The sequence below is a fragment of the Schistocerca americana genome, chromosome 5, assembly GCF_021461395.2.
Source record: "Schistocerca americana isolate TAMUIC-IGC-003095 chromosome 5, iqSchAmer2.1, whole genome shotgun sequence".
In the NCBI taxonomy this organism is placed as follows: domain Eukaryota; kingdom Metazoa; phylum Arthropoda; class Insecta; order Orthoptera; family Acrididae; genus Schistocerca; species Schistocerca americana.
This window is the reverse complement of record NC_060123.1, coordinates 137,485,379-137,557,467: the sequence shown is the minus strand read 5'-3', so window position 1 is coordinate 137,557,467 and position 72,089 is coordinate 137,485,379.

Below are 72,089 nucleotides of genomic sequence, written 5' to 3'. Positions count from 1 at the left end.
GCTGTGCCGTGCGTGTGATCATTGCTTGTACAGCCCTCTCGCAGAGTCCGGAGGAAGTATGGTGGGTCTGACACACCGGTGTCAATGTGTTCTTTTTTCCATTTCCAAGAGTGTATAAGAGCTCTGCTGTGAAGTCGTGCATCGGACTCCTTCAGTCTCCACCGTAGTGGACAGCTGTTTTCAACGTCCGTCGTTCTGGCTGAGAACGAAGCCACCGCCTCATAAGCCCGACCCCTTTTATAGAAGTTAGAACGAAGACTGTCGGTGTTTCCATCTACAAATTTACGTCTACCAATCCATAAAAAGTTATATTTTCTCAGCCAGTGGCGTGATTGTTTTGCTGTTAAAACTCTCCCAACATAAACTGGCAAAAACTTAAAACCTATTAAGCAGGCCTTCCACCGTTGTGTTCTAGAAAACGTCAACTCAGACATTGCGAGATACTCACATCACCCTTCTGCCACGAATCTGTGGTATTGTCAGCAGCTAGCGTGGTATTCTCAATCCACGGGAAAAGAAGCAAGAGAAAAAAATATCTTCATTCCCTCTGGACAGCCTGCCTACCACCTGTCAGATTACGTTTTTTTAGAGCATTTTTCCACGTATCTTAGGGCGGCTAAGCGATGTATCTTGCTGAATGTTTCTTTTACTCTGGCCCGACTGCCACCCCCCTGTTTCGCAGAATTCCTCGCTGCAGGAGTAGAGCTTTCAAAAAATGGTTCAAATGGCTCCGAGTACTATGGGACAACATCTGGGGTCATCAGTCCCTTAGAACTTACATCTACTTGAACCTAACTAACCTAAGGACATCACACACAGGCGGCCGCTGTGGCCGAGCGGTTCTAGGCGCTTCAGTCTGGTGCCGCGCGACCGCTACTGGCGCAGGTTCGAATCCTGCCACGGGCATGGATGTGTGTGATGTCCTTAGGTTAAAATGGTTCAAATTGCTCTGAGCACTATGGGACTTTAACATCTGTGGTCATCAGTCCCCTAGAACTTAGAACTACTTAAACCTATGGAACTTCCTGGCAGATTAAAACTGTGTGCTCGACCGAGATTCGAACTCCGGACCTTTGCCTTTCGCAGGCAAGTGCTCTACCTTCTGAGCTACCGAAGCACGACTCACGGCCGGTACTCACAGCTTTACTTCTGCCAGTATCTCGTCTCCTACCTTCCAAACTTCACAGAAGCTCTCCTGCGAACCTGCAGGTCCCGAGTTCGAGTCTCGGTCGGGCACACAGTTTTAATCTGCCAGGAAGTTTCATATCAGCGCACACACCGCTGCAGAGTGAAAATCTCATTCTGGATACTTAAACCTAACTAACCTAAGGACATCACACACATCCATGCCCGAGGCAGGATTCGAACCTGCGACCGTAGTGGCCGCGCGGTTCCAGACTGAAGCACCTAGAACCGCTTGGCCACACCGGCCGCCTGTAGAGCTTTCGGGACACCTGTGTCCAGCAGGGCAGACACCGTGAAAAAACGCCGTTCCCCAGGCGGACCTTGCCTTCGTAATGCATCTGCCGCCTTGTTTGGTATTGTTCCAGAGTCACTGGCACTGCCACATTGGCGCCGCTGACCCAGGGTCCGGTACTATGCTTTCACTCATGCGGTCAGGGGACAATGAGTGGGACCCCAACTTCCTTTACCTCTGTCGGCCACATGCCAATTCCCAAAACACCTCGTCCCTTACCTGCAGGGGTTCAATTTCACTTGCGTCTCACTCTGAATATCCGGTTCCACAAACTGCAGCACTCCACAACTTGAAAGATCACCAAAATAAATAATTATAGCACCACTCACTGGCTACGCTGAAGCGCCAAAGAAACTGGTACATCTGCCTAATATCGTGTAGGGTCCCGAGAGCACGCAGAAGTGCCGCAGTACGACGTGGCAAGGACCCGACTACCGTCTGAAGTAGCGCTGGCGGAAAATGACACCATGAATCGTTCAGGGCTGTCCATAAATCCGTAAGAGTACGAGGGGTGACCTCTTCTGAACAGCAGGTTAAAAGGTATCCCAGATATGCTCAACAATGTACATGTCTGGAGAGTTTGGTGGTCAGCGGAAGTGTTTAAACTCAGTGGAGTTTTTCTGGAGCCACTCTCTAGCAATTCTGGACCTCCGGGGTGTCGCATTGTCCTATTAGAATTGCCCGCTCCGTCGGAATGCACAATGAACATGAATGGATTCAGGTAATCACACAGGATGCTTATGTATGTATGACCTGCCAGAGTCGTATTTAGATGTATCTCTGGTCCCATAGCACTGCAACTGCACATGCTCCACACCATTACAGAAACTCCACCAGCTTGAACGCTCCACTGCTGACTTGCAGGGTCCATGGATTCATTGAGTTTGACACCATACCTGTACATCTCCATCCGCTCGATACATTTTGAAACGATACTCGTCCGACCAGGGAACATGTTTCCAGTCGTCAATAGTCCGATTTCGGTGATTAGGGCACAGGCGAGACGTAAAGCTTTGTGTCGTGCAGTCATCAAGGGCACACGAGTGCGCTTTCGGCTCCGAAAGCCCATATCGACGATGTTCCGTTGAATGGTTCGCACCCCTGACACTTGTTGAAGACCCAGCACTGAAATCTGCAGCAATCTGCGGAGGCGTTGCACTTCTGTCACGTTAAACGATCCTCTTCAGTCGTCGTTTTTGCAGAACCTTGTTCCGGCTGCAGCGATGTCGGAGATTTGATGATTTACCGGATTCACGCCGTTCACGGTACATTCGTGAGATGGTCATACAGCAAAATCCCCACTTCATCGCTACCTCGGAGGCGCTGTGTCCCATCGCTCGTGCGCCGACTATAACACCACATTGGAACTCACTTAAATCTTGATAACCTACCATCGTAGCAGTAGTAGCCGATCTAACAACTGCGCCAGACACTCGTTGTCTTATATAGGCGTTTCAGACCGCAGCGCTGTATTCTGCCTGGTTACATATCTCTGCATTTGACTACGCATGTCTATTCCAGTTTATTTGGCCCTTCAGTGTAAACTGCAGTGCATAAAGAAAAAGAAATAAAACTACCCCTTAAAATCACTGTTACAGCTTTAACTAACACGAAAAATGTGTTTGACCGATCTCCACGACCTGCATAACGTTCAGTCGAATCTACCTACCAAAATAAATGAAAAGTAACCTGCCGGGATGGCTTGACACTTCTCAAAACATTTTAAAAAAAGGTCGAGGAAATGTTGTGGAAGGACGGGAAGAGTCGTTGTTAGTGGATCACGAGCTGCGGCTCATCTTGCCAAAAGATCTAAGTCATCCTCCATAAGCCTGAGATAGCGAGATCTTGCTGATCTTCATCTAGGTCTACGAGACACAAAACCATCCACAGCAGCTCGTTTCGGACGGAGATTACGAGTGTTGCCCATCATGAGGGGGCCTGACAAAACTGTGCCTCTGAAAAGTTGTGGGTGGGATTGCATTATATGAAAAAGTCACCAGTACATTTTTTTTATTTTGCTTTCTCTTACAATATCTCTATAGAGTAATTACCAATAAATGCCACACTTTGCTTGTTATTCAACATACCGAATGTTGTCTTATTATAAAATACTGAGCTGGTTTGTTTGTTTCAATGTACTTTTACTGCTTTCCTTGAACCGTGTCTAGCGACCTCAATGTCCACGGTTGTTAAACTGTAATCTTTCTCTCTTCCTATTTGCAAAATGATTACCTTTGTTTGAACTGTTTGTCTCTCCATTGGAAAACTAAATGCTTTAAACACGTAAATACTATCCCAGAGGTGGAAGAAGCGACCCATTTATTGATGCACAGCAATCAGTATCGAAATAAGGAATTTTTTGAAGCCTGCAACTGTCTGTTGTTGACTAAACGCTGATGGTGAGTATGAGCACCGACTATGTACACTCTTTTCAGTAACGCAAAGGTTCTGAAACAGATGTATGATAGTATTGAAGTGCTCTAGATGTAAACGCGTCATGTAGTCCGTACACGAGAACTACGACATAAAAACAGAGAATTATGAAGTGTGCTAAGCCAAGTTGGCCCTCAGCGTAAAATGAATAAAGTGGCTGACATCATTAATAAAGCGCTAAATGCGGCTATCTGACCTTGGAGGGGATGGGGGAGGAGGAGGAGAGGGGTGGGCGTAAGACACTGCGCGTAGGTGGGTAGGGGGTGCTTGTGGACACTTTCCTAATACTCCTTTCACACGATATAAACTATTCGCTCAATGGAGTGCTCATGGCAAGAATATCTACTGCAGCACCACTGACGTATTAGTCCTGTACTGAGACTCACCCCTGCCAAAACTGCATGTGTTCTGATGGAGCTGAACTGTGGAAATGAGGATATGAAATACCATTCTGGAGACGGGGTTGTGGGCAGTATGTGCCCTGTGCTGAAAACTGTCGGAGAGGTAGAAAATTGTAATGACTGGAGAAAAAAAAAAAGATCATAAAAGGAGTCCCACAGGGTTCAGTTTTTGGTCCATTCCTCAGTTACATATGTCTGAATGACCTTCCACTTAACATCAACAAGCGAAATTGGTACTTTTTGCAGATGTTACTAGTTTTAATAAATCCAATTACATAGAAAGCAAAAGAAGAGTTGGTAAATGGTATTTTCCAAAGAATTATTAAATGGTTCTCTGAAAATGGTCTCTCCCTAAGCTTTGAAAATCCTCACTACATTCAGTTTCGTGCAACAAATAGTCATACCAACAAATGATGTAGCACATTAGCAGAAATCAGTATATATAAGTTAGAATGCTCCAAATATTTGGGTGTACATATTAATGAAAACTTGAACTAGAAGGAGGATATTACTGAGGTTCTCCTACAATTAAGTTCCGCTATTTTTGCTCTTTGTGTAAGTGCTGATCTTGGAAACAAACGTATCAGGCTCCCGACATATTTCGTGTATTTCTGCTCAATAATGTGTTATGGAATAATTTTGTGGGGTAATTCGTCACTTAGAAAGTACTCAATAGTATGCAGTGTTCACCCTCGGACATCCTGCAGGTACCTCTTCAAGGAGCTAGGCAGTTTAACTGTGACGTCTCAATACATATATGCGCTAATGCAATGCGTTGTAAATAATTCCTCACAATTTGAGAAGAACAATGATGTCGACACCTACAACACTAGAGGGAAGAATAGCCTTCTTTACCCATTGTTAAAGCTGTCAGTGGCTCAGAGAGGATCTCAGTATGCAGCAACATACGTTTTTGATCATCTACTCAATAACATAACATGTCCGACAGGCAACAAAGCAAGTTTTAAACCTAGTTTAAAATAATATAAGCTGGAAAACTGCTTGTATCCCACTGACGAATTTCTACTTAAAAATTGTTAGCCAGTAATGAAATGGAAAAAATGGAGTTGCATCAGTAGGACCAATAATAATAATATGTTCATTGGTGTTAAACTAATCATTTCTGTAAAAGAATCGTTCAAATGATCCACAGAACATGTAACCAACTAACTGAGTAAGAGCTTCAGCAGCATTACAGCAGGAGAAAATGCGGAACAGTATCAACATACATAGTAAGAAATAAGATATGTAATGAAGGAAAACTGCCTGTATCAGAACAGTTTGTTACTTACACGTATAGTAACAGAATGTTGAAAGGTCTCTGTTGAATTCCTTTCATGTTAATTTCTGAAATCTGTTGTCATTTACGGCATAAATTCCTCTTCTAAATTTACTGTGGTGTTTCTGACTATCTGGGAGGAGACTGAGCAGTGAAACGTGTTACTTTTACACATAAACAAGAACGATCTGCCACACTACTACACTTTAAAACACAGTTTATATGTAATTCATGTCACACAGTCTCATACGGAACCTACATCCGCTTTCTTTTATATACTGTATATGGTAAGATACTGTCATCTCCCTTCCATTCTGTGTGAGAGGATGAATAAGCAAATGTATTTCTAGTTGCATGCTGGATGGTAGTAGACAAGCCTGTCTGCTAGAGAACAGTAGGACCAACGTCGGAACAGGTAGCTACGCTTTCTAAAAGCAAAGGGGTTTCTATCCTTAGTATGGTCCTGTCCATCCCTTGTCATGTTGGTATAGAAAGCTGCCTCTCTGGTCACTTCCATTTGTATCGGTGAGGCACCCTCACGAAAGGATCACAGCAGTCTGTCCGCGGCGAGCGTCTGAAGTGATAAGATCTCTGGCTAAGCGCGTGTCTGCTAAGTCCATAGGACAATGGATTTCTTAAGTTCAGTCTAACTGAAAATTTAATCACCTTTATTTCAGGTTTAGCTCTAAAATATCTAATGTTATCTTAAATTGCAACGCAGTGTAATTCGAGTGTGAAGTTCAGAATATATTCCGGTAGTTGCTTTGTCACTACTTTGTGAGTAAAGTGGAACCACGTGTTGATCAGTAACTCTAACTAGCATCATCAATCTTCAATGCGAATGTGCGTGAGATTATAACGTCTCGTCTTGCCAATATTTTTCAATATAGCAACTTTTCTTTATGTTCAACCCACGTGGGGTGTACTTTGTGAGACCAGTACCATGTGCTTATACAATTGTTGGACCCATCAGGTTAATAGTAAGACGATAGTAACCAGTTCGAGGTTTTTCTTTTGTAAATTGCTTTTCGGTCTAATTTATTTTAATTATCAAAATTATTGTGGAGTTACACTCTTTGTGTAAACCAAGTTGACCACGTGAAGCATGTGGTGTAATCATCAAAGTAGCCCTCAGCTATTCTTTTCGGGAAGACACAGAGTGTTAGTATGAATTTAGTATACCAGTGTGTGGTAATTTCATGACGGACAGGATTGTGCTACGAAGGTAAATTCTTTGGTTGAAAATTGAATCGGTTGGTTGTGGTTTATTTCCTCTTGCATATGTTTCAACGTTCTTCGTGTGTTATTTTATGAATGCAGTGTTGTATGCAGTCTCCCAATCTTGGATCCCTATTTGATGTGTTCCATAAGATTACAAACTCACATTTTCACAATTCTAAATAAGGCACAAGTTTAGTTATGAATCAAGTTTAATATGCTGAAATTTCAATGATCAATGTTAAAATAAATTTCCAAATATAAACTGATTTATTTCTTTTTTTAAATTCTCTTTATATATATATATATATATATATATATATATATATATATATATATATATATATATATCACCGGTTATCGTATGACTATTAAAAGATTATAATTAATGTTAGTCTGGTGGGGAATTTGGTAAGCTAGACTGGATACCTGGTGAAACAGTTGCGCAGTAATGCAAGGTTAACTTCCCCAGACAGCTCACAGCTTTTAACCCGCTTTTATTGTCTATCAGTACCGATTTCATAGCAAATTAAAGCAACAACATTACAATGTGTAAGCTCAAAGCGCTGCGTACAAATGAAATGTGCGAATATATACATTTTAGGCTACTGTCGATGCCTTAAAATGTTGAGGCGAAATGCGTCTGGCCAAATTAATACTGTCTTTAGTCAGTTGCTTTTAAATGCTCCTAATACGAAATTCATTAATGTTGTGTTTTAAGTGAAACAAGAAAACTTTCGTGAGACTGCCTTGCGTAAGTTCTCTCGTAACTTATTATCTGTTTCCTCTTACACCGTGTGTGTACAGATAGACGCGTCAACATACTAGCGTTGTTCATTCGTTTGCTTTGCAGTGCCAAAAAGAAATTGGTAGCGCTTGACGGGGAACCCCCGAGAGTGACAGGTGCGCCCACAGCGCTACTGTGGGTGTGGCGGGCCCGCTGTGTACTCAGCTCAGCTGAAGCGAGCCGAACCGTGCGCGCTGTTTGCGCAGCATTTCCATACTGCAGGACTCGTCGGCTGTCGGTGCTCCTGCCCCGACTTCCTGCTGGAGGTGGACTCTCCACTGACTGCTCCAGTCGCCGGAATTCGGCGCCCTGTGGCTTGTGCCATAGGTAGCCTGCGCATGCGCACTACGACCTGTCGGGCCGCCGTAGCGCCAGATAAATATCGGCCGTAAATCACGGAAGCGCGCCGGGTCAGAGAGCAAGGCGACCGTGGAAGGAAAAATAAAAGTGAGAAATACGCCAGCAGGGAAGCGTTGCCGCCCAGCCGCCGTGTCGCCGCGGAACCTACCGAGCTTCCAGAAACTTACTGCGAGTCTCATTAAGTGAATTCAACCGCTGGGAAGGAGGGAGTCGTTTACGTCAAGATACTAGTCGCTCTGCGGCTGCCCGAAGAATATGGACTTTCAGTTCTCGTTCAAGGTATGCGAGCTGTATTCTGAAAGAATGACGCAGTTGCAGTCCAAGTAGCGGCGAGGTAGAACCTGATAGACAGCACATTTTCCCAGTATCCAAGTACGTAAACAACTAAACACAACGTCAAAAAAAAGTTCACATGTGTGTGAAATCTTATGGGACTTACTGCTAAGGTCATCAGTCACTAAGTTTACACACTACTTAACTTAAATTATCCTAAAGACAAACACACACACCCACGCTCGAGGGAGGACTCGAACCTCCGCCGGGACCAGCCGCACAGTCCATGATTGCAGTGCCTCAGACCGCTCGGTTAATCCCGCGCGGCAAACACAACTTCACTCAAACGCTTCTTCGGTTGTGAGTGTTCATCTACCCGACGAGAACAGACGTGGAGTTTCAATGTAGTGAAAGTATGTGTTCACAAGAGTATCTACAAGGTAAGCTTACTTAAAGAACCAGCTCAGAGTTACTTTGTTCGTTTCTCAAAGATGACGCGTTTTCAACTGAATTTGTCAGATGAGACGGACGACTGCACACAGGTCGTAGCCAGTGTTGGGATCCAAACTTCTCTCTTAATTACCAGTGCCTCACTAACTAAGTTCTCGAAATCCTATTAACGGAGATCCTATTCTGTCAGTCGTGTGAGTACTTCAGTCTAGGCGGTCCCCTTTGGTGCTGCTGGAGTAATGCAGGTTTTGTTGCAGAGAATATATAAATGTTGCCATTTCTGTCCGAACATGAATAGGACATTAAGCTCTACAGTAAATAATTAGCTTCATCTCCACGAATCTTTGGCATTCATTTCATGTAATTCGATGGTCCGTGAAGCGGTTTCATAGATGAATACGAGATGATGAAATTAAATTTAATGAATGACTGCTTAATTAGGGACATTCGCATGAGTGTTACGGTTGCAGATAAAGAGAGAATCTGCAGAACATTATCTGGCAGGAATGGAATATAGTTACTGCATCCTTGGTGATTTATGTTTTATTGCCATTAATCTGTGATTCAAGGCATGTTTCTATGCCTCAAGTTTCGCCTGCTGAAGCTGCAGACATTATCAGAGGCTGTACATGTTCGTACGGTAGACTTAAATAAGCTCAAGCCGCGTTTATCTTTTTGTCAGAGTAGCCATTTCTTCTGAGAGTGATTCTTATATAATCGAGTTTTTTCATCGAACTTTTCTGGTGCAGAGATACCTTCTGCCTAGTCCACCAGTGTTTCCTAAAATATCTGTAGATTCTAGTGAAAAAGAATCAACTAAAGGAAACGTTTTCCTCCCTTTAGTATAATACTAAGAAGAAAAAAGTAGTGATACATTGTTTAAACCAACTCTTATGGTCCGCGAATATTGAACAATACAAAGACCCTACAGTTATCTGACATAGAATGAGTAGGCTAAATCTCCCGTTCATGTGCTCAGGTGTACATAAAAATTATAAGGAGTGCTCAAATGAGAAGTTACGAAACATCGTAACAATAAAGACGGTTGAAACTTGCACATGCTGCTTTGATATAACGTAGTGAGACACCTAGGGACGCGAATGTAGTTTCGTCATCTTCCCCTAAAAGATTGAAAGCTGTTCCCTGAGCTGGTAAGGTTGTGCTCACTGTCGTTTTCGACGTCCGAGGACCAATACTCATTGGATTCCTCAAGCATGAAAAATCATTAACAATAGCATGTACTGCGAGGCACTCCATAACCTACGCAATTCCATGAAGAGCGAACAGCCTGAGGTGCTCATGGAGTGATTCTGTTCCACAATAATGCACGTCTACATGTCTCTGAGGACGTACAACGTATAACTGTCACGTTCTACTGGGAGCAGCTTGAATATCCACCCCACAGCCCTGTTACATCGCCCTGCGACATCCATGTGTTTGATCCGCGGAAAAAAAAAGAAATTCTCAAAAGGAAGCACTTCTACTCGGACAGCGGACTGACTCCTGTCACAACCACAGGAATTCTGGGAACAGGGAATGCCTCGGCTCGTGAAGCAGCGAGGTAGTTGTGCTCAGGCCTCTGGTGATTACTTCTGAATGAAGATTTCAATTACATCCACAATGTTGTTTCCTACCTTTTCTCCCAAGCACCCCTCACACCCTTCGTACAAAAAGAAATATTAATATCTGCCTTAAGGAACACAGGAGCGTTTCCCGCCCAGGAAAAACGTATAAATTGACAATAGCAATCATGTGCTGGATCCGTCGAACCACCAAATTCGTTTCTCCGATGCTATGGTTTTATCCGAGTCCAGTCATTACTATGCAAGGATGCACAGAGAGGTCACTGAAATTCAAAAGCAAAAAATCAAATTTAAAATGAGACAGACAAGTTGTGGGCCTTAGTGCTAAATAAACCAAACAGCGCCAAAATTTCCCCATTACATGCCTCATAACAAACGTCAGCGCAACTACATGGTCTTAGGTAGCGGCATGATGACGGACTATTACGTGGATGAATATAAGCAGTGCGGCTTTCTGAACTTTAAGTTTGAAGTTTCTGTGTGAGTATAGCGTCCAATTAGCGTTAGGAAATGAAACATGTCTTGGACTATGGCCTAATGCACGTGAAGCAGATATCACCAGGGACGCAAATACCAGCCACGAATACTATCATTCTCTTATTGTTAGTACATTTACCAGATGTTCAAAACAAGTGTTGAATACTTTCAGAGGTGAGAGTACTGATCGAAACAAGAAAAATGAGCCCAATAAACAAGGGTCCGGAAACGCATACTTTCTGCAATATACACGTGTTTGCAGGAGGTGTTCACGATAAAGCACCCTTCTGCCCTCGGACATAAGGGATGACGCACCTATTGCAGTACACCCGGCTGCTGTTTTACCCGCTGGCACTCATTGATGACTCGACCCTGTAGTGTCCGCACATAGTTGACTGGCTTGGCGTAGATCAATTCCTTCAAGTGTCTCCAAAACCAAAAGTCTAGGGAACTGAGGTCTGGGGGACGAGCAGACTAAGGCGTGCCCCCCCCCCTCCCCTCCCATTCCGGCCCATTCCAGCGGTCCTGAAACGTCTGCGTCAGATGTTCGCACACTTTCTGACGAAGGCGTGCTGGTGCGTCATTATATATTAACCACATTTGTATTATTTGTGTTAGTTGCTGCAATGGCACAGCCTCCAACAAGGTAGGCAATACGTTAATGAGAAAGTCCAGATAATGTACCCCAGTTAACATTTGTGGTAGCATGTATGGTCCTATTAATGTACCGCCAATTCCGTCTGCCAATAACGTTAATTCAGAATCGGTGTTGATGCCTTCTTTCCTGAATTACTTGGGCATTTACATCTGCCCATACATTCTGGTTATGGAAATTCACAACACCTTCTCTTGTGAACACTGCCTCATTGGTAAATAAAATCTTGTGTGTTAATAATGGATCAGCGGCACATATCTGCCCCCAGCTGCCATGATGATCCTGTGGCCTTAGGGCCTGAACGCGCTGTAGACTATATGGGTACAGCAACTGTTCACAAAGTACCTCCCAGGTACAGTAAGAGAGTGAGACACGCCTTGTGCTGCTGCTAATCGCCACACACTGGTACCAGTGGTTTCTTTCACATGACGCAGCACACGCTCCTCCGTGTCAGTAGTGCGAACTGTGCTGGGCCTTCAACCGTCAATCTTCCGAGCTGCACGGGTAACTGTGTCCTTCAGATCCTGGAAAAGTCTGCCGAACAGCTCATCAGAGGGCCTCCGCGCTGTGGAGATGTTTCAGCGTAGAGGTCAGGGGCTCGCAGGCTTCGACCATTTGCTAAACCATAGCAGAATATCGTATCCACCATTTCACTTGTCGAGTATTAGGAATACGACCAAGTCGCCAGATACGATTAAGAACTGTCAGTAGCTACGTGTGAATGCAAGCTGGTTCAAAAAACTGAGTTTTAACAGTAAAATGAGTTACAAATGACTGTCACTAAACGTACTAACAAATCCCAAGCGTGGATAAAACCTTAAACAAATAGATAATAATAGGATAACAAGCCACACCAAGGATTATGGCTGTTGGAAAGCCCTTAACAATTTATAAACCTTAGCAAAATCCCTTAAACAATAAAATACACAATCCATCAAAATACAACAAAAGCTGCGATGGCACACACTTTAAATGTACACACCAGCAGAAACATTAATAATGACTGCTAAATAAATATACAATCCCTCAAAATGCAAGAAAGGTGACAATTTACAGCGACCAATTATCACAGAAATCTGGCAGCAAGTTTGACAATGAGCGTTGTCAGCTAATGACTGCAGATAAAAATACTCATCAGTCCATATTCAAAAGTAACAACCTTTAAAACTTAACACGCGCCTGAACTAGCGAAATAGGGCCTGCAAGATTGAAACAAGCTGTTAAAGGGCAAATATAGTCACAAGGAGCTTAGGACTTGTAGAATGCACCTTAAGGTTTGTGTGCTCGCTCAACTCTCAATATTTGAATAGATCAAGGGTTCCGGAATTAATTGGGCGACACTCCGCCGTGGCACGTAGAAAAGTGTTCAGATTTACTTAACTTGAGCTAACAAGAGGCAGCTGATAGGGGCACTGGCTGCAGGCAAATCCAGACGTCGTGCAACAACGGAAGTGCCACCGCGGCAGAAAGAAAACACGTCTCTGCTCCATGCCTACGAAACAGGAAAGCGCCGTTCTCTGCCATAACTGCCCTGCCAACATTCATCAGAAATGAAACAGTAATCTGCTCAGATAATGCTACAAACAACAATATCTCAGATGTAGGAAGCATCGCGAAATTGGCTACACATACAGCTTGTCGCTCCCTAATATGACATAAAAATTGACGACTTGAACTACAACATCTGCAAATCCAAACTCCAGGGCACACCCTCTTTTAACAGTGCATTGCAATCGACACAGACTGTACTGGAGTCCTAATTGCATCAACTCAATTTACAACAGAGAGTGTGTGAGCGTGGGGTTGATCTGTTATTCTACGCAACGGATTAATCTGAGATGTACCCTTTACCCTGTGGCTCCTGCAAGATGCAATTTCTACCCCCACGCTACGAGGTGCATTCAAGTTCTAAGGCCTCTGATTTTTTTTCTCTGGACTGGAAAGAAATAGAAACATGCCCATTGTTTTAAAATGAGGCCGTGTTCACTGTCAATACGTCCCAGAGATGGCAGCACCGTACGGCAGATGGAATTTTACCGCCAGCGGCGAGAATGAGAACTGTTTTAAATACTTAAAATGGCGACGTTTTCCTTACTTGAACAGCATGCAATCATTCGTTTTCTGAATTTGCGTGGTGTGAAACCAATTGAAATTCATCGACAGTTGATGGAGACATGTGGTGATGGAGTTATGGATGTGTCGAAAGTGTGTTCGTGGGTGCGACAGTTTAATGAAGGCAGAACATCATGTGACAACAAACCAAAACAACCTCGGGCTCACACAAGCCGGTCTGATGACATGATTGAGAAAGTGGAGAGAATTGTTTTGGGGGATCGCCAAATGACTGTTGAACAGATCGCCTCCAGAGTTGGCATTTCTGTGGGTTCTGTGCACACAATCCTGCATGACGACCTGAAAATGCGAAAAGTGTCATCCAGGTGGGTGCCACGAATGCTGATGGACGACCACATGGCTGCCCGTGTGGCATGTTGCCAAGCAATGTTGACGTGCAACGACAGCATGAATGGGACTTTCTTTTCGTCGGTTGTGACAATGGATGAGACGTGCTACAGAAGTCAGACAGACGCTCCTAACGTTCTAAAGAGAAATGCCTGAAAAACTTTCAGCAATAAATATCTTCCGGAGTCGTCCGCTGTAAGGAAATGACACAAAAATTCACAAAATTTCTTACGTCACTAGTGGGATACTTGGGTACTGGAATAGTACTAGTTAGTGTAAGAAAAACATGAAACTAACGAAAGTTATTATTTATTTTGCAAAAATTCTCAGAAATTACAATGACACTTTTAGTTATGAATTGAACAAGTTATATCCTGGTTCTTTCCAGAATGTGAAGTTACCTTTGAAGGATAGGATTCGCTAATGAAATTTCTATACAGAGTTTAAGATGCTTGTTGCCTTGGCAGAATGGCTGAGAGGTGCGCCTACTCAACTTGAATAATTGTCCTTTAGAATGTTGTTAGGTACGGTGGAGGCCATTGCATGTGAAATGCAGTGAATTGTACTGTTGTGGAGGAAATATGGGGCTCACAATAGCTGTAGCGCACAATACCATAAGCTGCGATGACTGCTGACTGCTGTTTGCGCAGCTCGCTGCTGACAAATAAGATAACTCTCGTTCTATCTGGATTGACCTTCGCCAATCAAACTCTCCCTATGCCTTGATGAAGTCAAGGAATCCTATTCGCCCCTAGTCTAACTATTGGCATGGTACACCAGTCAGATAACTAGATAACCAGTCCACCTCGATGCCACTCAAAATTTGCTCGCAGGCGTTTAAATATAACTCTGTCCATTCTCACTGCACAATAAGTGTGTCGGCCAACACAGTGAACAACGCTTAATCGCAAGGACTCAATATAGAGTCGCCCTTTGATTCGCTCTAGACAGAGGTGTTCTCCCAGTGAAGTACTGAGGAGAGACTTGTTCCTCGCTCTTTCGAGTACACATACAAGCGCGCACGCTCTCGTTATGTGTTCTCGCTCCAAGAGCGACAACGGAACGGCGCCTCTCCACGCCAGACGTGAAGGAGTATATCTTTCAGTCTCTTCCATTATTCCTTCAGCTCAACGCCTCAGAAATATTGTCTGCCAGCCAGCATTGCTCTTCTAAAACGGGAGAATGACATTTCGTTTAAGGCGACCAATCCGGAAACTTGTAGCTTTGGCGTTTGGCGTTTGCTGTCTCCCTGTGAAAATCTCTGAAACTGCGTGCTATGTGTAAAGAATGCGTAGGCTGGCTGCTCCCACACAATGTAGCGGAATTTGCTTTTAAGCTGAACATGGGGTTGTTCCTCCCTTTCCACTCAGGCCCACACTGTCCGCTACGGGCGGTCACCGGCCGACATGGGCTGGGTCGTCCTCTGAAGGGCCTGGCGTCCCGCTGTGCGGCCTCTCCTCTGAATTAAAAGCCTCTGTGACAGTCGTGTCTGGAATATATGTGTGCACGCCAGCCTGGAGTGTTTCAACCATGGTGTGCTCACTTGTCAATTGCATACCGTTTACACGAGTTTATACAACATTGACTTTATCTTATCGAGTTTGGGTTCGAATGAAGCGTCTTGATGTGCGGAACATGATTGTGAGGTCGGAATATGTAAGCAATGAAGGTCAGGAGACCATGACGCCTTACAAGTGTTCATACATTTGCAATGAATAATGAACATGACAATTCTAATTCAATATTAACACAGACCTGGGCTTATGATAACAGGTACCAATAAAAGACCAACACTTAACTCCACTCAGGAGCCATGACTTCCAGAATTCCAAGCAGGGGTGTTATTGCCTCCAATCCGTGCAGGTGATCTACAGGGGCCGTAATGGGACGGCCGTGGTGGCCGAGCGGTTCTAGGCGCTTCAGTCTGGAACCGAGCGACCGCTACGGCCGCAGGTTCGAATCCTGCCTCGAGCATGGATGTGTGTGATGTCCTTAGGTTAGTTAGGTTTAAGTATTCTTAGTTCTAGGGGACTGATGACCTCAGCTGTTAAGTCCCATAGTGCTCAGAGCCATTTGAACCAAGGGGCCGTAATGTTTCAGCCTCCAGAGTTGGCCCGGTGTTTGCTGACCAGGTTGCACGCGCTGTCAGCTGCCCTACCCGTAACTCGCCGCTATCAATACTTAATCCAGCCGGATAACTTTGGATGCGACCGACATAACGATTCGCGGTTTCAGGAGCTACACGCCCGGGCAGCAGGAGTGCCGCAAAAACCAATTCACCAGCCTCGTGGCGTTCCGCTAATTGCAGGTACCGCAGCCCACCAAACCCAACAACACACTCCTCGGTCAAAGACCCAAGCCTTGGCATATGACCGGGACAGATATCGACTGTGTTAGTAGTTAGTGGCGCCAGTGGAGTGGCATTCCCGCCAAAATTAAAACCGCCACCGCTCATATTCGACTCTTTTTTAACACCCTGCATTTACCCATAGCACTTACTGTAGGCGCAAGCTAAATTTTGCTACTGCCACTCTTTTGTGCTGTTCACGACATTACGAAATGCTCCGTACCATCGAGGCTGTTGTCTTCCAGGCTTAACATACACAAAAAATACCATGACAGGTCGGTACTACACGGGTACCACCACTTCCCTGGCGCTTCTCAGTTCCGAAAAAGAACCACCAGATGGCGCTCACAAATTTGGACCACTTTCTGCTTCCACGTCACGTCCATCTGAGCGTCGTACGCGGGTCACTCCAAAAGAAATGCACACTATTTTTTTAATCACTCTTTTATTCTACATGTTTGAAAGTTTTACAGTGTGTAGATACATCCTTTAGGAACAATATTTTCATTTCTCCACATAATTTCCATCCCTCTCAACTGCCTTAGGCCATCTTGGAACCAGCGCCTGTATACCGGCACGGTAAAAATCTGGACCAACCTGTTGGAGACACTGTTTGGCAGCGTGCACAAGGGAGTCATCATCTTCAAACCTTGTTCCACGAAGAGAGTCTTTCAGTTTCCCAAAGACATGATAGTCACATGGAGCCAGGTCAGGACTGGAAGGCGGGTGTTTCAGTGTTGCCCATCCGAGTTTTGTGATTGCTTCCATGGTTTTTTGACTGACTTGTGGCCGTGCATTGTCGTGCAACAGCAAAACATCCTGCTTTTGCCTATGTAGTCGAACACGACTCAGCCGAGCTTGGAGTTTCTTCAGTGTCGTCACATATGAATCAGAATTTATGGTGGTTCCACTTGGCATGATGCCCACAAGCAAGAGTCCTTCGGAATCGAAAAACACCGTAGCCATATCTTTTCCAGCAGAAGGTGTGGTTTTGAATTTTTTTTTCTTGGGTAAATTTGCATGATGCCACCCCATTGATTGCCTCTTCGTCTCTGGTGAAAAATGACGGAGCCATGTTTCATCGCCTATCACAGTTCTTCCAAGAAATTCACCTCCACCATTCTTGTACTGTTCCAAACGTTCGCTGCATACCATTTTTCTTGTTTCTTTGTGAGCCACTGTCAGCATCCTGGGAACCCATCTGGCACAAATATTTTTTAACGCCAACACTTTCAGTATTCTGCAAACACTTCCTTCCCCTATCCCAACATAGCGTGACAATTCGTTCACTGTGATGCGTCTGTCAGTGGTCACCAATTCGTTAACTCTCTGCACATTGCCTGGAGTGTGTGCAGTACGAGGCCTGCCGCTGCGAGGACAATCCTCAATATTGCCGTGCCCGCTTTCATCTCGTAACCTGCTTGCCCACTGTATTGCAATCGACAGCAGCATCTCCATACACCTTTTTCAACCTCTCGTGCATGTTTCCTACTGTCTCGTTTTTACAGCACAGGAATTCTATGACAGCACGTTGCTTCTGACGAACGTCAAGTGTAGCATCCACCTTGAAGACACGCTGTGACGGCGCCACTCACGGGAACAGGTTGAACTAAGTTTGAAAACAAGGGGGAAGGATGTATCTACACATTGTAAAACTTTCACACATGTAGAATAAAAGATGGATTTAAAAAAAAATGGTGTGCATTTCTTTTGGAGTGCCTCTCGTACTTGTCCGCCGATAGTGTTGCCAGCCACAACATGAAGCGCTGTCAACCGTGGGCTGTACTGCCTCCGCCTGGTACTGGCGAAGATGGAAATCCTTCTGCCGGCAGTCACAAAGTACGTACGACGCGCCGCAGACACTGTTACAGTTCCAGTCTTACAGTCAGGCAGTACAGTTCTGTGCCTGCAGCCGGCTAGGTACAGTTTACAGTAACGCTACAGAGTGCAGTTCCATGAGTTCTGTAGAGATGACACTCCGACTGAGTAGTCTAGTTTTGGAGTAACAGGAGAATCACAAGTGTCTGTAGCATTGTTTTCAGGTATGGTGACAATAACACAGACTGCCAAGGGACAGGAAAATTACTTGATTTCATTGTATTAGGTATGTCAAACCCTACCATAATTAAGTACCATTTTGCAACATACTCTTGATAAACATTATTCGTCATTTCTTACTGTGTTGCCACGTTTCTGCTCTAGCGCCGCCCTGTGAAGCAAATGTTTAAATTGATAGCTATAGCGCACAGTCTTCCATCTTTATAGAACTAGAGCACTTTTCTGCTACGGTGGATGTCAGTGCTCAATTAATTGAAGCTTTCCGTTACAACATTCCGAACAGAGAGCAACGGCACGAACGCTGGAGGTCCAGACGCTCCTGAAAGTAGGCTTTCAACACCTGATAATGCTAGCCCAATCCATGCTGTGGTACCAAGACAAGGGCGTCTCTCACTAAGAGAACGTACTTCAATTACAGCTCCGTAGCAAAGCACGGCTCATGTCGGTAAGTAAAGGTAGGCTAAGAGAGGCTTCATGAGTGGTTGCAACCCGGCAATACGCCCATGTGGTGTAGCTTTTATTTACTGTGGCCGGAGCTAATGGCTACGCCCACGATAGGTGCACATCGCGAACCCTTCGTTAGTGGAACTGCGGCCTTTCAAACTATGTTCTTCGTCCGAGTCTGAGGCACTTTCAGTTCTGCTGGACAGCAGAGATATGGCTCGTTGACAGTCCTTGACACACGCTTTGTTTTTCATCATTAAATAGGGATTCTACGAGGTACAAAAAGTTTTCAGTAAATTTAAGAGTACAAAATGTTTGAAAGCAGAAAGATTAAGGTTTAAGGTACAAGGTCGGAATGATTCAGGAATGGCGAAGGAAATCGGTCGTTCCTTCTCAAAGGAAACATCCCGGCTTTATATAAAAAAAAAAAAAAAAAATAGGTACAAGCCGTAGGGAAAGACGGGTAACATACAGTGCGTACAAGACACCAAGACACGTAAGGGATCATGATAATGAAAGACCAAGAATAAAAGTCAGTGTAATTACTGACTACATTGTTATCCTGAGTGAAAGTAATGCAGCTTTACAGGACCTCTTGAACAGAACGTACAGGAAGCGTTACAGGACCTCTTGAATAGAACGTACAGTCTAATGAGCACAGAATATCGACTCAGAGAAAAAGCAAAGGAAGATGAAAGCAGTAAGGAGTACCATAATGAGATTAGTGATAAACTGAACATCAGAACTGAGGATCACGGTGTAGACGAAGCAATAGAATCCTATTACAATGGAGGCAAAATGACTTATTGCGAAGGAAGGAAGGAAGATATAAGTTGTACACTAGTTCAGTGAAAGAGGACATCCGTTTCCTGAGGACGTATACTGGTATCAAATATGGACACTAGTTAGAGCAAAACGTTTATCAGGCTGTACGTCCGGTGAATGGCTTTGTATGGAAGTCACGGACTGTATGATGTGGTGTTACAGAAGGTTGCTAAAAATAAAGGACAAAAATTGCAGGAGAAGTTAGAGACTGAAATGTGTCCAACAAATAAACGAAGAGTACTCGGTACAAGTGTTACTATGCGATGGGAATACTGGCAGTGGACGTGATAAGGCCTAAAACATTGCCACTGCCCAACATGATCTCGCTGTGCTGGTACTGCGGCACGGATGAAAAGAAGAGGAAATAGCAGTCAGGTTTCCCTGGGCTACGCAGTTCTACTGAGGACCGGTTTAAGGCCCAAGTGTCACAAGCGGTCTCTTGGGGCGCCAAGCTCAGGGGTCACCAGAGTATTCTCTTTTGTATCACAACACAAATTTGTCTTCTCCTTTTCGGCTCCATGTATAAAAATTTGACTATGATTATCAATTTGCGACAACATTCACAACCAATTTACTACCATTCAACGGCTTACCGGTGAGTTTTCTTCACATGTTGTATGTAACTTGCGCATTTCAACAGCGTCTGATATTTAGGAGCCGGCCGCTGTGGCCGAGCGGTTCTAGGCACTTCAGTCTGGAACCGCGCTGCTGCTGCTACGGTCGCAGGTTCAAATCCTGCCTCGGGCATGGATGTGTGTGATGTCCTTAGGTTAGTTAGGTTTAAGTAGTTTTAACTCTAGGGGATTGATGACCTCAGATGTTAAGTCCCATAGTGCTTAGAGCCATTTGAACCATTTTTGTTTTTTTTTTTTTTTGTTTAGGAAGTCAACATAAAATTAGATGGCGCTTTTTTGTGTTTCTGTACCACTTTTTCCAATGGAAAGTGAAATAGTTTGTAATATTAGAAAGTACTGTTACTAATCTAAAAAAACGGATAAGTGCGAGTGACACTCTCACACTGAAGGTCTGGCACATTCTTAATTATGCATGTAGACAGTACACCCGTCCTAGAAATCGAAAATCTTGACGATTTTTGCGTGTTATCGATGCCGAAGCTGGCAAGATATCGGTCCCAATGGCAACACTTCAGAGGGTTTAATCGTAAATTTTAATTTATTGTGTAATTTCATATTTGCTACTTTAAGTTTAATTTTTTATATTAATTTTGGCGTTATATTAACATACTACGCTAACTGGCAATTTCTGAGCCGTTGACTTCGTCTACTATCGTCCCTCTTGCAATTGCTTGTAATATTTCACGGAAGTGGCCACGGAAGTAAACTGTATAGCGGGCCATAGGTCTACTGTGGCCTGCAAGTGACGAATCGTTCTGTAGAACTTTTAAAGGGCTATTTTACAGGATATGGAGTCGTCATCCCAAACAAGGGAAATGCAGTCCTGCATTAGCTACCAATGTTACTTTGCTCTGTTGCTCTGAAAAATTTCAGATGCTGTATGTGCCGCAGGCATAGACTGTCAGGATAAGTTTGTACGAAGAATGAGCTAGTGCCGGTGTGGTGCGGAAATCGAGCGGGCTTACACCAACAGCAGTGGCAAACAGCATAAAGGCAGGGTTCCTACGAAAGTAATTTACAATATCTGAAGCAACATGTATCGAATTTATGACGAAAGTGGTGGATACATGTAAGACATAAACAATGACGACGGAATTATATGGTTTCTTTCATAACAGAAGTAATAAAATAGGGCCTTCACATTTCGTAGGTGGAAACTAGTATAAAGGCATTCACTATCGTGTTGTAAACTGCATTGTTAGTAATTTTTTCAGCCTCCAATCTTCCTAAAAACATCAAAAACTCTTCGGCATTGATTTTGTCAAGGTCTGCAGATAAATTGTCCCCCACGCTTCTCCTATCGCTATTTTCAACTCAAATACGGCGTCAAAGTGCCTCCCATTGTAATAAGCACGCCATGCAAGTATCGCCAAAAGTTTTCCACGGGGTTCAAATCCGGCCTACGTACAGGTCAGGGCAATACACAGATATCTTTATCTTCAAACCACTTTTTCTTTTTGCTTGTAGCAGAAATATGCACAGATGCATATTATCTTCTTGAAAAATTAAGCTTTCTTCCCCTAGGTCCTCATACATTCAATTCAGTTCAGATTCTAGCACCTCAGTGTACATGTTAGAGTTTAATCTAGATTTCAGCAAAGCAATGTTTGATTTGTGTTTTCAACTTCTCGCGGAGAGGCTATGGTTACAGAGGATGGAATTTTTGAGCCATAACGGTTTATGTAAGTTAGAGAACTTCAAAAGGGAATTGGACAGACTGATACTACCTAAAGTGAAATTTACTGAAGTGCATAGCTAGGTGTGCACAAGCCCACGAGTAATCGCAAGCGTATGACATGTCAACTAGCTCCCCAGATAACGAGCGCAATGGAACAATCTATGATCAATGGAAGGCACTATTCTTCAGTCTCGGAGGGATGAAAATTTAAATATGATGTAGGAAGGAAATACGATACTGAGAAAAGAAAGGGAAGAAAAAAAAAGTCAGACAACATGAACTGGGCGGGGGGGGGGGGGGGGGGGGGGAAGCAGCGAAGGGGGAAGCAGAGTGGCAGAATTCTGTGCCTAACACGATTGCAAATACTTGCTTTAAGAACCGTTAATGAGGGCTGTATACGTTGAAGACAAAGGACCAGAAGCTTTCATATGGAAGATACACAGAGTGCTTGTTTTAACTTGAGAGAACTGAACATCTCAACACAACAGATCGTACATGAAATGTGGAATCAAATGCGTCGGTTCTTAATTTCAAAAACAGGCACATTTGATTTTTTTCGATTGCTGTGCCATCCACCGCGAATGTAAAACAATAGTTTGACTAAACCGTATGGCTTTTTTGCTTAGAAATCAAATATACAATAAAAATAGAGGTTTCTATTTGAAAACACAAAGCTGACTCCGCACATGTAGGAAGTGGGTTTAGGAGGTGACCAGCTGGACCACAGACAGATGTCCTCTGTACGAATATTAACTTTTCTCCTAGGACATTTTTATCGCACGATACGCCGTTTTCGAGATATTTAGTTGCCTCTTGTTAGAACGAACACCTTGTATTGCTAGGGCAGAGATTTAGAAACCCGGGCGTAAAACGTTTCACTCTGGAACCGCGCTGCTGCTACGGTCGCAGGTTCGAATCCTGCCTCGGGCATGGAAGCGTGTGATGTCCTTAGGTTAGTTACTTTTAAGTAGTTCTGAGTCTAGGGAACTGATGACCTCGGATGTTAAGTCCCGTAGTGCTTAAAGCCACTTGTTGTTGTCAAGTGTGAACTTGCATCATTTTCCTTCCATTTCTTGGTCTAAGGCGGATAGGAAGGCTGCTAGCTTGTTGATTTACATAATACCTAATGACAAATCAGTACTTAAATACAGCTCTAAAACCGGCAGTTTATTTACAATGTGCAGCTGATATTCTTATAGATAGGTATGTCGATATTTTTTTTTTGCCTGATGTATCGATTCCTTTTTAGATATACTGAGGGCCGAGAATAATATTTTTTACATATCGATGTATAGACGTTCCGATATTTTTTAAAATTTCGACAGTCCAACTACGAAGCGTCAAAGTTGTGCGCCGCGGCGCCAACCGCTTGGCAGAAAATTTGACTTCGTAGGCTGAAGCAATGTATCTTTCTCCTATATATCGAAAAGCAGTGTAGATTTTAGAGGGTTTCAGAAGAAAAATAAACTACGGATGGAAACCCGCCTGAAACCGTCATCCAACGAGGCCACAGAGCACCGCATTCGTAGGAGGTAAGGCCTGTCTACGCCGCAGCTGGGTCCATCTTCTCCACTGGCGACCGTGGCAATCAGTCGCGATCACTGAATAAGAAAACAACATCGTGAGAGGTTCCGCCCACATTCCGTCAGCACACAGAGTCACGTTTGCTGCCGGAGGGGTGGCCCAGCAGCAGGTGCCGGCGCCTACAACTTCGACGTTGTGTTGCGTCGATGTACAACGTTTCCGGTCACGTGTTGCGATCTTCAGTTTGTTCCTCAGGACACGCTCCACAACCCCCCGAAGCTAGTCGCAACATTTCTGAGACATCTGTATCCTAAAACATTTACTATTCCTTCTGGAACGGGCTGCATTGGTAAGCTGGCTGCGTCTCTAACCTTCTAGTAGAGCGCTGAAATGGCACAGACGCGCGACGACGAATTGGGTATGTTCTGGTAGCTCCATCTCGTCGTGGAACCGAGTGACGTCAAGTGGTTGAAATGGCTCTGAGCACTATGGGACTTAACATCTGAGGTCATCAGTCCGCTAGAACTTAGAACTACTTTTTTGGGTAGGTTCTGGTAGCTCCATCTCGTCGTGGAACCGAGTGACGTCAAGTGGTTCAAATGGCTCTGAGCACTATGAGACTTAACATCTGAGGTCATCAGTCCTCTAGAACTTAGAACTACTTAAACCTAACTAACCTAAGGACAGCACACAACACCCAGTCATCACGAGGCAGAGAAAATCCCTGACTCCGTCAAGTGGTGGTAGGGGGCTGGTGTCACGTTTGAAACAGCCGCTCCCGCCGCCCGACGAGCATCGCCCATGTCCGACTGCTGTGTGTGATCTGCTGATCTCGGTTAAAATTGCCTCAGCTTCTTCTGACCTCGTTCACAACTTTTATAACTGAACCCTAGTATTATGACGCTCGAGTTTTTTGCTCCCAAATTGTATCTTGCCTGCGTTCTCCAGACAATGTTAAAGCACGATCGACACGATCGACTGTGCAAGCTGCCTTTGCTTCATGTGCCGCCTGTGTTAAGCACAATTTTCAGCAGCAGTGCCTATGTTGTCGTAAGTAATTTTGTCCTCATTCACAGGAAACACCATATACGCACAGCGGATACTACAAGACCTACGCCGTCTTTAACGAGACATAAAATATCATGTATCTCAGAGATTGGGCGGAACATTGGTCTCAAACCATATCTGTGGAGCAAGGAAGAATTCATGCCGAATTTCTCTGGAAACGACGCCGCCCGAAACCGGAGATTATTTTATTAAAAATTAAGCATTACGGCTTCTTTTCTACAGATTGAAAACAAATAGTTCTTGAAATTTGGTGCTGCAGAAGAATGAAATGATTTAAATGGCTCTGAGCACTATGGGACTTAACATCTGTGGTCATCAGTCCCCTAGAACTTAGAACTACTTAAACCTAACTAACCTAAAGACATCACACACATCCATGCCCGAGGCAGGATTCTAACTTGCGACCGTAGCGGTCACGCGGCTCCAGACTGAAATGCCAAGAACCGCACGGCTACACCGGCCGGCGTGGATGCAGAATATTATTGCCATGTTCAGATGCCAGCTGAATTGGTGACCCTTCGCGCCCAGCTCCAGGTAGTAATGAGTGCTGTCACTCAGCTACAGGCTATTGCCAATCAGTGTCACTGAGGTAGGCCGGATGTGGGGATCCAGGGGGACGTCCAGCACGTCCCACGTATCCACCGATCAGTCCGCTACTGCGTCTGCCCCGGGTACCGAAGATGATCCCTCACCTGTGGTCAAGTGAGAGGTCGTTGCAAGGAGAGGCAGGCAGTGAAAGTCTTTCTGCGGGTGTGATTGGAGTGCCATCCCGGTTGCTCTAACGAACATGTTTCGGGTACTGTCTCTGGCTGACGAAGTCTCTGAGGCAGACCAACTCATTCACCCTGTTCCAGAGGAAGCTTTCCGGTCTGCAAGGTCTGGTTATTTACAGAGGCTGGGTCTACTGGTAGTTGGGAGCTCCAGTGTTAAGTACGTAAGTGTGCCCCTTAGGTATATGACTGCTAAGGAGGAGAAGGAAGGCAGCGTACACACTGTATGCATACCGTGAGGAGTCATTCCAGACATGAGAAGTGTGCTTCCAAATGCCATGAAGAGCACAGGATGCAGCCAAATGCAGGTGGTGGCTCATGTTGGATCAAAGGATGTGCGTCACTTTGGATCGGAAGAGATTCTCTCTGGTTTCCGGCGGCTGGCTGAAGTAGTAAAGACTACCACTCTTGCTTGCGCGATGAAGACAGAGATTGCCATCTGTGTCATCGTCAACAGAACTAACTGTGGTCCCTTGGTACAGAGCCAAGTGGAGCGTCTGCATCACAGATGGTTTTGCGACCGTGTAGGCTGCAGATTCCTCGACTGGTGCCATAACGTGGTGGGTTTTTGGGTTCTGCTTAAAAGGTAAGGGGTCCACCACACACAGGAAGTAGCTACACGGCTAGTGTAGGGTGTGTGGAGGGGACTGGCTGTTTTTTTTCTGGGGGGGGGGGGGGGGGGAGGGGGTTAGATGGTCCCGGGGAACTACAGAAAGGTTGTCAGTCTACAATCGGTAGGACAAACACAGGAAAGTAGACCTAGAATCAATCGATACTGTAGTTGTAAACTTTCGTAGTTGTTTTGGAAAAGAGAGCTAATAGAAACCACCGAAGCTCAAATCGTAATAGGTATGGAAACCTGAGTAATGCTGGAAATAAGTACAGATGAAATTTTGACACAGGACCTAACCGTGTTCAGAAAGGTTAGATTAAATACAGTTGGTGGTGGAGTGTTTATTGTTGTCAGAAGTAGTTTACGTTGTAGTAAAATCGCAGCAGATGGTCGCTGGGAGCTAGTATGAGGCGAGGTTATACTTACAACCAGAATAAATTAATAATTGGTTTCTTTTACCGAATTCCAGACTTACATGATACTGTTGCTGAACAGTTCAAGGAAACTTTGGTGTAATATCAACTGGGTACCCCACTCATACAGTTATAGTTGATGGTGGCTTCAATCTATCCTCGATATATTGGCGAAAATATATGTTTAAAGTCGGAGGTAGATATAAAACGATAAAACTACGTCCGAAATTGTTCTGAATGGATTCTCGAAGTAAAGGGTTGTGAAAACTTACTTCACATCTTAGCAACAAATAATCCTGATCAAATAAGGGGCATCATGAGAGATACAGGGATTACTGACCACAAGGTTGTTGAATATTGTAACATCCAAACCCACCAAAAACAAACACAAAACACATCTATTTTTCAAAAAAGCAGGTAAAAACTCGCTTGAGGCCTTTCAAACAAACAGTCTCCACCCTTCCAGTCAAAATATGTAATAGTAGACCGGAAGTGGTTTAAATTCAAATAAATAGTATCAACGGCTATTGAGAGACATATACGAAACAACAAAATATCTCCCATGGTGTCCTAAACAGATCAGAATATTGTTCCAGAAACAACGAAAAAAAGATGCCGCATTTAAAAAAAGCGCAAAACCCTGAAGATTGGCGAAGTTTTACAGAAGGTCGAAATGTAGGGCGGACTTCAGTGCGAAATGCTTTTAGTACTTTCCACAACGAAACTCTGTCTCTAAACCTGGCAGAAAATCCAAAACCTTTCTGGTCGTATGTAAATTACACCAGTGGAAAGACACAGTCAACACCTTCGCTGCGCGATAACAGTGGTGATGTTACTGATGACTGTGCCACCAAACCATAGTTACTAGATACGGGTTCCCGAAATTCCTTCACCAAAGAAGACGAAGTAAATATTCCAGGATTTGTATCAAGAATTGCTGCCAACGTGAGTAACTTAAAAGTAGATATCCTCGGTGTAACAAATCAGCTTAAATTACTTAATAAAGGCAAGGCCTCCGGTCCTGATTGTATACCAGTCAGCTTCCTCTCAGAGTATGCTGATATAATAGCTCCATATTTAGCAATAATATGCAACCGATCGCTCGTTGGGAGATCCGTACCTAAAGACTGGAAAGTTGCTCCAGTCACACCAGTACCTAAGAAAAGAAACAGGTGTAATCTGCTAAATTACAGACCTATATAGGTAACGTCGACTTTCAGTAGAACTTTGGAACATGTACTGTGTTCGAACATTATGAGTTATCTCGAAGAAAACGATTTATTGACAAACAGCCGACACACATTCATAAAATATCATTCTTGTGAAACACAACTAGCTCTTTATTCTCATGAAGTAATGAGTGCTATTCGCAGGGGATGTCAAATTGATTCCATAGTTTTAGATTTCCACAAGGCTTTTGACACCATACCTCACAAGCGACTTCTAATCAATTTGTGTGCCTATGGGCTATCGTCTCACTTGTGTGACTTGATTCTTGATTTCCTGTCGAACGGGCCACATTTCTTAGTAACTAGCGGAACGTCATTGAATGAAACAGAAATAATGTCTGGCGTTCCCTAAGAAAGTCTTATAGGCCCTCTGCTGTTCCTTATCTACCTAAATGTTTTAGGACACATTCTGAGTAACACACTTAGACTGTTTGCAGATGATCCTGTTATTTATCGTCTCATAAAATCATCAAATGATCAAAACAAATTGCAAAACGATGTAGACATGGTATCTGTATGGTGCGCTTAGTGGCAATTTACACTAAATTATTCGAACTGTGAAGTCATCCACATGATTACCAACACGAATCCGCTACATTTGGGGTACACGGTAAATCACACAGATCTAAAGACCGTAAATTCAACTAAATACTTAGGAATTACATTTAAGAATAACGTAAGTTGGAACCAACACGTAGATAATGTTGTGGGTAAAGCAAACCAAAGACTATGATTTATTGGCAGAAGACTGAGAAAATGCAACAGGTCTACTAAAGAAACTGTCTACATCACACTCGTACGTCCTCTTCTTGAGTACTTGTGTGCGGTGTGGGATCCGCAACAGACAGGATCGACGGAGGAGATCGTAAATGTTCAGAGAAGGGCAGCTCGTTTTTTACTATCATGATACGTGAACTGGACTGGCAATCATTAAAACGAAAATGCTCTTCTCATGAAATTTCAGTGACCAACATCCTCCTCAGAGGGCAAAAAAATTTTTTGTTGGCCCCCACCTACGTGGTGAGAGATGGTCATCAAAATAAAGTAAGGAAAATAAAAGCCTGCACAGAAACATTTAATTGCTGGTTTTTCCCGCTCGCTGTTCCAGAGTGAGACGGTAGAGAGATAGCGTGAAGGTGATTCGATGAGCCCTCTGCCAGACACTTAATTGTGAATTGCAGGGTAATCATGTAGATGTAGATGAATGCAGCATTCAGCACGAAACAGTTATGCAGAAGTGAAAAGACTTACACAAGATAAACCAGCGTCGAGACCTGTTTCAAACTAGTCTTCACGCTGATGGCAAAACTTTAAGGAACTTAAGAACTGCACATAGCGACTCAGTACTTTTCCATCCTATTTATGAACTCAGGGCTGCTTGTGCTAGAAAACAAATATGGGATGGGCAAAATGTCACCATCCAACGTAACCCAATGAAACCATTAACTTAATTCTGTTTGTTTGTGATAATTATAGACACAAACACCAGAGGGCACTGCTAATTTTTTTTCAGATAATTATTGATACAAACACCAGATTGCACTGCTATCAAATCAAACATTTCTGACATTATTCATTTCTGGTTATAACCTGTTCCGAGGATGGTTTCTTTACGAAGAAAGAGTTTTACTTTGAAAACGTGGTATAAAGGTGGTTATAATTTACTAATAAATGTCTCGAATAACAATTTCAACACTGTCCTACCTATGAGGGAGGCTGTCAACAATTTACGGAAACTTTTTGTGGATCTGCAGCAGACTGTTATTTACAACGTTTTGAAGAAATTGATGCCTGTGAACGACTGTGTATGTTAAAGCATCACAGATGGTTTGACGAAGTGTGTCAACAACAATGCGAAACGACTGAAGAAAGAATACTATAAATAATCCTGTAGCTTCAATAAAGTGTTCAGTTATTTCAGAATTTCAGTTGTTTGTTTTGTATTCAATTAGGTTATAATGGGTAGCATCTCTTGGCCTGCACTGTACGTATGGCATTGAAACTCTTAACATTAGCGATGGTCTTCCGATGTGGGTCGGTGTGTCTAAGTGCCAGTTGTCTGGTGAAGACTGTGGTTTCATGTTACACGTACAGCTGCCATGAAGCAAAGTGGAAGGGTCACCGTCAGCAGGATGGTGATGCGTTTCTCCAAGCACTGTGCACAGTTGTCATCTAACTATAGCTCCAAATCATCAGTGTTCTCATCTAAAGGCTTCTACATCTACATCTACGTGATTACTCTGCTATTCATAATAAAGTGCCTGGCAGGGGGTTCAATGAACCACCTTGAAGCTGTCTCTCTACCGTTCCACTCAGAAACTGCGCTCGAGTAAAACAAGCAATCTAATTTATTTGAGCGAGCCGTGATTTCTCTTACTTTGTGGTGATGATCATTTCTTCGTATGTAGGTAGGTGCCAACAGAATGTTTTCGCAATCGGAGGAGAAAACTGGTGATTGATATTTCATGAGAAGATCCCGTCGCAACGAAAAACGCCTTCGTTGTAATGATTGCCACTCTAATTCACGTGTCATGTATGTGGCACTATCTTCCTTATTTCACGATAACACAAAACGAGCTGCCCTTCTTTGTACTTTTTCGCTGTCATCTGTCAGTCCCAGCTGACGCATATCCAACACCGCACAGCAATACTCCAGAATATGGCGGACAAGCAGTCTCTTTATTAGACCTGTAGCACCTTATGAGTGTTGTGCCAATGAATCGCAGTCTTTGGTTTGCTCTAACCACTACATTATCTACGTGGTCGTTCCAATTGAGATTATTTGTAATTGTAATCCCTACGTTTTTAGTTGAATTTACAGCCTTCAGATTTGTCTGACTTATCGCGTAATCAAAATTTGGCGGATTCCATTTACTACTCATGTGAATAAGTTAACACTTTTCTTTGTAAGGGTCAATTGCCACTCTTAGCACCGTGCAGATATGTTATCTAAATCATTTTGCAATTTGTTTTGGTCATCTGATGACTTTACAAGACGGTAAATGACAGCATCATCTGCAAACAAACTAAGACGGCTGCTCATATTGTCTCCTATGTCGTTAATAAAGACCAGGAGCAATAGAAGGCCTATAACACTTCCTTGGGGAACGCCGGATATTACTTCTGTTTTACTCGATGATTTTCCGTCTATTACTACGAACTGTGGCCTTTCTGACAGGAAACCACAATCCAGTCGCACGACTGAGGCGATATTTCATAGGTACGCAGTTTTGTTAGAAGACACTCGTGAGGAACAATATCGAAAGCCTTCTGGATATCTAAAAATATGGAATCAATTTGACATCCCCTGCCGATAGTACTCCTTACTTCATGAGTATAAAGAGCTAGTTGTGTTTAGCAAGAACGATATTTTCTGAATCCGTGCTATGTGTCAATAAATCGTTTTCTTCGAGGTACTTCATAATGTACGAACACAGTATATGTTCCAAAATCCTACTGCAAATCGACGTTAGTGATATGGGCCTGTAAATCAACGGATTGCTCATCTTTCCCTTTTTGGATATTGTGACATGAGCAATTTTCCAGTCTTTAGGTACGGATCTTTCTGTGAGCGAGCGGTTGTATATAACTGCTAAACATGGAGCTATTGTATCAGCATACTCTGAGAGGAACCTGACTGGTATACAGTCTGGACCTGAGGCTCTGGCTTTATTAAATGATTTAAGCTGCTTTGTTACACCGAGGATATCTACTTCTATGTTTCTCATCTTGGCAGTTGTTCTTGATTGGAATTCAGGAATATTTACTTCGTCTTCTTTGGTGAAGAAGTTTCGCAAAACCGTGTTTAATAACTCTGCTTTAGTGGCACTGTCATTAGTGAGTTCACAGTTGTTGAAGATATTGATTGCGTTCAAAATGGTTCAAATGGCTCGGAGCACTATGCGACTTAACTTCTGAGGTCATCAGTCGCCTAGAACTTGGAACTAATTAAACCTAACTAACGTAAGGACATCACACACATCCACGCCCGAGTCAGGATTCGAACCTGCGACTGTAGCAGTCGCTCGGTTCCAGACTGTAGCGCCCAGAACCGCACGGCCACTCCGGCCGACATTGATTGCGTCTTCCCACTGGTGTGCTTTGTGTATGACCAGAATCTCTTTGGGTTTTTTGCCAGATTTCGAGACAGAATTTCGTCGTGGAAATTATTAAAAGTATCTCGCGATGAAGTACGTGCTATATTTCGAACTTCTGCAAAACTTTGCCAGTCTTAGGGATTTTGCGTTTTTTTAAAATTTGGCTAGGTTTTCTCGCTGCGTCTGCAACAGCGAACTGATCCGTTTTGTGTACCATGGGGGATTAGTACCATCACTTATTAATTTATGTGGTATATATCTCTCAATTGCTATCGATACTATCTCTTTGAAATAATTCCACAATTTTTCTAAGCTTACATGATCAGATCGGAAGGAGTGAAGACTGTCTCTTCAAAAGGCGTTAAGAGCATTTTTATCAGCTTTTTTAAATAGATATACTTTGGGTTTCCTTTTGATGGATCTATGTGTTACGGTACTCAGGCTAGCAGCAACTGCCTTGTGGTCGCTAATCCCTGTATTCGTCACGATATTCACTATTTGTCCAGGATTATTTGTTGCTAAGAAGTCAAGTATGCTTTCGCAATCATTTACGCTTGAACCTGGTCTCAGCAGAACTGTTCATTCCGAGGTCTAACACAGAAGTGTCTTGTCTTATCCCGCAATCCCAGCAATCTTGCATATTGTGTGTCTTGCATTCCATCGCCCACCTTGTGTAATTATTCCTGCAAATCGAATAAGCTGTTAAAAAAAGAGTGGTACATTACGAGACATTAAATAATAAATACACTCCTGGAAATGGAAAAAAGAACACATTGACACCGGTGTGTCAGACCCACCATACTTGCTCCGGACACTGCGAGAGGGCTGTACAAGCAATGATCACACGCACGGCACAGCGGACACACCAGGAACCGCGGTGTTGGCCGTCGAATGGCGCTAGCTGCGCAGCATTTGTGCACCGCCGCCGTCAGTGTCAGCCAGTTTGCCGTGGCATACGGAGCTCCATCGCAGTCTTTAACACTGGTAGCATGCCGCGACAGCGTGGACGTGAACCGTATGTGCAGTTGACGGACTTTGAGCGAGGGCGTATAGTGGGCATGCGGGAGGCCGAGTGGACGTACCGCCGAATTGCTCAACACGTGGGGCGTGAGGTCTCCACAGTACATCGATGTTGTCGCCAGTGGTCGGCGGAAGGTGCACGTGCCCGTCGACCTGGGACCGGACCGCAGCGACGCACGGATGCACGCCAAGACCGTAGGATCCTACGCAGTGCCGTAGGGGACCGCACCGCCACTTCCCAGCAAATTAGGGACACTGTTGCTCCTGGGGTATCGGCGAGGACCATTCGCAACCGTCTCCATGAAGCTGGGCTACGGTCCCGCACACCGTTAGGCCGTCTTCCGCTCGCGCCCCAACATTGTGCAGCCCGCCTCCAGTGGTGTCGCGACAGGCGTGAATGGAGGGACGAATGGAGACGTGTCGTCTTCAGCGATGAGAGTCGCTTCTGCCTTGGTGCCAATGATGGTCGTGTGCGTGTTTGGCGCCGTGCAGGTGAGCGCCACAATCAGGACTGCATACGACCGAGGCACACAGGGCCAACACCCGGCATCATGGTGTGGGGAGCGATCTCCTACACTGGCCGTGCACCACTGGTGATCGTCGAGGGGACACTGAATAGTGCACGGTACATCCAAACCGTCATCGAACCCATCGTTCTACCATTCCTAGACCGGCAAGGGAACTTGCTGTTCCAACAGGACAATGCACGTCCGCATGTATCCCGTGCCACCCAACGTGCTCTAGAAGGTGTAAGTCAACTACCCTGGCCAGCAAGATCTCCGGATCTGTCCCCCATTGAGCATGTTTGGGACTGGATGAAGCATCGTCTCACGCGGTCTGCACGTCCAGCACGAACGCTGGTCCAACTGAGGCGCCAGGTGGAAATGGCATGGCAAGCCGTTCCACAGGACTACATCCAGCATCTCTACGATCGTCTCCATGGGAGAATAGCAGCCTGCATTGCTGTGAAAGGTGGATATACACTGTACTAGTGCCGACATTGTGCATGCTCTGTTGCCTGTGTCTATGTGCCTGTGGTTCTGTCAGTGTGATCATGTGATGTATCTGACCCCAGGAATGTGTCAATAAAGTTTCCCCTTCCTGGGACAATGAATTCACGGTGTTCTTATTTCAATTTCCAGGAGTGTAGTTGCAGGAAGTGGTGTGGTAACTTTTACAAGGGGGTTTAGTCTGAAGTCAACAAGCTAGAGGCATTTATTGAATGAGTTAGTTTTACGTCCAGTACCTACAATCAATGTTCGTTCCTCTTCTTCAGTTACAGTACACTTTAAGCTATGAAATGTAGTGATTGTTATTTATAGTCCCACTTCTCGCAGAAAGGTAACAATTTACGTGCGTTTAGATATCGTTTCCGCTTAGATCAGCTACCTCCCAGTCAACCAATCCATAATACTTTACTTACACACAACTGACACACCATCTGTATTTTGCCACAAGGATAACAACATGAGGTACAGCGATCCATTCTTACCTCAGTAAAAGTATGCTGTAGGTACCATTACTCGTTACTTTAAAAAGAGAAAATTTCCATAGCGAAACTGATGTTCTAGTATTTCCAGACTTGTGACTGCTCTTATATTGAAATATATATAGCTTCCTTGCTAAATCTGTCGACTGACACAAAATAATTGTCTTCCAAAGATCCTTTCTTCTTTTTTACCAAAGTCCATGACCTTTAACCTAGTACTGTCAAAAATATAGTCAGTATTCCTCTTCCCCTTACAACTGTTTCAGGATGTCAGTCACTGTTTTAGAATTTTGAAACACAGTTTATACTGTTTATGCTCGTGTATTATGACCTTTCTAGAGACTGGACATCTCTTCTCTAAGAGTCAACACCGGTTTCACAAGTAATGGTGGCGTAAAATCCATCTCGCTCCGTTCACCCACGATGCTCCAAATGCAGCAGATACCGGCGTCCACGTTGATGAGGAGTTCCTTGAGTTTCGGAAGACGTCCCAGACAATTCCACACTGTCGTCTAACGAACAAAATACGAGCGTGCCAAATGACAGACCAGCTGTGTAAGTGGACTGAGGGAGCATCAAGAAAATAGAAAACAGCATGTCATTCTTAACAGGGATAAATCTTCAGAGAAAATAAAATTTGGGGGTACCACAAGGAAAACTTATAGGAACAATGTACAGATGTCCCAGCGGATAATGTCAGGAGCTGAATGAGGTTATTGTGTATAGAGGAGTCACATCGCTAGAAAATTCTACGGAATTTTCGGAAGAATTGCACAGAACTCACACTAAACATTAACGTACTGCGCACAAATAGAAGGAACCAGCTATTGTATGATTCAACTTTATTGTTGATTTATCATTATTTCATTTCCTTTAGCTTTGGCATTATTTTGCTTCTTGTTTGTCTGAGACTAAGCGAACTCCTTTTGATTTTGCTTACGGTAATCTGATTGCAGTCGCCCACGAATAATTAAATAGTATGCTTACGAAACAATTTAAACTACAAGGGCACCATTAAAGTTAACCACAGAAAAGATAGACGTCAGGCTGACTTTCATTGGAAGATTCCTCCGAAAGTACAATCCACCCACGAAGGAGACTGCAAGTTGCGTCACATTTATCACTACTAAGAACGAAAGCGTGACAGCGATGCTCACTCAACTCCATTGGCTACAAGAGGGGCTGCGATCATCACAATGTGTTTTACTGATACAAGGGCTATTGGGAAACTAAGGAACGCCTGGTCGTGAAGTGCAATCCACAGTGAAAATCACAACTCTTTTATTTGCGTCAGTTGGCTACACCTTCCAGCTACTTCCTTACGTAGTCGCCGCTCCGACATAGACATCTGTTGTCGCGTTGTACCAACTTTCCAATACCCTCGTCATAGAAGGCAGTCTCCAGTGCCCTCCGACAGGTTTCTATGCTGGACTGCAGTTCATTGTCTGCGTCAAAATGTTGTGTTCATAGAGAGCGGATTATGTGAGCAGAGATGAAACTGACTGTATGGTGGGTGATCAAACACTTCCCATCGAATACGCTGCAGGAGCGTCCTCGTTGCCTCTGTAGCGTACGGCCGAGAAATGTCATGAGGAAGGAACTGCATGACAGTTACGTTGTCTGGGGTTGCGTGATATCAGGCGAAATCTCTCGGCAGGCACCCACACTCTTTGGGAGACACTGTGTTCTACGCATCTTTACGCGATCACTGTGCTCTCAGAAGTGAAAAGAACGAAGTGACGCTACCTACGACATACTAGAGACACTGTCCAGCACACCTGTGCAAAACTTGATCGACTTTTCACTGTGGTGTCCATTTCGCAGCCGATCGTTCGTTGCTTTCCGAACAGCCCTCGTAAAATTCCGTGGATGTACGTTCCTAGATGAGTCACGGAGTATAGTCCTTTTTTCTATGTGCATCTACAGAAAAGACCGTGAAAGTTAAATTAGATTAGATCTCACTTGTTGGCCTAAGAACACTCTTTCTTGTCGCATACCATTCCCGATTGGAAAGAGAATGGAGGGAAATGACAGTAGTACATGAGGTACCCTCTGCCACACACCGTAAGGTGGTTTTCGGAGTAGAGTTGTAAATGTAATTAAAACCCAGCTCACTGTTCCGTAGGTACATAACGCCTATAGACTTGTGTTGCCCAAAACGATGTTACTTGGAGCCCATCATCACTCTATAATAAGATGCACTGATGAACAAAACATAATGACCTTCCGCTTAACTGCCTCTTAGTCCACCTCTGGCCCGCGATACAGCAGCGAGTTAGCTGGCATAGATGTGAAAAGTCTGGGTTTACAGAGGAGTGGGCCATCAAATGTTTATACATACACTACTGGCCATTAAAATTGCTACACCATAAAGATGACGTGCTACAGACGTGAAATTTAACCGACAGGAAGAAGGTGCTGTGATATGCAAATGATTAGCTTTTCAGAGCATTCACACTAGGTTGGCACCGGTGGCGATACCTACAACGTGCTGACATGAGGAAAGTTTCCAACCGATTTCTCATACACAAACAGCAGTTGACCGGCGTTGCCTGGTGAAACGTTGTTGTGATGCCTCTAATAAGGAGGAGAAATGCACACCAGCACGTTTCCGACTTTGATAAAGGTCGGATTGTAGCCTATCGCGATTGCGGTTTATCGTATCGTGACATTGCTGCTCGCGTTGGTCTAGATCCAATGACTATTAGCAGCATAAGGAATCGGTGGGTTCAGGAAGGGAATACGGAACGCCAACGGCCTCGTATCACTAGCAGTCGAGATTACAGGCATCTTATCCGCATGGCTGCATCTTATCCGCATGGCTGTAACGTCTCGTTCCATGAGTCAACAGATGGGGATGTTTTCAAGACAACAACCATCTGCACAATCAGTTCGACGACGATTGCAGCAGCATGGCCTATTATCTCGGTTACCCTTGACGCTGCATCACAGACAGGAGCGCCTGCGATGGTGTACTCAACGACGAACCTGTATGCACGAATGGCATACGTCATTTTTTTCGGATGAATCCAGGTTCTGTTTACAGCATCATGATGGTCTCATCCGTGTTTGGCGACATCGCAATGAACGCACATTGGAAGCGTTTATTCGTCGACGCCATACTGGCGTATCACCTGGCGTGATGGTATGGGGTGCCATTGGTTAGCCGGCCGTGGTGGCGGAGCTGCTCTAGGCGCCTCGGGCATGGTTGTGTATGTTGTCCTTAGGTTACTTAGGTTTAAGTAGTTCTAAGTTCTAGGGGACTGATGACCTCAGATGTTGAGTCCCATAGTGCTCAGAGCCATTTAAACCATTTTGAAGCCATTGGTTAGACGTCTCGGTCACCTCTTGTTCGCATTGATGGCACTTTGAATAGTGGACGTTACGTTTCACATGTGTTACGACCAGTGGCTCTCCCCTTCATTCGATCTCTGGGAAACGCTACATTTCAGCAGGATAATGCACGACCGCATGTTGCAGGTCCTGTACGGGCCTTTCTGGATACAGAAAATGTTCGACTGCTGCCCTGGCCAGCACATTCTCCAGATCTCTCACCAATTGAAAACGTTTGGTCAATGGTGGCCGAGCAACTGGCTCGTCACAATACGCCAGTCACTACTCTTGATGAACTGTGGTATCGTGTTGAAGCTGCATGGGCAGTTGTACATGTACACGCCATCCAAGCTCTGTCTGACTCAATGCCCAGGCGTATCAAGGCCGTTATTACGGCCAGAGGTGGTTGTTCTGTGTACTGATTTCTCAGGATCTATGCACCCAAATTGCGTGAAAATGTAATAAGATGTCAGTTATCGTATAATATGTTTGTCCAATGAATACCCATTTATCATCTGCATTTCTTCTTGGTGTAGCAATTGTAATGGCCAGTAGTGTAGATCACACAACTCCCGTAAACTACGGGCTGGTCGTATGGAGCCGGCGCGCTATAGCTCACCAAATGACTTCTATTGTTGTGTTTATTATAATGTTCCTTAAACCACTGGAGCACTTTTCTGATGTTGTGACAGGGGTAGCTACGTTACTGGAAAACGTCATCGCCGTCAGGGAAGACATGAACTATTAGTAGGTTTAGGTGGTTCACAGTAATGTTTATGCACTCCATAGCCTCCTAGTGCCTTCGATTATTACCAAAGTTTTCATGTTCCAAGCAGCCGTCCACCTGGATGATATCGTATATGAAGATGACTGTTAACTTAAGCTAACATGAAACGTGATTCATTCAACAAGGCGACGTGTTTCCATTGGTGCACGGTTTTAGATAACTCCAACATGGTAACATGAAAGGTTCGGAGTCGTCTGTAGCGCAACCCCTCGTTCAAAGATGTGCGTTGAACGGTGTACTCCAACGCACTTGTGCCTGCACAAGCAGTGTACTCTATAGTTGGATCTGCCACGGATCACTGCCTATTCTGCTGTACACAGTGGGCAAAACTCCAACCACTACGTTCTGTTATAAGAAGTGGGCGTCCAACGCCTCGTTTCCTACTCATGGTTCCAGTGTCCTTCAACCATTTTTCGGGGATACTGACGACAGCAGCACCCGACCAGCCGACCAGCTTAGGCGTTGCCGAGGTACTCGATCCCGGGAGGTGGGTCATAGCCGTCTGCTTTTTGCCAAAGTCTCTTATGTCAGCAGATTTCCCCATTAATGGTCCGTATCGTTGTTATAACGATTCCCTATTCATTTCTCCTCCTTACCGAAACAGCGTCCGTGGTACCGGCAAGAGGCATTCGGTCTCGCGGTGGGTTAGTGGTCGTAATGATTTAGCTCATAATTGTATTAGTTCCGACCAAGAGAACAAAACGTAAGCTAGTGTCGTAAGACCTACAGACTAACAATTAAAAGTGATATTACTATCTGCCCAATGTCACTCATCACCCAGCATAGGGCCCGTTTTCCTGGATTAATTTAACACGAGGTTCTATTTTCTTTACTTAATGGGTCGAATTAGACTATTTGCACTTGATCCAGTTTAAGCATTCTTGTCCTGCTATTGCTGGAATATTATCACAAGCACACGATATTTGCTTTGTGTGTGGGTTGGGTTGGGTTGTTTGGGGGAGGAGACCAGACAGCGAGGTCATCGGTCTCATCGGATTAGGGAAGGACGGGGAAGGAAGTCGGCCGCGCCCTTTCAGAGGAGCCATCCCGGCATTTGCCTGGAGCGATTTAGGGAAATCACGGAAAACCTAAATCAGGACGGCCGGACGCGGGATTGAACCGTCGTCCTCCCGAATGCGAGTCCAGTGTGCTAGCCACTGTGCCACCTCGCTCGGTGCTTTGTGTGTGATTTTAGTGTGTACGGATATCTCCGCATCGAGAAGGACGCACAGAGAGGAGCTTTCCGCAACTTCTCCAGGTTGATACTGTTACATGATTTGCTTCTCTGGAAGCACATGTGAGGGTGGTTTGATAAGTCTGGTAAAAGTGCAGAAAAAATGTTTCTTTCAAAACAACTCACATAATTTCTCAACATAGTTTCCTTTGAGAGAAATACACTTGGTCCAGCGTTCCTCCAGCTTTTTCATCCCACCAGGGGTCCAGGTTCTGTCAAATTCTGCAGAATGCGTCTTGACGCAAATATCACTTTCTTATTTGACGAAAATTTCTTCCCAGCAAAGCAAAGTTTCAAATTAGGGAACCGGTAGAAGTCACATGAGGGTTAAGTCTCGTGAATTTGGTGCACGAGAAACTAATTCAAAATCCATTCAAGCGCTTTCACTATTGTTATGGCTGATGTATAGGATGGTGCGTTATCCTGGTGAAAGAACACTTCTTTGCATGCCAACGCAAATTTCAAACGATCCAAAAATAAAGGACAGTAGGGTATAGTTATGGTTAGGCCTTTTCTTCAAGTAATCTATGGCAATTATTCCTTGGAAATCCCAAAAAATAGCGCTAATCACCTTACCAACTGACAAAATGGTCTTTGTCTTCTTCAGTGCTCTTTCACCTGTCATTGTCTATTGTCTGCACTGTCGTTTTGACACTTGTGCGTTAATAATGAGTCCAGATTTCATCACACTCACAAATCGGCGCGAAAAGTCTTGCGGGTTGCAAGGAGCAACATAAATGTTCTATTCTTTCACGACTTATCAAACCAACCTCATATTTACAAAGTCAACTCACTTTAATGTGACAACCACTTATATTCGATATCAACGTGCAATAACCACTCACATATGGCAGGTGGCAGTACTAGCAGAAAAAGGTGTATGGAGCGTGTTGGAGGACGCGGGTAACAGTCATGCGGAAACGCAGTGATTTAAATACATCAAAAGAAATTTTGCATCACACCAGTTTCCAGAACTCCTGAAAATAGACGTTGACTGTGTGTATTGTATCACACACAAAGTCCCTTTGATTCTTCAGAGATGTCACTCAACCCGCCCAAATACGTAAATAACCATGTATGAGCAGCGCCTATTAGACGGAGGAGGTCCGACAGCCGATCAGTTCCAGTCATTCCACCAGAAAAGAGGTACACGGCTCGTGTTGTCTGTAGTTCAACCATGTCTAGACGGTCATCACCGCTGTTTGATCGCATCCGCATTGTTACTTTGGGACAGGAAGCACTCTCAACAAGGGAAGTGTCCAGACGCCTCGGAGTGAGCCAAAGCGATGTTTTTCGGACATGGAGGAGTATAGAGAGACAGGATCTGTCGATGACATGACTCGCTCAGGCCGCCCAAGAGCTACTACTACAATGGATGACCGCTACCTACGGATTATCGCTCGGAGGAACCCTCACAGGAACGCCACCATGTTGAATAATGCTTTTTGTGCAGCCATGGGACCGTCTTGTTACGACTCAAAATGTGCGCAGTAGGCTGCATGATGCGAAACTTCACTCCCGACGTGGATGGCGAGGTCCATCTTTGCAACCACGGCACCATGCAGCGCGATACAGATGGACCCAACAAAATGCCGAATGGGCCGCTCAGAACTGGCATCACGTTCTCCTCACCGATGAGTGTCGCATATGCCTTCAACCAGACAATTGTCGGAGACGTGTTTGGAGGCAACCCGGTCACGCTGAACGCCTTAGACACACTGTTCAGCGAGTGCAGCTAAGTGGAGGTTCCCTGCTGTTTTGGGGTGGCATTATGTGGGGCCGCTGGTTGTAATGGAAGGCGCTATAACATCAGTACGATACGTGAATGCCATCATCCGATAGTGCAACCATATTGGCAGCAACCGGTGAGGCATTCGTATCATGGATGACAATTCGCGCCCCCATCATGCACATCTTACAGGGTAGCGACATCACTCGGCAAGCGTGGCCAGCATGTTCTCAAGACGTGTACCCAATCCAACATGCCTGGGAGAGATTGAAAAGGGCTGTTTATGGACGATGTGACAACGGCCGTTATGGCCGTGCGGTTCTAGGTGCTAGGTGCAATGTCTCTAACAACATAGTGGTCGCTGTTGTAATGCATAAGTACTGTTTCTGTAATGAAAACACGTAATGCTTAAGTGTTAATACAAAAAAAATGTGTTTCAGTGATAAATGGATGTTTCGTTATACTTCCTTTTGAACTTTTACCTGCCGGCCGCTGTGGTCAAGCGGTTCTAGGCGCTTCAGTCCGGAACCGCGCATCTGCTACGGTCGCAGGTTCGAATCCTGCCTTGGACATGGATGTGTGTTATGTCCTTAGGTTGGTTAGGTTTAAGCACTTCTAAGGTCTAGGGGATTGATGACCTCAGCTATTAAGTTCCATAGTGCTCAGAGCCATTTGAACCATTTTTGGCGACGTGACCCACCAACCACTCTGAGGGATCCACGCCGAATCGCCGTTGAGGAGTGGGACAATCTGGACCAACAGTGCCTTGATGAACTTGTGGATAGTATGCCACGACAAATACAGGCATGTATCAATGCAATAGGAATAAGACGTACTGGGTATTAGAGGTAACGGAGTGTACAGCAGTCTGGACTACCACCTCTGAAGGTCTCGCTGTATGGTGGTACAACACGTAATGTGTGGTTTTCATGAGCAATAAAAAAGGCGGAAATGATGTTTATGTTGATCTCTATTCCAATTTTCTGCACAGGTTCCGGAACTCTCGGAACCAGTGTGATGAAAAACCTTTTTGATATGTGTATTTAACGTCCAAAAGGGTATGATCATTGACTTGCGTGTGAAGGGTGGAAACTTTTCCGAAGCGGTAAAGTTTGTTCACTTGCCTTGGTGAATGCACCCGTGCTGTTCATCGGCGGCGAAGGCTGTAATTTACACTCCGATGCCACAACTTGACATCCACTGAGCAGGAAGAGGTGGCCTTCTCAGATGAATCACGTTTTATGTTGCACCGACGTGAAACATCTGAAAGCGAACATCCTGTAGTTATCGACGGTAGGGTCCAGGCTGGAGAAAGGAGCATAATGGTTTGGGGAAAGCTTTCGCGGATTCCCTTGGCGATCTTGATATTTTTGAAGGCGTAATGGATCAACACAAGTACGAATCCATCCTTGGGCGGCGCCATGACCACTTCTACGTACATATTGTTTTGCCTCGGCACGATGGCATCTATCCGCAACGTGTCGCACAGTTCGCATTGCTAGGGCGTGGTTCGAAAAACACCATGATGCGTTTACCGCACTTCCCTGATCGCCAAACTCCCATTATTATTATTATTATTATTTCCTTCACTTTCTCAGACGTTAAGTCCGGTTAAAAATGGAGTGACGCGGACCTTGATCAAGCGTCACTTCCTTTTAACTGTACGGTATGTGTTATACTGCATTTAGGAACTTTCGGGTAATTGAACATGTATCAATAATTACGGATTTCTGTAGTTGTATATATATGTTTGGATGTAGCTGTATTGCATTGATGTACTGGTGGATATTGTGTGGTATGACTCCTGTAGTTGATAGTATAATTGGTATGATGTCAACTTTATCCTGATGGCACATGTCTTTGACTTCCTCAGCCAGTTGGATGTATTTTTCAATTTTTTCTCCTGTTTTCTTTTGTATATTTGTTGTATTGGGTATGGATATTTCGATTAGTTGTGTTAATTTCTTCTTTTTATTGGTGAGTATGATGTCAGGTTTGTTATGTGGCGTTGTTTTATCTGTTATAATGGTTCTGTTCCAGTATAATTTGTATTCATCATTCTCCAGTACATTTTGTGGTGTATACTTGTATGTAGGAACGTGTTGTTTTAAAAGTTTATGTTGTAAGGCAAGCTGTTGATGTATTATTTTTGCGACATTGTCATGTCTTCTGGGGTATTCTGTATTTGCTAGTATTGTACATCCGCTTGTGATGTGATCTACTGTTTCTATTTGTTGTTTACAAAGTCTGCATTTATCCGTTGTGGTATTGGGATCTTTAATAATATGCTTGCTGTAATACCTGGTGTTTGTTGTTTGATCCTGTATTGCAATCATGAATCCTTCTGTCTCACTGTATATATTGCCTTTTCTTAGCCATGTGTTGGATGCGTCTTGATCGATGTGTGGCTGTGTTAGATGATACGGGTGCTTGCCATGAAGTGTTTTCTTTTTCCAATTTACTTTCTTCGTATCTGTTGATGTTATGTGATCTAAAGGGTTGTAGAAGTGGTTATGAAATTGCAGTGGTGTAGCCGATGTATTTATATGAGTGATTGCCTTGTGTATTTTGCTAGTTTCTGCTCGTTCTAGAAAGAATTTTCTTAAATTGTCTACCTGTCCATAATGTAGGTTTTTTATGTCGATAAATCCCCTTCCTCCTTCCTTTCTGCTTAATCTGAATCTTTCTGTTGCTGAATGTATGTGATGTATTCTATATTTGTGGCATTGTGATCGTGTAAGTGTATTGAGTGCTTCTAGGTCTGTGTTACTCCATTTCACTACTCCAAATGAGTAGGTCAATATTGGTATGGCATAAGTATTTATAGCTTTTGTCTTGTTTCTTGCTGTCAATTCTGTTTTCAGTATTTTTGTTAGTCTTTGTCTATATTTTTCTTTTAGTTCTTCTTTAATATTTGTATTATCTATTCCTATTTTTTGTCTGTATCCTAGATATTTATAGGCATCCGTTTTTTCCATCGCTTCTATGCAGTCGCTGTGGTTATCCAATATGTAATCTTCTTGTTTAGTGTGTTTTCCCTTGACTATGCTATTTTTCTTACATTTGTCTGTTCCAAAAGCCATACTTTATTATTATTATTATTATTATTATTATTATCGGGACAGAAACACAGATAAAACGCATTAAAACGCAGTTTATACTACTGTTGACAAATGAACACAGTTTACGTAATCTTTGACCAAAATCAGACCACTTCCAATGCATTTTCCGTTGCCTTCTAAAGGTCATCTTCTGTGCAGGTGACTGGACACAGTCAACACTGAAGCACATACTGAACAGTCTGTTCTTTCCTGCAGTCACATTGGATTTTGTTTTCTTCAGTGTATCCCAATTTTGTCAATTAGCCCGTGATCTGCCCACTCCTGACCTCAGCCTATTCAAGGATTTCCAGTCTGACCAATTCCCATCACGGCCAGGGAGTAAATATTCTGGAAATCGTTCCCGGCCAGGTGGGTTTGATGTCTCAGTCCTCCATGGCTGCCATGGTTGTTAGTTTCTTTAGTTTCTCCAGGGTTCCGAGGAAACATTTCCTTGATCTTAGTCGTTGTTGGCGGGATTGTTGCCTATGCGTGGGATGCGTTTTTTCCTCCTCCCGTTTCGTTCTTTCTTCGAAAAGGAGGTTGTGCAGTTCCTGCAAGGTGGTAAAGCCATTCAACTGGAGTTAACTTCAAGCAGTCTGTTAAACACTAAAGCGCCAAAGAAACTGTTGAAAGCATGTGTATTCAAATACAGAGACACGTAAACAGGCAGAATACGGGGCTGCTGTTGGCAACGCCTCCATGAGACAACAGGTGTCTGGTGCAGTTGTTATATCGTTTACTACTGCTACAATGGCAAGTTATCGATATTTATGTGAGTTTGAACGTAGTGTTATAGTTGGCGCACGAATGATAGGGCACAGCATCTCCGAGGTAGCGGTCAAGTGGGGATTTTCCGCTACCACCATTACACAACTGTACTGCGAATATCAGGAACCTGGTAAAACATAAATTTCCGACATCGCTGCGGTCGAAAAAAGATCCTGAAAGAACGGGGCCAACGGTGACTGAAGAGAATCGTTCAACGTGACAGAAGTGCAATGCCTCCGCAAATTATTGCAGATTTCAATGCTGGGTCATCAACAAGTGTCGGTGTGCGAACCATTTAACGAAACATCATCGATATGGGTTTTCGGAGCCGAAGGTCCCCTCGTGTACCCTTGATGACTGCACGACATAAAGTTTTATCCTTGCCCAGGACCCGTCAGTACTGACATTGGGCTGTTGATGACTGGAAACATGCTAACTGTTCGGACGAGTCTTGTTTCAAATTGTCTCAACCGGATGGACGTGTATGAGTATGGAGACAACCTCATGAGTCCAATGATCCTGCATCTCAGCAGAGGACTACTCAAGCTGGTGGAAGCTCTGGAATGGTGTGGGGCGTTTGCATTAGGAGTGATATGGGGCCCCTGATACGTCTAGATACGACTCTGACAGGTGACACATACATAAGCATCCTGTGTAATCATAATCATCTGCAACCATTCATGCCCATTGTGCATTCCGACGGACTTGGGCCGTTCCAGCAGGATAATACGACACCCCACATGTCCAGAATTTCTACAGAGTGGCTTCAGGAACGTTCTTCTGAGTTTAAACACTTCCGCTGGCCGGCAAACTCCCAGCCATAAACATTATTGAGCGTATCTGGGACGCCTTGAAACGTGCTATTTAGAAGAGATCATCACCCCCTCGTACTCTTACGGATTTATGTACAGCCCTGCAGGATTAATGCGTCAAGTCCCTCCAGAACTGCTTCAGACATTAGTCGAGTCCATGCCAAGTCGTGTTGCGGCACTTATGCGAGCTCACTGGTGCTCTACCGATGTTAGGTAGGTGTAGCAGTTTCTGTGCCTTTTCAGTGTAATTTTGGATGTGTCGTAGGGCAATATCCATCTGTTTGGCATGTGTTAAACAGGACAGCCATACTGTGCAGATCAGTATCATAATACAGTTGCGGAAATGTATGATTTCGTCTTGGCTGTTCCACTGTGATCTGACCAGTTTCCTCATTAGGTTGTTCCTGCCGGAGGCTTTTGATCTGAAGTTCATACAGTGTTTTTCGACCGTTAGAGATCTGTCGAATGTTATTCCTAGGTATTTTGGAGTTTCGCAGTAATCCAGTTTAACCCCTGACCATTCTGTCTTTAACTTGCGGCTGGTTTTCCTATTTCTCAGATGGAAGCATACGTTTGTGTCTTTGAAGAGTTTGGTTTAAGCTGGTTTATTCTGTGATATTTTGACAGATCTTCAAGTGCACGCTTTAGGGTGACTTCTATTGAATCGAGGTTTGTGCTTTGGGTTGCCAGAGCGGAATCATCAGCATACAAGAAACTTCTGCAGTTAAGCACTATGGGTTCGTCGTTTGTATGTATGTTGAAGAGAACAGGAGCCAATGCGCTTCCCTAGGGAAGCCCACTTTTCTGTAGCCTCCATCGGCTGCCCTGTCCTTGGAAGTCAGCGATGAATCTTCGGTGCTTCAGAAGATTGGCGATGAGCCTGGTGAGACTGAAATCCTTGGTTAGGTTGCAGACCTTGTCTAATAGTAATTGGTGGATGAGGGTATCGTATGCTGCCACGAATACCACTCTTGTCGCCTTATGGGATTCAAAGCCATCTTCTATGAACTGAATAACAGTCCTGTGCAGCTTTTACCAGGGTGGAATCCAGTTTGCTGAGACCAAACTCCCATAATTTGAACTCAATCGAGAATCTGCGTGACCACCTCAATTGTGCTGTTCGCGCCATGGATAATGAACCGAGAAACGTAGAGCACCTGGCCGCAGCACTGGAGTCAGCATGGCTCCATATTCCTGCCGGTACCTCCGAGAACCTCGTGGACTCTCTTCCTGCACGTATCGCCCTGCAAAGGTTCATCTACATCTACATCCACATCTGCATCTACAAGATTACTCTGCAATTCACATTTATATATTTATATGCTTGGCAGAGGGTTCATCGAACCACAATCATACCATCTCCCTACCATTCCACTCCCGAACAGCGCGCGGGAAAAACGAACACCTAAACTTTTCTGTTCGAGCTCTGATTTCTCTTATTTTATTTTGATGATCAATCCTACCTATGTAGGTTGGGCTCAACAAAATATTTTCACATTCGGAAGAGAAAGTTGGTGACTGAAATTTCGCAAATAGATCTCGCCGCGACGAAAAACGTCTTGGCTCTAATGACTTCCATGAATGGCTCTGAGCACTATGGGACTTAACATCTGTGGTCATCAGTCCCCTAGAACTTAGAACTACTTAAACCTAACTAACCTAAGGACATCACACACATCCATGCCCGAGGCAGGATTCGAACCTGCGACCGTAGCAGTCGCGCGGTTCCGGACTGCGCGCCTAGAACCGCTAGACCACCGCGGCCGGCAATGACTTCCATCCCAACTCGCGTATCATATCTGCCACACTCTCTCCCCTATTACGTGATAATATAAAACGAGATGCCCTTTTTTGCACCCTTTCGATGTCCTCCGTCAATCCCACCTGGTAAGGATCCCACACCGTGCAGCAATATTCTAACAGAGGACGAACGAGTGTAGTGTAAGCTGGCTCTTTAGTGGACTTGTTGCATCTTCCAAGTGTCATGCCAATTAAACGCAGCCTTTGGCTCGCCTTCCCCACAATATTATCTATGTGGTCTTTCCAACTGAAGTTGTCCGTAATTTTAACACCCAGGTATTTAGATGAATTGACAGCCTTGAGAATTGTACTATTTATCGATTAATGGAATTCCAAAGGATTTCTTTTGGAACTCATGTGGATCACCTCACACTTTTCGTTATTTAGTGTCAACTGCCAGCTGCCACAGCATACAACAATCTTCTCTAAATCGCTTTGCAACTGATACTGGTCTTCGGATGAGCTTACTAGACGGTAAATTACAGCATTATCTGCGAACAGTCTAAGAGAACTGCTCAGATTGTTGGTTACTCAGGCTCCCGACGAGTGTTCACATTTATGCGACTGCACGGTGTAGAATTCCTATTGGCAGTGTGTGGACCTGCCGGCGACTTTCCTGGTGTTTTGAAACACACGCCGGCAGATGACTACCCGTTTCGCCGGTATTCTGCAGACAGGCGGGCCCGGCCGGTGGGTGCAGTTAATTGCGACAAGCGGCGGGCGTGCTTTCGCCTCGCTGCGGCCGCGCCGCTTTCTACGCGTGGGCGTCGCGATGCCGCGCGCTGCTGCGCCTTCCGCCAGGCCGCGGGGCACCTGTTGTCAGCGACGCCCCGCGCAGCCGGCTGTCTCCCACACTCCTAGCGACACACGTTCGCACAGGCAGCGTCGCCGGCTCGCGAGGACAACACGGCGAGCGCCACGACCCGATTTCCCACAAACTTCGCTCAGTGCAAGAGGGGTCAAAATAAGAGAACACTTGTCTCTCCGAATGCGCAGATGATCGTCTTTAAGAAAATGACAGATTTTTCGAGGTAGGTTATGTGCCTTTTTGTCGAATCAGTATTTCAACTGAAGCGGTCGTACAGAGGCTAGGGTCTCGGCTTAAGGCTTTCGCGCCCCATACTCGAAACCCAATTATAATTTATATTTTTGTTGTATATATGGTTCTCGGGCGAGACGTCGGATGTCATAGTGAAAACTCCACAATATTTCGTCAGCGCAAGTGGCCGACATCTTCAGGTAAGACGACCACACTGCTAAGGCAGGACCAGGGCCCCCTATTATGCCAGTCTTAGGCAGGAAGTGCGCATGCGTGGAGGCGCGAAATTCGATGGCCAATAGCGACGATATCAACCGATAGCTGGAAGAACAGTAATGCCACCTACAGGATGAAGAACCAAAGACTTCGGCGCACGCGCGGAGGCTGCCGCCGCTGCTCTGCGCTGCCATCGGCCGCCACAGCGACTTCTGTCGGAAGCCGCAAGTGCGGCGGCTGCCGCTGTTACTCTGGGCTGTCATCGGCCGCCCCAGCGACATCTGTCGGAAGCCGCAAGCAAAAATGCGCGTCCACGTAGGCGCCTTGCTCATCCTCCCGTTGTCAACAGAATATTTATGTTGGTGTCGAATCGTCGTCCGTCTTATGACCAATAGTACTCCTCTCTGCTCGAAGCGACTTCAATATGGCCAGTGCTGGATCCCAATTTGTACTAAGCTGAAAGCCCGTGTCTCTGTTTACAAGATTCGTCGACCTACGTATTTCCACTGCTTCCTTAATAACACTGTCCCAGTACGAACTCGTCGATGCGAGAATCTTTGTATGTTGATAATTCAGAGAATGGCCTGTACTGAGACAATGCTCGACCACTGCAGACTTTTCTGGTTGCTCCGGACGAGTGTAGCGTCGGTGTTCAGTGCATCTCTCTTCTACAGTGCGACAAGTTTGTCCGATGAACGACATGCCGCAGCTACAAGGAATCTCGTAAACACCGGGTTTTCTTAGGCCAAGGCTGCCCTTAGATGAGCCCAGAAGAGCTCTGAGTTTTGCCGGCGGACGAATTTTTGTTTCTCATTTATCTAGCCATGGCAAGCCGGGGTGGCCGAGCGCTTCTAGGCGCTACACTCTGGAACCGCGCGACCGCTACGGTCGCAGGTTCGAATACTGCCTCGGGGATGGATGTCTGTGATGTCCTTAGGTTAGTTAGATTTATGTATTTATAAGTTCTAGGGGACTGATGACCTCAGAAGTTAAGTCCCATAGTGCTCAGAGCCATTTAAACCATTTTTACCTAGCCATGTCGCAGCAAATTAGTACACAAATGTTTTCCAGTGTATACTGAATTTACATTTTCCTTATGAGCCGTGCGTGGCTCGTGTTCCCGCCATCATGTATTTCACATCCTGTTTTTAACGTATTTCCACCTCACTACGTTAATATAAATTACTACTGTCACTGAGTTGCTGCTTTGCCTGGCCATGAGCGGCGTTAGCAGCGCGTATCGATATATCCCCTCTCGTAGTATCTTTGCTCGACTGCTATTGCTTGTCTGTCGTAAGTTTCGACCATAAATATAATAGACTGGCCCTGACGTCATTTTCATGGCTCCAACATCTCTGGGCTAAAGTTACGTGAATGTTGGCAAAACATGGTTGTTTCGTGTTGCGCTTATGGCTGTACTCAGCGTTTTGTCGGGGGAAATGTCATTACATTTCACGTGTAAGTGTTTCTATGATAGTACAGATGCGTTTATTGAAATCTGCTGACATGACTTTTATATGTCTTTTACACTTCAAATAGAGTATCACGTAAATTAAATGTTGAAAGTGATGCCTGGAAAGTCAGACTCATATTACATTTTGGAAAGTATCTGTGATAATTCGGTTACAGAAGTAAGTATAACTGTTTCTCGTTCCTACTCATAGATTCCCTAAGGATGAAAACCAAAGGCAGCTTTGGACACAGGCCCTGAAACGGAAAAACTTCAAGCCATATGCACATACGCGCCTTTTTGTATATACAAGTGAGGTTATAATAAGGTAAGACCACCTATAGTCGACACATAGAGATAATTTTTTTCTAACTTCTAATACTATTAAATAAAAGTAGGCGCCAGAATTATTTTCCGAAACTTCAAAGTCTCACCTTTCATCTAAAATATCTTTTTTTTTTTAAACTGATAGTTTAAACTTTTGTAAAAATAGTAGGAACTGAACCTTTGAAGTGCACCTAAAACTGATACTCTAAAATAGAGCTGCTCCTAAAGTCGACAATTATGGTACTTGTAGTTGACATAATTGCCATATCCCATTTTCTTTTGTAAGTGACTAGAGCTCAAAACACGGCGAATCCAATGTTTAAAGTTTACACACAAGCCCACTCTTACTGTTTAAAAGACTTTTAACGACATTTTACTTTAATTGATAGTTTATAGTAATTTCGTCCTGCTGCCCACCAGAGGGGCGTTCGATGTATTTGTTAGATTTTATAAATAGTACTGTGAACAAATCCAGGTCAAACGTAGTTCTGACATAATTTTTCGCAAATAAAAAAGTAATTTTTGTTGGAAGCGTTTGGCAGTCAATTGAGAAATGTGGGTAAAATACGATACAAACATAGGATGGCACACCGCTGATTTGAAATCCCGCCACGTTTTGCCAACAGTCACGTGGTTTATGTTGGAGCCACGCCAGCTCCTATAGCTTCTGAAAAGCACGGCCAGTCTACTGGTATCTATGGTCGAAGGTCGTAAGCCAGTTTGGATCGGGAGTCGGAACGTGCGAGGAGCAGAGTTCACGGCGGCAGTTCGGGTCGTGAGTTGGGCCCTGGCAGTAAGTTACAATACGTAACGTAATGTTTAGGCAGTTTCTTTTCCTCATCGGTTGTTGCTGCCCAACATGATGTGTAATTTTGGCAGCTCAGTTCACATACGCGTTGTTTGGGGATAGTGATACTTGTAACTGTGGTGTCACCGCCAGACACCACACTTGCTAGGTGGTAGCTTTAAATCTGCCGCGGTCCATTAGTACATGTCGGACCCGCGTGTCGCCACTGTCAGTGATCGCACACCGAGCGCCACCACACGGCAGGTCTCGAGAGACTTACTAGCACTCGCCCCAGTTGTACGGACGACTTAGCTAGCGATGCAACACTGACGAAGCCTCGCTTATTTGCAGAGAAGATAGTTAGAATAGCCTTCAGCTAAGTCAATGGCTACGACCTAGCAAGGCGCCATAGCAATTGATAGTTATCGTATGAAGCATGTCTCATCAAGAACGATGTATACAAATGATGGATTAAAGTTAAGTATTCCAGAAGCTACGTACTTTTCTTTATAGCATTCATTACGTATCCTGTTTCAGACCTCACGCCATCCTGCGTGAGCTTATAGCGTGCATTTCGGCCTACTCTAGCAATATAACAGTAACTTTTTGGGGCCTTGAATCCTCGAGTACTCCGTCGTGGCAAGGAAGCGGTTGGTCCGTCGGTCGGTCCGTGACTGTCCCTTGGTTGGGTTCAGACTAATCGAGTGTTGTTGGGCTCGCAGCCCGTCTCGCCTAAGTGAAGGACGGCAAACCGATCCACTGGAGGCTCCTGACTGCTGTTCCCTTAGTTGTTCAAAAATGGCTCTGAGCACTATGGGACTTAACATCTGTGGTCATCAGTCCCCTAGAACTTAGAACTACTTAAACCTAACTAACCTAAGGACATCACACCCATCCATGCCCGAGGCAGGATTCGAACCTGCGACCGTAGCAGTCGCGCGGTTCCGCACTGCGCGCCTAGAACAGCTAGACGACCGCGGCCGGCCCTTAGTTGTTCTTTGGCAGTGTTAATGTTGTTGTAATTTATTTTAAAAGGTTTTTTTTTACTGTATCTTATATTTTCAATTGGGCAAAGTTAATTGAGGGCCTTCAGCCCTGGAAACATGTCTCAGAGTTTCCTTCTAGTCCAAACATTGAAAGTGTGCATTACCGCCCGACATTGAAAATAGGTACAACATTCTTCGTTATTCTTGTCAGAACAACATATTTTTGTAATAATAACTCAATTTCACTTAATACACCGAAGCCGAATACCAGTGTAGGAAAGAAGGACAATTTATTTATTGAATTGATCACATGTGCACTCCCACAAAATAAATCCCTACATCCAGTTTGGTGATATCTGTGAAATGAATGAGTGTATGGTCGTCTGCTAACCGCAGATAGTGAATGCGCAATATATGATCATCTTTGAGATGGTCCTTTGGTCACCTGATGAAATTTACCTGAGCTTTGAGCGCCTGAAATGTGGCTGACGAATACGGTAGCATGGTGCTCCCCCATCTCGGCGGAGGTGCGAGATGACCATCAGAATGGCCATGTTTCAGCACTCTGGCGCTGGATCTTGTGTTGGTAAGAACTGTTTTAGGTGTGCTCCGTAAAGACAAAAGAGTGGAGAGTATGATATGCATGTGAAATACTTAAGAGTAGTTTGGAATAATTATTTCTCTATTTCAGGAACTTTTGGGGCGAGAATTAAATGACAGGCAGGTAATATTAAGGGGATCGTAGTAATCTTCGGAAGTGACCAACGGTCACAATGAAACCACGTGTAGTAATAAGTTGAAATACTGGTGAGTGCTAGTACTAAGTTGAAACTCTTCCGAGTGCTAAAGTTAAGCTGTATTACTGGCGTGTGTACTATAAGTTGGAAATATTTAAGAAAGAGCGTGTGCAGGACTTGAAATTAGACACGAGCACTTCCACGTGGTGAGTACTGTGTGAGTCTCAATCTGTATATGAGACAAAGGATAAAGAGAAGTACTTGTCCAAGGTATCAGTTGAGGACTCGTGTGTATGAAGAATATGATCTTAATATTATTTTGCGTGTTATTTTTCCGTGTGGCGCTAGATTCAAACTCTAATACTCTGAGAGAGAAGCAAGGTGAGTCAGCCGTCTATCCAGCAACGCCACTTGGTTTGCATTGCACAGGAAGACGTGCATAAATCCTCCAGAGTTCGTAATAGGAAAGAAGAGTTACGAAGTGGGGCAGTGTCGTGTGAAACTAGGATGAATACTAATTGAAGTGGGAAAGCTGAATGTGAAGTGATTCTAACGTTGTGACTATTCTTTGTGATGTATTCTATGTTACCAACGTGATGTGTTTCATGTAGTTTAAGTATGTGTGGTTTGCATGGGAGAATAGCAAGATAGGTTCAGAGGCAGTGGGTTATGCATGTTCCTTTTTGTACCGCTCGGTCTGGAGTAAATTTTCGTGATGATGGGTTTGAGAGTCGGAGTGTGAGATATAGCAAAAGATCCACCAGCCTATCCAGAAAGTGCACTGTAGCGTTAGATAATTACGACACCATCAGATAGAGAATCACCAATGTAAAACCACGTATAAAATGTAATGGTGTGTTTAGGTTATCTTTGAATCATATTAGAATTTATCAGAATAAAAAAGATAGTGAAAAGAAAAAGATTGGTGGTCTTGTTCTTCGAACACTATGGAGTCATGATATCCAGAATTTATAATGTGTGCGCCATTCATATTCAGTGCGATGGCCAATTGTTGATCAAAACCGTTGGGTAAGAAACAAAATGTGGTATTGCCAGAGCGTAGTGAACGATCAGAGTTGTGTAAATTCCTAATAGTGAGATGTGAGTTATCCGTTTCCGTTGCATAATATTCAAACAGGAGAATAATTTGTAGCTGAATTGTGGGTACTAGAGCTCATAATCAGTCACTGATGTTACTCGAGAAATAAGAATAAATCCACTCGCTTCGCAGACCACTCATCTTGCAGGCCTGACTGCTTGATGCCACAGTATGAGCAAGGCATGTGGGTGCCTTTCAACACTATTGCCTTCTGCTCTTGAAAGGTTATTGTAATTTTCTCTGAAAGACTTTACAAGTTATTGTGGTCCTTCCGCCGTTGGTGTTGCAAAAAGGAAATTTTTAAACTTAATGTATTGTTTTACCGATTGTTGCAATATATAATTCCTTAATTAGCAGAATTTAACTTTGCGGCCTTCAGCCATCTTATTGCGTTTGTTTAAATTTCTTTCTGTGCGCCTTGTGGGCCATCAGCCCTGTTAACATCTTAAAACATTGTGGCCTTCTGCCTTCAGTAATCATCATAATATATTTTGAATTTTGAAGATTTAATCAGGCGGCCTTCAGCCGCTCCGCATGCTCATCTCATATATGCATACGATTTATCTTATTCGTAAATTTAACTGTGTGCCATGTCTTTTCAAAATTGAACTTAATGTAAAGCATCTGTTTGGAGGCCTTCAGCCGCAAAAGCAAATTTAATCCTTTCAGAAGTGTATATGTGAACTAAATGATAATAGATTCCGCGCGGGATTAGCCGAGCGGTCTCAGGCGCTGCAGTCATGAACTTTACGGCTGGTCCCGGCGGAGGTTCGAGTCCTCCCTCGGGCATGGGTGTGTGTGTTTGTCCGTAGGATAATTTAGGTTAAGTAGTGTGTAAGCTTAGGGACTGATGACCTTAGCAGTTAAGTTCCATAAGATTTCACACATATTTGAAGGTTTTTTGATAATAAATTACAATTGTGAAATGAATCCGACGGCAGTCCCTTGGCTCTTTCCACAACCATAAATACCTGATAGCGTTGCGTGATTTAGCGGGCGTTTCACTTTATTTATCTACAAATTGTATGTCTCGCAAAGGAATTTAAAAAGAAATCAACAAATGAATGAGAAAATTATTTGAAGTTGTTTTCGGTGAAATTTCCGAAGTATATCATAATGCATAATCAGTTGCCAAGGGCCAGTTTTCGGTTAACTAATCCGTTAGGTGTGGTCTGCGCGAATTTATTGCCAACGCTTTAAGTCTTCAACAGTCTTAACGTCCGTTATTTCCGGAATGAGATTCACACGAAGAAATTCCACTGGAGTAAACCTGCATTGGCATGGAGCTCATGGTGTTCGGAATTCCGATGTTTCGAATGTTTCTTCGATCGGAATCATCCGATGGAGTTCACCAAATTTTTCTGTAGCAGAAGCATGAGAATAAAATACAATAATGACTGTAAGAATTAATATAAGAATGTAATACAAGGATTTAAAGCAATTGTAGCTCCTGAAAATATCATGTCTTATATAATACACTTCTGGCCATTAAAATTGCTACACCAGATGATAAACGGGTATTCATTGGTCAAATATATTATACTAGAACTGACATGTGATTACATTTTCACGCAATTTGGGCGCATAGATCCTGAGAAATCAGTACCCAGAACAAGCACCTCTGGCTGTAATAACGGCCTTTATGCGCTTGGGCATTGAGTCAAACAGAGCTTGGATGGCGTGTACAGGTACAGCTGCCCATGCAGTTTCAACACGATAGCACAGTTCATCAAGAGTAGTGACTGGCGTATTGTGACGAGCCAGTTGCTCGGCCACAATTGATCAGACGTTTTCAATTGGTGAGAGATCTGGAGAATGTGCTTCTGTATCCAGAAAGGCCCGTACAGCACCTGCAACATGCGGTCGTGCATTGTTGTTGTTGTTGTTGTTGTGGTCTTCAGTCCTGAGACTGGTTTGATGCAGCTCTACATGCTACTCTATCCTGTGCAAGCTTCTTCATTTCCCAGTACTTACTGCAACCTACATCCTTCTGAATCTGCTTAGTGTATTCATCTCTTGGCCTCCCTCTACGGTTCTTACCCTCCACTTTTCGAAGTGGCGTCAATGCGAACAAGAGGTGACCGACACGTGTAACCAATGGCACCCCGTACCATCACGCCAGGTGATACGCCAGTATGGCTATGACGAATACACGCTTCCAATGTGCGTTCACCGCGATGTCGCTAGGATGCGTCCATCATGATGCTGTAAACAGAACCTGGATTCATCCGAAAAAATGACGTTTTGCTATTCGTGCACCCAGATTCGTCGTTGAGTACACCATCGCAGGCGCTCCTGTCTGTGATGCAGCGTCAAGGGTAACCGCAGCCATGGTCTCCGAGCTGATAGTCCATGCTGCTGCAGACGTCGTCGAACTGTTCGTGCAGATGGTTGTTATCTTGTAAACGTCCCCATCTGTCGACTCAGGGATCGAGACGTGGCTGCACCATCCGCTACACCCATGCAGATAAGATGCCTGTCATCTCGACTGCTAGTGATACGAGGCCGTTGGGATCCAGCACGGGGTTCCGTATTACCTTCCTGAACTCACCGATTTCATATTCTGCTAACAGTCATTGGATCTGACCAACGCGAGCAGCAATGTTGTGATACGATAAACGGCAATCGCGATAGGCCACAATCCGACCTTTATGAAAGTCGGAAACGTGATGGTACGCATTTCTCCTCCTTACACGAGCTATCACAACAACGTTTCACCAGACAACGCCGGTCAACTGCTGTTTGTGTATGAGAAATCGGTTGGAAAATTTCCTCATGTGAGCACGTTGTAGGTGTCGCCACCGGCGCCAACCTTGTGTGAATGCTCTGAAAAGCTAATCATTTGCATATCACAGCATCTTCTTCCTGTCGGTAAAATTTCGCGTCTGTAGCACGTCATCTTCGTGGTGTAGCAACTTTGATGGGCAGTAGTGTAAATATGTGACACTTGATGTGAAACCGAGCTGTAATTTGACAAATAATGTATCGCCCTTGCATCCCCTAGATTGATAAGAAACATTCGTGTAGTAACCTCCTAAGGACATGGGTAGATAAATGAAAGAAATAAAATAGAAGAAATAAAAACAATAAATAGATTTCAGACACGGGCACAAAAGCAAGATGCCGCGACGCTAGCCACTGTGCCATCATTTAACTGAGATTATCACACGCTATAGAAACATCTAAACTACGTCAAAAACGTTGAATGTCGCTTTCCCTGAAATTGTCGAGTATCTACGGATAAGCCGAGACAGGTCTTTGTTTATTTCGACTCCTCTTACTGAGCAAAAATCTCTGGGATATCTTAATATGCCACTTGTCGTGTTTTCCTCATCAGCCGCAGGGTACGTAATAGGAGAAAGCGCGGGCACACACACGTGTGCACTTGTACCAGACAGGTCACCGCCATCTCCTCCAGCCATCGACTTTTACGATACGTAAATATTAGCGTGATGACTGCAGTGCTGGTTTAGGGTCCTGGGGAGAGGGTTCACAGACATCAGTTTCGCTGAATTTCATACATTTCGTTTCTTATTGTTCTCGTTTCTTTCCACTTCATAGGTCGTCTCCTTAAATAATTCTTCGATGCTTGTTCTCCATCACCGTTTACTGAATTTATATATTTTATGTCCGATGTCAGAATTACATATGAAACGACCTCTGCGAGAGTTAGCCTAATTGCTACTGTCGCAGTAGGCGTCTCATGTGTAACCTATAATTACTTTTCCAACACAGCTAAAAAGATACTACCATGAGTGAATCTGGCGAGGAAGGCAGCAGGCAGTAGATAAGAAGCAAATGCGTCAGTTCTCTGCGAAGCTAGCGCCGTGTTGGTATTGGTTCAAATGGCTCTGAGCACTATGGGACTCAACTGCTGAGGTCATTAGTCCCCTAGAACTTAGAACTAGTTAAACCTAACTAACCTAAGGACATCACAAACATCCATGCCCGAGGCAGGATTCGAACCTGCGACCGTAGCGGTCTTGCGGTTCCAGACTGCAGCGCCTTTAACCGCACGGCCACTTCGGCCGGTCGTGTTGGTATACATTGAGGTGACAAGAGTCATGCGGTAGCGATAACACATATACATATGATGGTGGTATCACGTACGCAAGGTACAAAAAGGGCAGTGTAATGACAGAGCTGTCATTTGTACTGAGATGGTTCATGTGAGAAGGTTCGCGACGTGATTATGGCCGCACGATGGCAATTAACAGACTTTGAACACAGAATCGTAGTTAGAGCTAGGCGCATGGGACACTCCATTTCGGAAAACGTTAGGGAATTGGACATTCCGGGATCAACACTATCAAGAGTGTGACGTGAATACCAAATGGTCTAGCAGGCACGGTAGCTCAGCGTGTTCGGTCAGAGGGTTAGCTGCCCTCTGTAATAAAAAACTGAGTTCATCGATCAACAACGAACTTAAACGGTTGTCTTACGACGTCCGCCCCAAGCAGATGCAACGAACAAAATGAGATTAAAAAAAAAAAAAAAGGTCCTGGCAGTAGCCGACGTCCTTCACTTAACGACCGGGAGCAGTGGCATTTGCATAAAGTTGTCAGTGCTAACAGACAAGCAACACTGGGTGAAATAACGGCAGAAATTAATATGAGACGTACGACGAACGTATCTGTTATGCCAGTGCGATGAAATCTGGCGTTAATGAGGTATGGCAGCAGATAAACAACCCGAGTGCCTTTGCTAACAGTGCTACATCGCCTGCACCGCCTCTCTTAGGCTCGTGACCATTTCGTTTGGACCATAGGCGACTGGAAAATGGGAAGATGAGTCCCGATTTCAGTCAGTATGAGCCGATGGTAGGGTTCGATTGTGGCGCAACCCCCACGAAGTCATGGACGCAAGTAGTTAACGAGGCACTGTGCAAACTGGTGGTGGCTCCATAATGGTGTGGGCTGTGTTTACATGGAATGAACTGTGTCCTCTGGTCCGTCTGAACTATTCATTGCCTGTAAATGGTTATGTTCGGCTACTTGGAGGCCATTTATAGCCATTCATGGACTTCATGTATCCAAACAACGATGGAATTTTTATGGATGACAGTGCGCTATGTTACTGGGCCAGAATTGGCTGGTTTGAAGGACATTCTAGACGATTCGAGCGAATTAGTTGGCCACCCAGACTGGCCGACATGAATCCCATCGAACATCTGTGCGACGTTCGTACACAAAATCCTGCATCGCCAAAACTTGCGAAATTATGGTCGGCTATAAAGTCAGTATGGCTCAATATTTCTGCGGATGACTTCCAGCGACTTGTTGAGTCCATGCCACGTGGAGATGCTGCACTACGCTTGAAAAACGGAGGTCCACACGATGTTAGGGGGTCCCCCATGACTTCTGTCTCCTCAGTGTAGCGTGTATTAGAACACTGCGCAGCAGTTTGGTTCCGTCGCTCTCATGTGAAGAAAGTTGGCATTCATTTGGAATCAGCTGTGAGAACCTTCAGTGGCAGAGTCAGATCTACTCCTACATGCTGGCTACCAGTACTATACAATATCTGTTTAGCTAGCCTTCGTCCAAAGGCTGCTCTCTAGAACGTTTTCCTGCAAGTTTTCAAAAATGGATCAATCTCTCTTCCCGAAGATTTACTCTCGCTAACTGGAAAACGCCTCAATTCCAGAATACCAGCATATGAAGAAAGAGTGCAAAACCTCTCCACTCGGTTTAACTGGAACACTGAAGGGCAACGTGAGTGGGAAACCACAGAAACTCAGGACCACGAACTTTTTATCTATACAATTTTTAAAGTTCCAGGCTCCATCATTCTAAGGAGATGTGGGCACAGCTTAATAGATTCCGGAGTGGATATGGGTGTGTAAATACAGTATTCACAAGTAGGCTTTTGCGCTGACAGTAGGTGTGACAGTGATGATATTGAGACAATATGCCATATTGTAAGTGAGCGCCCCAGCAGATGTTTCCCTGGGGGTATCAAGAGTATGAATAAACCATTAGACGAGGCGTTTCTCACTGAATCTGGATTGAATATTCCGATATTCACGGTTAGTTGGAGCGGTTAAACGTTTATGTAGTATAAACATTGCACAGGTGAATTTTTGGGTAAATGTTTATTACAAAATGGTTGTTGTAAATGATGAATATGATAATGATAATAATCATAAACTGTATTTGTAGGCTGTCCTCTTCACCGAATCCTTGGGGGGACGCCTAAGTAGAACTCGAAAAAATAAAAAGAACCAATGCAGTTCATTTTGTGTATAACAACTAATTTACAACTTGATCCGTCAAATTTAGTTATTACATTTATTTCTGAATTACTTCTTTAGGCATCCTCAAAGTGGTCTAAAAGTGAAATAACTGTTACAGTTTGAAACTTCCTCGTAGATTGAAACTGTATACCGGACAGGGCTTCGCACCTGACACCGTTGCCATTCTAGGGCAAAAACTGCCGGAAGAAAGCACATTCTATAGAAATGGACTAGCGAAAGACTACATGATTGTCGTAAGTTCTAATCCTGCTCCGGCACACATTGTTATATACAAGGAAGTTTCATATCAGCACACACTCCGCAGAAGAGCGAAAAATTTATTCTGGGAAGTGTTACGATCATCGTTTCACTGTAATTATTACATGATCTGCAAAGCATGTTTCTTTAATGATGATACAAACAATCAAGGTTGCTGGAAAACGCAAATGTATGAATCTGAGGCAGGAAACCCTTCTCCAGAAGCAATGAGTCGAAAATCATCTTCTTCATCATCTCCTTGTTCTTTACTTCACGTATTACGCAAATTTCCTGTTACGGTGCCTGTCTGTTGTATAGTATTCCTAAATTAATTCTTCCAGTGCATTTATGAGTTAGTGCCTTTACCGGTAACTTTTCTCCAACCACACTGTCTGCATGTTCCTTCCATTTTCTCCATTTTGCTTTATTTTTCCGTTTAGGTTATATATTCCTAAATCTTTCCTTATAGTTTTCTGTCTGTCCCCGTCTTCCTTTGTACATCTTTCCACTCTTCTTAGAAATCTCATTTCTCGAGCCAGTATTCTACTTTCTTGGTTTATTGTTGTTTCCCACACTTCACTTTCTTAAGAAAGGGTTGGTGCTGTTATTGTTTTATATAATTTCAGCTGAGTTTCTTTCCTGACTTTATTCTGCAAACTTTTAACGGCGTTCCATGTATAGAAGGAAATCTGTTTAACTTTCGGTCCACGCCATGGTTATGTTCGTAAGCGATGTCGCATCCTAGATATTTAAAATGTTTACTTTTCTCCAAGATTTTATTATTCACACTATTTTAGATCTTACTAGTTGTCTGCCCCGACATGCCATCACTTCCGTTTTGTCCATCGACAATGTTAGGTTGTAATTGGGTGTTAGGCCCTCAGCATCAACTTATAGACTCCCATCTGTGGTCATCTCCATTCTCTGTAACCAGAGTTAGGTCGCCTGCGTGTAAAATTATATTTAGTCTTGTGTCACGACCTAAAAAAAACATTTATGTTCAACATTTTTCGTTTGCTGAGAATTTCATCCATATATGATTATGTATTGAAATGTGTTCGAGAAATACAAATCCTTGTCGTACCTCTTTGTTTTTGTCAATTGTCTGTGTTGTTATATTTCCTATATCTATAACGATTTCGGTGTTTGTGTACAGACTCTTAACAGCATTTGTGAAACGAGGTGGATAGCGTCGTTTAGCCATGATATCCATAGGATTTCTCTCTTCAAATTATCGAATGCTTTCCTAAAATCCACGAAAGCGAGATGAGATTCCCTATTGAACTCTCGTGTCTTTCATATAACTTGAAGCAGTATAAAAACATTGTCAATGGCTGATCATTCTTTCCTAGAACCTAATTGCTCTTCATATTTTTGCTTTTCCATGATATTTTTATGTCTTGCATTCAGAACTTCTGCATATAACTTGTAGGGTGAACCCAGGAGGCTTATACCTAGATAACTGCTACCTTCTTATTTCTCTAATATCGATTAAATATGCCAAGAAGTCTTACATGTGATCAAAAATTATAAACAAAAATGAGACCATTTCAAATATACCATCCATCTGTTGACATTGATATGTCAGAGTAAACATTGTGCCGTGCCCATGCGACTAGTATCAGTAGTACATACGTTAGGTATGCCTCTGGATCGTTGCTGGGAGACACAGTGCGCTTCGACTCAGGGATGCGTGCGTGAATAGCGGCGGATGGGGTACAAACCCGACCAAGACTAGCTATGGGCGTCACAGCAGTAGCGGTTGGAGGTTCGTGCAGATTGAAGACACGTGAGCGCTCCGCGTTGGCCGAATATGGCTGAAAGACTGTGGTCTCACTTGTAGTAAGTTACCAGCGCCACTTCGCCTCCTGGGAACTTGACTGTCATCCTTCCGATCACTGAAGGGACGAGACCCGCTTGGGGAGCTGTTGCCTGCCCACACTGTGCACTATGGTGAGACCTTTTGGTAACAGGCGTTTATTTTGTGTTTAACATCGCATCCTGCTTCCCTCCACATCTAACTAATGTTGATGTCTTTATTCCGGTCCAGTGTTGTGAGCACAACCACTATTGGTATTGGCTGCAAACTTGCAATTACATTGCCAACTATGATACGGTGGTAGGGTGGTATCAATATGTAACACTACAGTTTAGGCTACTTATAATTTGCCTGCCTCTTGTATTAACTTCGTGTCTTGTATTTTGTGGAAACATTGTTTATTCATTTTATTTTGCTAGTGCTTTCAGTGATTGTTACATTTATTTCGTGCGTTAGCAGTAAACTTAATAGTGTTTAATCTGTTTATATGTGTTCACAACGCTTTATTATCAGGGACCTCATTGTATAGTCACCAAATCGATTTTGTAACACGTCCATCAAAAGATATCTACTTCGGTTGCTGGTTTTTAGACTAGTCCTTTGTTGTTACTTCTCAGCTTTTTCTTTTGTCATGTTGCCCGCTTGGCCTTGGCCATTCCGTCTATGTATTCGAGTGGCTACTACCATTGTCTGCTGGCCCTGAGGTTAAGCGTTGGTCTAACTAAGAATTATTCATTTATTTAATTTATATGCCGTTTGTTTTAAAAGGTGTCTATAAGACACTTTTGTAAATCTAAGAAAAATCGCCAAAGGCATCCTTTAGTGTAAGTTCAGGCTACTGTCTGCGTTATGACTGTGCCACAAGAACCTACTGAGTAGTTACTTATGGAAGCTTTGTGTTTTCACCAAATTTCAGGCAAATCCAAAGCACCCTCACCAGCTGTATAGCTTGTTATACGGCCGCCGGCCGTTAACTAAGTATATGCCTTTTTTTAAAAAAAGGAAGAGTTAAAAAAAATTTTCTGTCAGGAATTTTAGTTCTAGTGTTTATGTTTTTCATCTGTACTTGTTCGTTGTGTTTGCATCGCAGCTGCTTGCCTCAGTGTGATATGCCTTTTTCATTGTCTTCTGAGCCATTAGCACATTTATTCAGAATAGTTTTGTTAGCTGTTTGTATTGTACGTAGTTTTAACTTCAAGTCTTTTAACTTTTGGAACTTGACTTTTATTGGACCTTAAGCAAACCTTGCAGTTGCTAAGTTCTGTTGGACGATTGTACTGTGGCTGCTTGTAACCTTATATTATTTTCACTTATTCATCAAACGTATCCTTTATTGGGACTTAAGCTAATTTTAGAGTTGCTAAGAAGCGCAGGTAAGGTACTACGAACAGCACAGTGAATGCATTATTGTAGCCAAGATAGACACAAAGCTCACGCCTAACACAGTAGTTCAAGTTTATATGCCAGTTAGCTCCGCAGATGACGAAGAGATTGAAGAAATGCTTGATGAGATAAACTAAATTATTAAGATAGTGAAGGGAGACGAAAATTTAACAGTCATGGAAGACTGAAAATCGATACTAGAAAAAGAAAGAGAAAGAAAAGTAGCAGGTGAATATGGAATGGGGGTAAGGTATGACAGAGGAAGTCGCCTGGTAGAATTTTGCACAGAGCATAACTTAATCATAAATAACACTTGTTTCAAGAATCGTGAAAGAAGGTTGTATATGTGGAAGAGGCCTGGAGACACTGGAAAGTTTCAGATAGACATTTAGGAACCAGGTTTTAAACTGCAAGACATTTGCAGGGGCAGATGTGGACACTGACCACAGTCTACTGGTTATGAACTGTAGATTAAAACTGAAGAAACTGCAAAAAAGGTGGGAATTTAAGGAGATGGGACCTGGGTAAACTGAAAGAACCAGAGGCTGTGGAAAGTTTCAGATAGAGCATTAGGGAACGATTGACAAGAATGGGGGAACGAAACACAGTATAAGGAGAATGGGTAGCATTGAGAGATGAAATAGCGAAGGGAGCAGAGGGTCAAGTAGGTAAAAAGACGAGAGCTAGTAGAAATCGTTGGGTAACAAGAGAGATACTGAAATTAATTTGATGAAAGGAGAAAATATAAAAATGTAGTAAAAGAAGTAGGCACACGTCTAAAAAATGAGATCGACAGGAAGTGCAAAATAGCTAAGCAAGGATGGCTAGAGGACAAATGTAAGGATGTAAAAGCATATATCACTAGGAGTAAGATAGATACTGCCTACAGGAAAATTAAAGAGACCTTTGGAGTAAAGAGAACCACCTGTATGAACATCAAGAGCTCAGATGGAGAACTACTTCTAAGAAAGGGCGATGTACTTCAGGGCAACATTATGGAAATGGGAGATGTGTTACTGCGTGAAGAATTTGACAGAGCACTGAAAGACCCAAGTCGAAACAAGGCCCCGGCAGTAGACAAAATTCCATTAGAACTACTGATAGCTTTGGGAGAGCCAGCCCTGACAAAACTGTACCATATGGTGAGCAAGACGTATGAGACAGCTGAAATACCCTCAGACTTCAAGAAGAATATAATAATTCCAATCCCAAAGACCGTAGGTGTTGACAGGTGTGCAAATTACCGAACTATCAGTTTAATAAGGCAGGGCTGCGAAATACTAACACGAATTATTTACAGACGAATGGAAAAACTGGTAGAAACCGACCTCGGGGAAGATCAGTTTGGATTCTGTAGAAATGTTGGAACCACTGAGGCAATACTGACAATACGAATTACCTTAGAAGATAGATTACGGAAAGGCAAACCTACGTTTCTAGGATTTGTAGGCTTAGAGAAAGCTTTTGACAATGTTGACTAGAATACAGTACTCTCTTTAAAATTCTGAAGGTACCAGGGGTAAAATACAGGGAGCGAAGGGCTATTTACCATTTATACAGAAACCAGATGGCAGTTATAAGAGACGAAGGGCATGAAATGGAAGCAGTGATTGGGAAGGGAGTGAGGCAGGGCTGTAGTCTATCCCCGATGTTACTCAATCTATATACGGAGCAAGTAGTAAAGGAAACTAAAGAAAAATTCGGAGTATGAATTAAAATCCATGGAGAAGATATAAAACCTTTGAGGTTTGCCGATGACATAGTAATTCTGTTAGACAGTGAAGGACCTGGAAAAGCAGTTGAACGGAATGGACAGTGTCTTGAAAGGATGACATAAGATGAACATCAACGAAAGCAAAACGAGTATAATTGAATGTGGTCAAATTACATTAGGTGATGCTGAGGGAATTAGATTAGGAAATGAGAGACTTAAAGTAGTAAATGGGTTTTGCTATTTGGGAAGCAAAATACACTCCCGGAAATTGAAATAAGAACACCGTGAATTCATTGTCCCAGGAAGGGGAAACTTTATTGACACATTCCTGGGGTCAGATACATCACATGATCACACTGACAGAACCACAGGCACATAGACACAGGCAACAGAGCATGCACAATGTCGGCACTAGTACAGTGTATATCCACCTTTCGCAGCAATGCAGGCTGCTATTCTCCCATGGAGAAGATCGTAGAGATGCTGGATGTAGTCCTGTGGAACGGCTTGCCATGCCATTTCCACCTGGCGCCTCAGTTGGACCAGCGTTCGTGCTGGACGTGCAGACCGCGTGAGACGACGCTTCATCCAGTCCCAAACATGCTCAATGGGGGACAGATCCAGAGATCTTGCTGGCCAGGGTAGTTGACTTACACCTTCTAGAGCACGTTGGGTGGCACGGGATACATGCGGACGTGAATTGTCCTGTTGGAACAGCAAGTTCCCTTGCCGGTCTAGGAATGGTAGAACGATGGGTTCGATGACGGTTTGGATGTACCGTGCACTATTCAGTGTCCCCTCGACGATCACCAGTGGTGTATGGCCAGTGTAGGAGATCGCTCCCCACACCATGATGCCGGGTGTTGGCCCTGTGTGCCTCGGTCGTATGCAGTCCTGATTGTGGTGCTCACCTGCACGGCGCCAAACACGCATACGACCATCATTGGCACCAAGGCAGAAGCGACTCTCATCGCTGAAGACGACACGTCTCCATTCGTCCCTACATTCACGCCTGTCGCGACACCACTGGAGGCGGGCTGCACGATGTTGGGGCGTGAGCGGAAGACGGCCTAACGGTGTGCGGGACCGTAGCCCAGCTTCATGGAGACGGTTGCGAATGGTCCTCGCCGATACCCCAGGAGCAACAGTGTCCCTAATTTGCTGGGAAGTGGCGGTGCGGCCCCCTACGGCACTGTGTAGGACCCTACGGTCTTGGCGTGCATCCGTGCGTCGCTGCGGTCCGGTCCCAGGTCGACGGGCACGTGCACCTTCCGCCGACCACTGGCGACAACATCGATGTACTGTGGAGACCTCACGCCCCACGTGTTGAGCAATTCGGCGGTACGTCCACCCGGCCTCCCGCATGCCCACTATACGCCCTCGCTCAAAGTCCGTCAACTGCACATACGGTTCACGTCCACACTGTCGCGGCATGCTACCAGTGTTAAAGACTGCGATGGAGCTCCGTATGCCACGGCAAACTGGCTGACACTGACGGCGGCGGTGCACAAATGCTGCGCAGCTAGCGCCATTCGACGGCCAACACCGCGGTTCCTGGTGTGTCCGCTGTGCCGTGCGTGTGATCATTGCTTGTACAGCCGTCTCGCAGTGTCCGGAGCAAGTATGGTGGGTCTGACACACCGGTGTCAATGTGTTCTTTTTTCCATTTCCAGGAGTGTAACTGACGACGCTCCAAGTAGAGAGGATGTAAAATGGAGACTGGCAGTGGCAAGGAAGGCGTATCTGAAAAAGAGAAAAAATGTTAACATCGAGTATAGATTTAAGTGTCAGGGAGTCTGTTCTGAAAGTATTTGTGAGGAGTGTAGCCATGTATGGAAGTGAAACATGGACGATAAATGGTTTAGACAAGAAGAGAGTAAAAGCTTTCGAAATGTGGTGCTACAAAAGAATTCTGAAGATTAGATGGGTAAATCACATAACTAATGAGGAGGTACTGAATAGAATTGGTCAGAAGAGAAATTTGTGGCACAAATTGGCTAGAGGAAGGGATATGTTGATATGACACGTTCTGAGGCATCAAGGAATCACAAATTTAGTACTGGAGGGCAGCGAGGAAGGGACAAGTCGTAGAGGAAGACCAAGAGATGAATACACTAAGCAGATTCAGAAGGATGTAGGTTGCAGTAGTTACTTGGAGATGAAGAAGCTTGCACAGATTAGAGTAGCATGGAATGATGAAACAAGTCTCAATTTTTTTTTTTTTTTTTTTTTTTGTATCTGCAGAAATTCTAGATCTTGAGTTTGTTGTGCAAGAAACTTGCACTTTCGCTTTAAGCCTTTTGATTTGGTTGTTTATGAGCTCACTCGTTGTTTACCACTTGTGCTGAAGTTTTCTTACCTCTCTTTTTTTTTGCTTTCCTTGTTCATGAATTTTTCTTAAATTAAAGATCTTGATTGTTTGTAGTCAGCTGTTGTCTACATATACCCCCCTCCCCCCCCAAGTACTTTTGCACACCACAACCAGGTCTCTACTGTGTAACAAACTTTTGGTGATAATTTTAGTCATCAGTACAAGACTTCACAAGATTGTACTTTCAAATCCCATCCTTAAAGTGGCGCCCCACAAGTATCTAAGCTATCATGAAATGACATAATGTTAATGCCACTTCTAATACCTCATTGTAGGCTGAACAATGTCACAGGCAGCGAGAATTCTGGCCAGGAGATGCTCTTCAGTCAGGCAGATGTCTCATTCACATAACATTTCACATGACCACGAAAGAAGAGGTCAAGTCAGATCACAACAGATCAGTGACTGTATATATAATACATCAGTACGTTATATACAATCGACTGAGGTAACTTTGTAACATATTCTACCATTTTTTGAAAGTACTGAACGCAAAATGAAGTTCACATCACAACAAACATTGTAACATTGTACATGTGTAGTTACTGAGTGCTTGGAAAAGTGAAATTGTATACTATGTCCAGTTAGAATAAAATTTCAGTTTTAATGCTGCTACAAAGTTACTGTAAATTCAGGACAGTTTTCGACCAGTCTTAAAAAACATTGAATTTTTCCCGCATCTAATGGTCTGGGTAAATGTACGTCGTGCCAGAAGGGAATCAGGTGTTAATAAAAAGTAAAAACAAGCAGTTTTAATTGAGAACTACAGGTTTACTTTGAAATATCAAGATATTGGCATCGACCTGGCACTGCTCAACTTAAACCTCTGTGACCAGTAGCTCTCTTTATAGCCAACTCGACTCAAGGATACTCACCAGCCTAAGAGCTTGTATGAAACTAGAAAGACAACTAAAATACTAACTAGAAGTCAGAGGTAGTAAAACTGTTTCTTGTAGTACAAAATAATGCAAGTAAGTGGAGCAACAGCCATTTGAAACTGAATTGGTAAGTGGTACAAGGATAACCTAAGTGGTAGAAAGTTATGCTGATCGACTGTAGCATAAACAGTAGTTCGTACTTTCTCTCGTATTCCACAGTCAGACATATCTTACAATACTTTTAGCAATTTTAAAATCTTCTTTCCATGAAACCATACAATGTGCAATGAAATTTAGTAACATCTAATAATAACAACAATAATATTACTAATGAAATTAATAATAAACTTAGTTATTTTAATAATGCATTCCACTAACTGCATTTCTCTAATTTGACTAAGAAACAATATATTTTACTCATCAGCAGAACCACCCACCACCTTGAAAGAAAACACAAGTATAATTTTGCATATTCGTCTTATGGCAAAAAACCAGACATCGCTAAAACACTTCAAACATACAAACTCCGCAGAAATCAACCTGAGTCCATGCTGTTACATACATGAAACACAGAATATCAATATAACGTAACAATTACTTTTCTAAATTTGTATTGTTGGTAGCATTATTAGTTCATAACATTTTTTAGCTCTCAAACCCCATCTTTGCTTAGTTCAGTGCACGTGTGTCATATTGTATGTGATGTAATAAACAGGTCAGGAAAAGTAGCCTGTGGCCACTGAACGGTACTTCTATTTATATCGTGCAATGCAAAATCACCACGTAGCTTTGATCATTGCATCAAACAATGTTTTTGTCCTCTACTCCCGGATTGTCTCAGATTATCCGAAATCGTACACAATACATATACACCTCATTAATTTTCACAAATCCACCAGATGATAAAGGCTTAACTTTCCGAAACGCTTACACGAAATTAAAAAGAAAAGAATGTTACGGTTATAGTAATTTGTAGTTTCATTTAATACATTCGTAATTTGGTACAATTTGCCTGACATGACGAAGCAGAGCTTACTAACTAAGTTGAAAGTTTTAAACCTGTGGTGTGTGGTGTGGCGTAATGGTTGAGGCTCTGGTCTAGTGTTCGAGGAGATCGGAAATCAAATCTTCGCTCGACCAACCCTTTTTAAATGTCGTGAAATTCCTCTAACGTACTCAACGCACAAGCCACAATGATCCATTAGAAAGGACAAGGCAAATACTTTCTCCACTGATATTCTACATGAGCTACTGTATGGATTCTCACGTCCTCAAGAATGACAACACGTTAAACACTACTGTTTCCGAAATTTCGAACATGTTATTCGGCTTTGTGTAAGCAAATATTTCATCTAGATTCAGTATTGGCAGTAAATATTTCGTTCCCAGTTTTGCTGTTTACTTCAGTATTTTTTTCCCTACTTCTACAAAACGTAAAACCATAGTAGTGGTTCCAAATCGGCTTCTTGCGCAAAATTTCTTCTGGATTTATTTCTTTCTTCTGCACTCTTACGGTCTTCCTTAAATTTTGCTGTGTGTTGTTCTCCAAACAGCTTGTAATTTCGGGCATTTAGTATTAGACAACTTTCCACGGTACCTACTGCTAAATGTAACATTGCTTTTGGTTCCTGAATAGTGTCTCTTCCTTTGTCCAAGACAATGTTCAGCGGTGGTTCTATTGGCTGCAGTTCTCGCATATAATGAGCAACATAAGATATTATTCGTTCTCAGTATCCATCATATAAGTGTAATTTTTCAATTGAAGAAGTTTAGACTTGTAAATCTTTCGTATCCAACTGAAAGCATTTCTTAATATCACACCGTTGACGGAAAATGAAAAAAAGAAGTAGGTAATTTAATGCGCGTATAAGACGAGACCAGCACGCTAGCGAACTATGACTTTCGCCGTGGCTGCAATGTTATCTACATCGTCTCTTTATACATCCTCAGGCAAGAAGTTGGTCGTTTGCTTTCCGCTGTGTGAAGCTAGCTACCTCACGTACTGTACGATATTGCAACCAAGTGCCAGATTTCTTTCCAAGATATCCTGTAAGGCGACTGTATGCAGTACCTTGCGAATCACATAAAGGCTGCGGCACGAGCGGAGCTGACCAGAAGTGGTCTGGGACTCATAACGCAACGTCACCTGGAGAAGATCACACGCGAGATAGACCGTAATATTCTGTGAAGTCGTGTTGCTTGTAATGAGGCGTCACTTCATTTGTTCTGACTGTGCATTAACGTATCCGTATTGTCTCACATCACTAAGTAGCGCCTCAACAGAATGCATGTAGACTTTCACGCTTACTACTCTTTTGCCTCCCTGGAGTCATGCAGTAGGCATTCGTATCCTGAAAGTCTTTCGTAACACTGTCTGTTCAGTAATTTAGCTAAGTGCACGTCATGATTGTTGGACATTGGGTTTCTGTAAAATCTTTTAACAGTTTTTGTGATTTAGACTGCTGATGTAACGCGTACATTATATGTGTGATCGCAGCGGGTAGAAATCACAAAAAAGCGTTACAGAGCCATTAAAGATTACGGTATAAGGAAGAGACAACACCGGAAAACCTCAAATGACGCTTAAACATGAGTAAATACACAGTATCCTTTGCAACTCATGAAGTGATGAACGAAAATTTTTTGTTCCTTTGAAATGACGCATTTTATTAAGCGTCGTACACGGTTCTGTGATATAAAGAAAAGGTAGACGAATACGTTGACTGATTTCGCGTTAAGTTCAGTAGATGAGTTTCGAGTCCTCTGTTTACCAAACAGGCAAAGATGCCGTGTTAACAGCTAACACGGTGTGTTTGCTTAGTTTATGTGAAGTAAATACGATTGGAGAAGAAGGCTGTGACCACTGAAAGACGGAGCCGTAGGTATCCTACAAAAGTAGTGCAGTAAATTATGTATCGTATAAATTTGTCATATAAACTTGCAGATAGATTCAGTGGTATATGTGGATACTGCCTACAACATATACTTCGAATATATTTCGTATCAAAAAAACAATAATAAAACATCGTGCCTGTTGCTGAAGTTTTAGTTAATGAACGACGAAAATGTAGTAAGCGATAAACTTCTTTCACCACTTTGTGGAGTAAATCAGCAAGAGAAAGATTCGTAACTGTTAGAAATTATGTATAAAGTTCATAGAAAGTCG